General features: G+C 41.7%; 1 protein-coding gene across 1 annotated transcript; it reads left to right on the forward strand.

Annotated features, from left to right (window-relative positions):
* The first annotated feature begins 13,158 nt into the window (after positions 1-13,158).
* Positions 13,159-60,122, forward strand: LOC148114843 (leukocyte elastase inhibitor-like). The gene is made up of 8 exons (XM_087890739.1): positions 13,159-13,304; positions 25,689-25,866; positions 27,594-27,731; positions 28,234-28,351; positions 28,940-29,082; positions 58,223-58,390; positions 59,544-59,635; positions 59,927-60,122. The coding sequence occupies exons 1-8, from the start codon at positions 13,198-13,200 to the stop codon at positions 60,120-60,122; spliced, it is 1,140 nt and encodes a 379-aa protein (XP_087746865.1). The 5' UTR covers positions 13,159-13,197.
* Positions 60,123-65,867: the final 5,745 nt, after the last annotated feature.

The following is a 65,867-nucleotide window of genomic DNA, read 5'->3' on the forward strand; positions in this document are numbered from 1 at the left end:
TTCAGCGAGAAGGAGGCGGACCGCTTGCCCCCGCACCGACCCTACGACTGTGCGGTGGACCTAATGCCCAACGCGCCCCTGCCCTCGGGACGCCTGTACTCCATGTCGGAGCCCGAGCTGGCCGCCTTAAGAGACTTTCTGGAAAAGAACCTGGCCCATGGGTTCATCCGGCCTTCGACCTCCCCGCTCTCGGCCCCGGTCCTCTTCGTTAAAAAGAAGACGGGGGACTTGCGCCTGTGTTGCGACTACCGGCGCTTGAATGCCATCACAGTGCGAAATCGCTACCCCCTGCCGCTGATCCCGGAGCTGATGGAGAGGTTGCAGGAGGCCTCGATCTTCACTAAGCTCGATCTCCGAGGGGCCTACAACCTGGTGCGCGTGAGAGAGGGGGACAAGTGGAAGAAAGCGTTCGGCACTTGGTACGGACACTTCGAGTATACCGTCATGCCGTTTGGGTTGACCAACGCCCCTGCGGTCTTCCAGCACTTGATGAACGACGTGTTCCGGGACATGCTGGATCGGTTCGTGGTGATTTACTTGGATGACATTTTGATCTATTCCCGGACCCCGGAAAGTCACCTCCAGCATATCCGCCAGGTCCTGCAGTGCCTGCGGGAGCACCAGCTCTATGCGAAGTTGGAGAAATGCTACTTCTTCCAGACTTCCATAGAGTTCCTCGGGCACATCACCACCCCCGAGGGCATCGCGATGGACCCGCGCAAGGTGGAGGCCTTGCGCAGTTGGGAACCCCCGCGTCGGGTGAAGGACGTCCAGCGTCTGTTGGGATTCGCCAACTACTATCGGACCTTCATCCCGGGCTTCGCCACCCTGACCTTGCCGTTGACGCAGCTCCTTCGGAAGAAGGTCCCGTTCCAGTGGGGGCCCCCACAGCAGCAGGCCTTCGAGGTCCTCAAGCAGGCCTTCCTCACGGAGCCAGTCCTGAGGCACCCCAATCCACACCGTCCGTTCGTGGTGGCGACGGACGCGTCCAACGTGGTGATTGGGGCGGTGCTGCTACAGGCTCCGGTGGATGGCGGCACTCTTTTTCCCTGCGCATACTACTCCCGGAAACTCAACCCTTCCAAGCGCAACTACACCATCTGGGAAAAGGAGTTGCTGGCCATCAAGACCGCGTTCGAGGCTTGGCGACATCACCTCGAGGGGGCCCGACACCAGGTGGAGGTGCGGACGGACCATCGGAACCTGGAGCACCTCACCACGGCCAGAAAGTTGAACCAGCGGCAGATCCGGTGGTCGTTGTGTTTCGCCCAGTTCAACTTCCACGTCATATACATTCCGAGCAACCTCAACCAGAGGGCGGACGCGCTATCCCGTAAGCCGGAATACTTGCCCCAAGGACTCCCTTCCCCCCCGGACGGTGCTGCCAGCGGATTCCTTGGCCGCGGTCCAGGAACCGGTGGATCTGCGGGCTCAGGTGCTGGAAGCGCAGCGACGGGACAACTGGTCGCAGCAGCGGAGAGCGGACGTCGGCCCCGCGTCCCCATGGACCGTGGAGGAGGGCTTGCTCAGACACCGGGGTCGGCTGTATGTGCCCACAAGTCCGCTCCGAGCCCTCGTCATGAACCAGTGCCATGACAACCCCGCGGCGGGGCACTTCGGCTTCTTTAAGATTTTGAACTTGGTGACGTGGACTTTTTGGTGGCCTCGGGTACGGCATGACGTGCACGCCTACGTGACGTCCTGTGTGACGTGCCGACAGGCCAAAGCCGCGTCCGGCCCCCCTCCTGGACTCCTCCAGCCGCTGCCGACACCGGAGAGACCGTGGGGAGCCATCTCCATGGACTTCCTGACAGACCTGCCCCTGTCCGCTACGTACACGACCGTCCTCGTGGTGGTGGATGCGCTCACGAAGATGGCACATTTCATCCCATGCCGCGGCCTGCCCTCGGCCCGCACCACGGCTCGCCTGTTCCTGCACCATATCTTCCGCCTCCACGGCCTGCCGGACCGGGTGGTTTCGGACCGCGGGGCCCAGTTCACGGCCCACTTCTGGAAAAGCCTGATGGCCGCACTGGAGGTGCAGGTGTGCCTGTCGTCGTCGCACCATCCGGAGACTGACGGGGGCACGGAGAAGGTCATCGGCATACTGTAGCAGTACCTCCGCTGTTTTGTCAACCAGCAGCAGGACAACTGGGCCGAGTACCTTCCCCTGGCGGAGTTCGCTTTTAATAACTCCCAACACACCTCCACCCAGATGACCCCGTTCCATGCCAACGTCGGATACCATCCACGGCTTTTCCCATTGACCATCATGGACTCCCCTGTTCCCGAGACCCGGGACTTCCTCTCGGAGCTGCAGGCGGTGCAGTAACTGGTGCGGCGGCAGCTGATCTGGGCGAAAGAGGATTATAAACAGTTCGCCAATCGCGCCTGCCGGGCGACGCCACCGCTGGAAGTAGGAGATCGGGTGTGGTTGTCCACGAAACACCTCCCCACGGACCGGCCGGTGAGGAAACTGGCCCACCGCTTTATCGGTCCCTTCCCTATCGAGGCGGTCATCAATCCGGTGGCCTACCGATTGACTCTACCCCGCTCCATGCGGCTCCACCCTGTTTTTCATCGGTCCCTCCTGGTCCCTGAGGCCCCCGCGAGCCATCTCCGCCGCCCGCCGAAGCCTGCCCCCCCAGCCGCAGCCGACGAGGACGACGCCTCGACGTACGAGGTGGACAGTATCCGGGACTCCCGTTGGCTGAAGGGGCGCTTCCAATACCTCATCGCCTGGAAGGGGTACGGGCCCGAGGATTTCACCTGGGTGGACGCGTCTGCCGTTCAGGCCCCTGACCTGGTGCGGGCTTTCCAAAAACAGTTCCCGTCCCGACCCCATCCCGACCGTCAGACCCGGGGGAAGGGCCGTGCGGTGGGGGATAGTGTTGTGCCCCGCCCTCTGAGCCTGTCCCATCGGAGGAAGAAAGCTCCGAGCATGAGGAAGAGGAGTCAGCCAGGCCTCCCTCTCCAGGCCCCTCCCCTCTGGCATTGTCTCAGGTGCCAGCCGAGGGAGAGGAGATCAGTAGGGAGACAGCTGGCTCGGATCAGAGTGACGAAGAAACATCATTCCTGGACGCACGCCTCTGAAGGCGTGATAAACGTTTGCAGCAGCTTAGGAGGCGTGCTAGGGATTAGAACTGAGTCACTGGACCACACCCCAGAGACTATATAATAGAGGGTAGTGGTCAGTGATCCTTTTGACGAACAAAAGTAAACCTTGGATAGTCACTAAAGCCTCGTCCGGAACTGTGGAGAGAAATATTATTTCTGCTTGGACTTTTTGCACGTTAAGTACCTTATCTTTCTGTTTGTGAAAATAAAGGCATTTGGCAGACGGTGTGTCTATCGCTGCCAAGTGGGAGATAAGACCTGGGTGCGTTCCAAAGTGTTTCCTTAACCCTCGGCTGGCTGTGTTTGTGTGTGTGTGGGTACGGGGACAGATCAGCCACTGAAGATAGGTAGTCTTGGCACAGCCAGGATACCTAGAAGTTATTGGCAGAATATGTTTTTTCCCAATCTCTGTGTAAAAGGAACATCTAAGGATCATATGACCCACAATCTCCACCTCTCCTGAGCCACAGGAACAGAGTCTTTCTGTCAATGGTATCCTTTTATTCTTGCCATACAGGACAGCCAATGGAAGTGCAGGGTGAGCAACTGTGTGAGCAAAAATGCTTTCCAGTGGTTTGCTGACTCCAATTGACTAAGATAGCTGGCAGGAGCAGCAACACATCTAATGACATCTGGGGCCAGAAACAGCAGAGCTTTCCCTAAATCCGGCTGCCTCTCAATGTCCTCCACCCTTTGTCAGAAGGTTTGTCTTGCTAAGTTGTAGTCTATCTTGAGTATTGAAGCTGGGCAGAAGCCTGATTTGGCAAGGTTTGACTCGACAGCCTTGAGCCATGATGAGGAGAATTTGTTGACTTTGTAAACTGCTTGGAGAGTGTATGAAGCGGTATATTCTGTAAGTTTATGTGCTATTTCTATTAACAATCACATAATTCACTTAACTGCAGCAATTCGCTTAACAACCTGGGAAAAGAGGACATAAAATGCAACTCACTTAACTGCCTTCCTTAACGACTGAAATTCTGAACCCAATTGAGGTTGTAATTCGAGGACTACCTCAATATATGCTAGCTTCTTCTATTGTGGACTCTCCTAGTTTTTATACTGTATAAAACTCAAAGCAGCAAATATTCCTAATATTTCCCCTCCCATTTTTAGTAATTTGATATGATTGACAGACATTTTACCCTCACACATAGGTTATACATATTTTTAAAAAATGTTTATTATTCTTAATATGCAAACTATGATACATTTTTAAAAGATGAAATGTAAATAAGTGTTCTGTCCCCGTCTCACACACGCACACAAACAGTCAGCCAGGGGTTAAATAAAACTTGCAGACAATAAATTCCTTCGATAACAGGATTGGCAGCAACCCAGTAGCTGCTTGCCAAGAACTTTACTCACAGAGGGAGGTGTTCCTCCTCTTTCAGATAAACCAAAACAAATACCCAAAGCCACAGAATTGTCAAGTCCAGTCTGTATTAAATCCAAGGCAGGCAGATAACGTAGTTTCAGAGATACAATGTGACTCGCTAGTTGTTTAGTTTTGTCCGTCACAGAGTCTGGATGACCACCACACCCCCTTTTATCCCCTGTGGGGTGTGGTCCAGTGACTCAGCTTAATCTCTGGCACGCCTCTTTTTCTGCTGCGTGCGCTTGTCCCTCTGACGCTGGCGTGGATCCAGCCAAGACTTATCTCCGTCACTGTCCGACTGCAACTGCTCGGCAATACCTGGCTCCTGGCCAATCTCTTCTCCTTCAGGAGACACCTGAGGCATTGCCAGAGAGGAGGATCCTGGAGAGGGAGGCCTGGCCAACTCCTCTTCTTCACTTTTGGAGCCTTCTCCCTCCCATAAGACGGGCTTGGGGGTCGGAGTCACAACACTAAGATCCAAACCCAGAGAAGCATAGCTAGGAAATTCAAAGGGTTTTCAAGTTTCAAGATTGATATTAAATGTGTTTAGACAGTAAGTGAGCAAACATTTTAAGCCAGATGTTCTTTAAATTTGGATATTTACTTGGATATTGGATATTTGTTATTTACTGCCATTAAGAAGAAAAGCCATTGCATTTATCTTTCCAGGAATTATTCTTACAACTCTCTTATCAGGTGCTTCATTTCAACCCAACAAAAGGAACTAAAAAATTTTCATAGGATGTAGACAACCTGAAAAAATAAAATAAAGGAAGAGAGCAATTCTGCCATAAATACTGTATATAAATAAAATGTGCATGTACACAGCGCATGACTATCTATTTCCTGTTTTGTTCTATTTTTCACAGTACTCTTCCTTATTTTTGACAAGGTATCAGCAATTTTTTCACCATAGGAAGAACCAAGCTAGCCCCATTAAGTGCTTCTTTAAAGTTATCATTTTTTATCAGTTGTGATGAATGATTTTATTCTGGAATTATTTTATGCTGTACTGAACCTGAAAAGTTTATGTGTGATGGGAACAGCGGGGGTGGTGGGGGTATATTTTGATTCATGTTTTCAGTCATTAGGAGTTTCTTTGATAAATGTTTCTAATTCTTGAAGGAACATAGAAAGCTAGGTACAGCCTGATAAGAGAACTGGTTCAAATCATTGAGGATATTGACGTTCATTACTTGCAAACTCATTATGATATAAAGACATCTCCTGAATATAAAGATGAGCTTTAACGAGATTGATGTTAGGCACAAATAATCAGGAACAGCAGTTGAATTCAAAGCACTAAGAGGTTATTCTTGTCATCTATACGCAAGAATGTAAAGCTAAATTGGCGCTAGACAAAGGTCAATGGAATTCAAGAGGGGCTGGACTTGGGTCCCTCATGGCTGTGCAATGACCTAGCTAAACTGGCGCTATAATAAGGGTCAGTGAAATTCATGGGGAACTAGACTTGGGTCCCTTGAGACTGTTCAATGACTCTAAACTGATTGTGTGCTTAACTGCATCCTCCAGCTCAGCCTGTTCACCTCCTACATCTTCTTCAGTTCAGTTACAGAACTGAAAAAGTTTATTGGATGACAAGCGAAAAATCTTCAAGGAAAAACAAAGCCCAGGTGCCTTTTGAAAAAGCACCTTTGGGGCATACTAAGAATATTATGGGATGCTGTGGTATGTTATATGCCACATATTAGAGTTATGGAGCAAAAGGAGTTAGACAGGGTTGTCCTATATCACCTCTGCTTTTTATCCTGACCCTTGAGATATTATTACAGAGATTTAGACAAAAAACGGAAATAAAAGGAACCAAAATTAAACAGGAAGAATTTAAATTGCAGGCATTTGCAGATGATATGGTATTTGGTTTTTGTTTGTTTGTTTGTTTGTTTTAATTTGATTTATATGCCGCCCTTCTCCGGAGACTCAGGGCGGCTTACAATGCGTTAAGCAATAGCCTTCATTCTTTTGTATGTTTTATACAAAGTCAGCTTATTGCCCCCACAAACTGGGTCCTCATTTCACCTACCTTAGAAAGGATGGAAGGCTGAGTCAACCTTGAGCCTTGGAGAGATTCGAACCAGCAGAAATTGCAGGCAGCTGTGTTAATTACAGAAGATACAGAATTGTTATAGAAGACCCATTGGAATCTGGACCAATTCTACTGCAAGAGATAGAGAAATATGGGAAGGTCGCAGGCCTTAAAATTAATAAAGGAAAAACTAAAATGCTAATTAAGAATTTAATGGAAAAACGAAAAGGAGAACTCGAGGAATGAATGGGACTTCAACTCGTAAAAAAGTGAAATATTTACGTATTTGGTTAAGAGCAAGATGTTCAGCATTAAAAAAAGATAATTATACAAAATTAATACAACAAATAGGGAAAGACTTAGAAAGATGGGGGAAATTACAGTTGTCACTATTAAGGAAAATCACAACAATTAAAATGAATATCTTACCAAAACTACTCTATTTATTCCAAACAATTCCTATAAAATTAGATAAAAAGTTTTTTAAAGAGTTAAACAAAATGATTATGAAGTTTTTACGGGCAGGAAAAAAGGCGAGGATAAAAATAATCTCACTTCAGAATAGAAGAAGCAGAAGTGGCTTTGGACTCCCTGCGTGGGAAACTTATTACAAAGCAGCAAGTTTGGTCTGGGTTAGGGAATGGATTAATTTAAAGAATAGGAGAATTTTAAAATTGGAAGGACATGATCTTCAGATGGGGTGGCATGCCTTCGTATGGAACACCGGAAATAAGAAACATTCACTATCATATTTTTATAGACGTACAATTCGAGATTCACTGATACAGACTTGGGAGGGAATTAGGAAGAAACATTATCTCAAAATACCAGGTTGGTTATCCACTATGGAGGCATTGATCTACCCCAACACATTAGATATTGGTAAAATGGTAAAATACAATGAAATTTTGGACAATGGAGGAAGATTAAAAACTAACCAAGAATTAAAGGAACAGGGAATAACCATAGATTGTTGGCCGTATCTTCAATTGCAATCTAGATACAGAAAAGATTTAGAGGAATTTGGATTTGAACCGAAATTTACACAATTAGATAAATTATTGACAGGCCGGAAGAGAAATTATTATCTAAAATATATAATTATTTATTAAATTTTGACTTAGAAGAAGAAATTGTAAAGGGACCAATGATAACATGGGCAAAAAATATTGGGCACAACATTGAGTTAGAAGAATGGGAAAAAATATGGGAGAAAAACTATACATTAACAAAATCCATTGCATATAAAGAGAACCAGTATAAAATGTTCTATCAGTGGCACTTAGCTCCAACAAGACTCGCAAAAATGTACCTCAACTTAAAACCTAATTGCTGGAAATGCAATCAAGCACAAGGCACCTACTTCCATGTATGGTGGCTTTGCCCAGAAATTAAAAAATTCTGGATTAAAATACAAAAATGGCTAAAAGAAATTACACACTATAAAATAGAATTTAAACCTGAACTGTTTCTTCTGGGGATTATTAAAGAAAATTATCCTAAAAGGATAAAATATTTAATTATTCATATAACTACAGCAGCTAGAATCGTACTTGCGCAAGCTTGGAAAATGTCCACAATTCCAACAGACTGTGCAATAATCCGGAAAATTTTTGAATGTGCATAAATGGACAAACTTACTTTAGAATTAAACAATAAGGAAGACTCGGAATATTACTTAACTTGGGATAATTGGAATCAATAGATAGAAATGAAAAATAAGGAATGTATAGAACAAAATAAGATATAAAATGTGATTAAATATGTCAATTAAGTAGGAACATGTGGGAATAGATGAAGAAAGTTAAGAATTAAGTACTGTCAGAAAGACGTTGAATTGTATAATTATTATGGATGTATTTTTGTTATAAAGGTATTTTAACTTGTATTTTTGGATTTTAAATGTTAATAAAGGTTTTTTAAAAAAAAAAGAGTTATGGAGCATGTGTGCTCCATCAGAGATATGTCAAATGAAACCAACGAACCAATGAAAGAACTCACTCCAACTCAATACATTTGAATTGTATATCAAGTGATTCTCTATCTTTCTAAGCTGCTCCTCTCTTGGATGAGGTGCCCTTTTTGTTTGTGTATATTAATAAAGAGTAGAGTCTACCTTACTGGCTTAGGTTTTATTTATTTATTTATTTATTTATTTATTTACTTATTTATTTACTTACTTATTTTCAATTTATATACCGCCCTTCTCCCTGAGGACTCAGGGCGGTGCACAGCCAGAATTAAAAACATGAAATACAAATATTAAAAACAATTAAAATCTATATAAATTTGGCCCAAAATTTAAAAAACCACAAACCAATTAAACATTTAAAAATTTTAAAAAATTTCTTCCTAAGCCAGCCTGGCTTGCTGGAAAAAGTGGGTTTTAAGGGCACGGCGGAAGGCATCGAGGTCTTGGATTCTCCTTATCTCTGGGGGCAGCTGATTCCAGAGGGTAGGTGCCCCCACAGAGAAGGCTCTCCCCCTGGGGGTCACCAGCCTACATTGTTTGGCTGATGGCACCCTGAGGAGGCCCTCTCTGTGGGAGCGCACGGGTCGCTTGGAGGTCGTCGGTAGCAGCAGGCGGTCTCGAAGATAGCTAGGCCCTATGCCATGGAGCACTTTAAAGGTGATAACCAACACCTTGAAGCGCACCCGGAAGACCACCGGGAGCCAGTGCAGCTCGGGCAGGAGCGGTGTTACATGGGAGTGCCATGCTGCTCCCATCACTACCCGCGCTACTGCGTTCCAGACCAGCTGGAGCCTCCGGGTGCCCCTCAAGGGGAGCCCCATGTAGAGAGCATTGCAGTAGTCAAGGCGAGAGGTGACGAGGGCGTGAGTGACTGTGCACAGGGAATCCCGATCAAGAAAGGGCTGCAACTGGCGAATCAGGCGAACCTGATAAAAGGTCCCCCTGGTTACAGCCGTCAGATGTTCCTCCAAGGACAGCTGCGTATCCAGGAGGACTCCCAGATTGCGAGCCCTTTCTGTGGGGGCCAAGGACTCGCCCCCAATAGTCAGTGATGGAGTCAACTGACTATATCGGGATGCCGGGAGCCACAGCCACTCAGTCTTGGAAGGGTTGAGCTTGAGCCTGTTCCTCCCCATCCAGATCCGCACAGCCTCCAGGCACTGAGACATCACTTCAAGGGCATCGTTGGGGTGGCCTGGGGTGGAGATGTCTAACAGGACCAGAACAGAGGAGCAACCCCTGTCCCGAGCCCTCCAGAGATCATCAACCAACGCGACCAATGCCGTTTCCGTGCTGTGCCCAGACCTGAAACCCGACTGGAACGGATCTAGATAAGATGCTTCCTCCAGGAATTGTGGAAACTGTCGCGCGACCACACTCTCAACAACCTTCGCCATAAAGCGAAGGTTGGAGACAGGACGATAGTTGGCCAATATTGCCGGATCCAGGGACAGCTTCTTGAGGAGAGGCCTCACCACCGCCTCTTTCAAGGCAGCGGGGAAGTAACCCTCACTCAACGAAGCATTGATAACACCCTGGAGCCAGCCTCGTGTAACCTCCCGGGAAGCCAGTACCAACCAGGAGGGACACGGGTCCAGTAAACATGTGGCCGTACTAAGTCTCCCCAAAATCCTGTCCACATCATCGGGAGTCACAGCATCAAACTCCTCCCAGATAACATTCTCAAGACTATTCCTCGTCACCCTGCCCTCATCTACCCAGGTTTTGTTTGTGCCAGGCACACCATGCTAATTGATCGACTGACATTTACGCCTAACATGTGTGCATGTGCTGTCACTTGTGTACGTGCACCTGAGCAAAAATAAAATAGTCATTCAAATTCAACGGAGAGTGTGAAGACTAACACTGTCTCTGTACAAAGGAGTCAAACGTTAGCCAAGATGAAATCTTCTGCATTCCAGGAACAGATCTCTGAAATCAACCAATCCTGTAGCACTTACTTGCTTCAAACTGCTAGTAGCATCTATGGAAAAAAAGCATTTTCATTTATTAATGTGAGTAGCATATTTTTCTGTAAGATGTATTCAGTGGTGGGATTCAAATAATTTAACAACCGGTTCTCTGCCCTAATGACCAACTGGGTGGGCGTGGCTGGGCAGGTGTGGCCAAGGGCCATGACACTCAGCCTCCTCCTCCTTCTGGCAGTCAAAACAGGGCGCGGGGATTAATTATAAAATATAGGCTTTGCTTTGTGACATTCAGATCCAGCGAGCAAGGAGTGTGAACTGCACACAAAATACACTTTTGTTTGGTTATGAAGAAATATCTCCAAAGTTGGACGTACACTAAATGTAGACTTTAGGTACACATCTTCCCAGCAAACAGCAAATTTAGAAGCTTCTGGTAAAGAGGATTCATTTTAGGATGAGTAAAACACAGTTTGCATGTTGGAGGTTCCTAAAGGAATGCTGGGAAACTCTATATTTTAAAGAACATTTGGATGAGGGGTGCAGAATAGCCCTTCTCTGCTTCACTGTTTGTGAAGCAACTGATCAACACTGACTGGGTAAGCCACTGGTGTATGAAAATAAGAGCAAACTCCACTCCTGTCTAGTACTGATAATATTACCTAGTTTGGTAATGAAACATCTGCAAGAAAAGCTCAGAGAGCACCAAGGACCCCATAGTTCAACCCTAAACTATAAATATTCTCTTCTATTGATAAACACTTTTTGGTTAGAGGGACTCAGAGCCTGCCTAATATGAGATGGCTCCCAGTGGATTTCATTCTAAATTTTGATATGATTTCTGTAAATAAGGATTTATAGAATTATAATGGTTGAGCCTTTGATCCTTCATACATCAAAAAAATACAAAGCTAAGGTATAAACAACTTAAAAACAGAATTGGAAAAAGAAAAGGCTCAGGAAAGAAAAAGAGTGGAAATGTAAGAAAGAGGAAAAGAAGGAAAACCAAAAAAGAATGACTTCCAACTTTCATACAGAAATGAGTAAAACATATATCAAATATATTATATCTAAGATTAACATTTGTCTATATTATTTCCATAATCCCATATCTAATCATCAAAACCCAGATCAACTTTTAATTTCAGTTTCTCACAAAAAGTCCAGTAATGGTTCATATCTTATTGGGTATTTTTAACATTGATTTTGCTTGTTTTTATTGTTGTGAGCCGCCCTGAGTCCTTTCGGAGATAGGGCGGCAAAAAGTTCAAATAATAAATAAGTAAAATAAGTATCACTTTAATTACTATTTGTTAACAAAACCACAACTTATTTTTTTAATTGCACTAAACTCTAAATAAAACAGGAATGGAAAATCCTAAACTCTATGTAGACCCATGCTTCTCAACTTTGGCAACTTTAAGGTGCATTGACTTCAATTCCCAGAATTCCCAAGGCAGCATGAAGTCCGTCCATCTTAAACTTGCCAAGACTGAAAAACACTGATATACAGATAGGGATTTTTCCATTCCTCTTTTACTGATTCTTACTTATTTATGAGCAATCATAATGCAAAATCCTCACTTCCACCCCATCCCAGAGCAACTACCATTCATTCATTCATTCATTCATTTATCAACAAGGAAACAAGAAACAGTATAGACATAGACATGGACACATGAAAAAAAATTGGCACAAATAAGCAAAACATAGCCATAAACACATAAAATGAGTACATATAAATAGGAACAGTAGGACAGGGATGGTAGGCACGCTGCAGGGCAACAAAAGAAGACCATGTGACTACCAGTTTTAAAAAACTTCATTCAGACCTTCCAACTTCTTGGAGAAAAAAGATCTCATGAAGTTGGAAGGTCTGACTGAACTAATTGATCAGCCTCCCAGCTGATTGAGGCTGCCTGTCCATTGCCATCTCCCAGTTGATCAGTGTAGCTCCCAGTTATGCCCCTGCACCCTCCCGATCCGGAGTGACAACCCCGGTGGGAGGGGCGGAGTGGGGTGAGGCCAGTCAGAGGAACAAGTAGTTCACCGAATTACGCAAAAAATTAACAACAGGTTTGGCTGAACCCATGCAAACCAGCATATAAGTATTATATTTTTAGATTCGACTACTACATCACTCAAGCTGTCTCTTACATTAGTTGCCTCCAAAATAGAGTCTAACTTATGGAAGGGAAGATCCATTTAGCTTCCTTGGCATAATGTACAAATGCTTCAATCCCGCCTTCTCCCAGGATGTTTTTCTCTTATCTCAGTCTATCCCTGCAGTAGTCTCCATCCAGGATTCATTTTGCTTAAATTTTCAAGATTAGTCAAAATTTGCTAGGATACCTTTACTATTAGTCTTTGGATAGTGTGGCACCAGTCAGCTCTATCACCAGAGTTAATAATTAACCAAATTAATAATTTAATTTGATATTTTTTAAGTTTAACCACTTATATATAAAATTATGATTAGTAGCTGTTGGCCTTCCCGCAAACTAAAGAGTAGGTTTATTAAGATAGCTAGAAATTATGTTGCAATGGTGGAGCCCCAAGTGAGACTGTGACTGTTCAAAAGGCCACTCCCAGGAAGTTTAAAGAGATAGTCATGAACATCCACCTCTCCAGATCCAGATTCCTCTCCTGCCCTTCTAGCCTCTTCCTTCTTCTCTAATCAGTGATTTCCATTGTTCATGGAGAGCCCTTGTGCCTGGAGGCTCTTGAGTCAAACCAGGGAGGACATTATCCCAAAATGTTCATTTTACTTCTTCCAGGATTTATTGCAGCTTTGTCAGTGTTCCTCTCCAGCCAGATGTCTCTAGTAACTGCCCTACCAGTTCAGAACACTACCTCTTCAAGGTAAAACCATTGTATGTTTTTCTCTGTCTTGTTCTAATCCCTAAAGGTGCCACAGGTGAGATTGACATAGCCCCACTTTAGGGCTGCTTGACACTTTGTGGTGGCTCCCTTGGTTGGGAAGTTGTTGTGTAAATACTTAGATGTTTTGGTGATAGAGCTGATTGGTGTCTTTGGCATCATGAAAACATCTAACTATAAGGTGACAACGTGCTGCCTAGTTGGGATTGTCCATCCCAGTGTCCTGACAGGACTGCTGTATCATTGCGTTGAATGGGGGGAGCGTTCCCCCCACCCAAAAAATCTTGCAGGATGAAAAACTTAATAAAGTTACTACTTTCCTACTCTGACTGATACAAGCTGGCAAGACATTTGCTTCCTATTGCTTAGGATTACTGGATACCTGTGTGCTGAATACTTGAGTCAGCCTATTTGTAGTAGAGTTGCTATGAAACAGGGATTCACCTGAGTTCACAGGTAGGAGTTGCATCGTCTGACTAGAAAGATGCCTACTTCTCTCTTCTCTTCTAATTAATGTATATGTGTGTATATATAGCTCTTTGTGTATATATGTGTATATATGTAGGTCTTTGGTTATTCAGGTCTTCTCCCACGTAAAATTGGAAGTGTCTTGGCAATGTTTCGACGAAGTCTCATTTGTCATCTTCAGGCTGGTGTTCTCAGCTTCGTGCTTCCAGGAGCAAATGACACTTTCAAGTGTCACTCGCCAAGACACTTCCAATTTTACGTGGGAGAAGACCCGAATAACCAAAGACCTACATACAAACACCCGCGAAAACCTGAGAAAACATATATATATATATATAAAGCTTGTCTATGTGAAAGAAGGGGAAAGTTCTTAAATAATGTTTGATATTATTCATTATTATTCACTTCAAGGTGTTGGTTATCACCTTCAAAGCGCTCCATGGCATAGGACCTAATTATCTTCGAGACTGCCTGCTGCTACCAATGGCCTCCCATCGACCTGTGCGCTCCCACAGAGAGAGCCTCCTCGGGGTGCCATCAGCCAAACAATGTAGGCTGGTGACCCCCAGGGGGAGGGCCTTCTCTGTGGGGGCACCTACCCTCTGGAATCAGCTGCCCCCAGAGATAAGGAGAATCCAAGACCTCGATGCCTTCCACCGTGCCCTTAAAACCTTCTTTTTCCAGCAAGCCGGGCTGGCCTAACACTTTTTAAAATGTTTTTAATTGTTTGTTATTGTTTCTAATCATGGGGCCAAATTTATATATATCGTTTAATTGTATTTTAATGTTTGTAGTTTATGCTTTTACTTGGCTGTTCACCGCCCTGAGTCCTCAGGGAGAAGGGTGGTATACAAATTTTAAAATAAATAAATAAATAAATAAATAAATAAATAAATAATAAATAAATTAGTCCTTATTCATCAATTATTTATTTATTTATTTATTTATTTATTTATTTATTTATTTATTTATTTATTTATTATATTTCTATACCGCCTTTCTCCCGTAGGACTCAAGGCGGTATACAGTCAAGAAAAATATAGACACACAAACATCATAAAATTGCTAATTAAAATTATTACTTAGTTTGGTCAATTAAATAAAACCCAGAATTAGATCACACTTAAAAATCATTCACATGTTCATATGTTTAGCCCCGCCTGTTGGAACATCAGGGTCTTGAGGGCACGGCGGAAAGCATGGAGATCAGGGATATTCCTTATCTCCGGGGGCAGTTCATTCCAAAGGGTTGGAGCCCTCACAGAGAAGTCCCTCCGCCTGGGAGTCGCCAGTCAACATAATTTGACTGACGGTACCCTGAGTAGTCCCTCCCTGTGAGAACGAACTGGTCGGTGGGAGGCTATTGGTGGCAAAAGACGGTCTCGTAGGTACCCAGATCCTAAGCCATGGAGCGCTTTAAAGGTGATAAATAACACCTTGAATCACACCCGGAAGACCACCGGGAGCCCATGCAGCTCGCGTAGGAGAGGTGTTACATGGGCGTAACGAGCTGCGCCCATAATCACCTGCGCGGCTACATTCTGGACCAGTTGGAGCCTCTGGGTGCTTTTCAAGGGGAGCCCCATGTAGAGAGCATTACAGTAGTCCATACGGGAGGTAACTAGGGCATGAGTGACCGTGCGCAAGGCGTCCCGATCCAGAAAGGGACGCAACTGGCGGATCAGGCGAACCTGATAAAAGGCACCCCTGGCCACGGCCGTCAAATGATCTTCTAAAGATAGCCGTGAATCCAGGAGAACACCCAAGTTGCGGACCCTCTCTGTGGGGAGCAAGATCTCATCCCCTATTGTCAGTGATGGTACCAGCTGACTATACCGGGACGCCAGAAGCCACAGCCACTCGGTCTTGGAGGGGTTGAGTCTGAGCTTGTTTCTCCCCATCCAGATCCGCACGGCCTCCAGGCAACGAGACATCACAGCAAGGGCATCATTGGGGTGGTCTGGGGTGGAGATGTATAGCTGTGTGTCATCAGCATACTGATGAACACTCACCCCGAAACCACGGATGATCTCGCCTAGCGGTTTTACATAAATGTTGAACAGAAGGGGTGAGAGGACTGACCCTTGTGGCACTCCACAAATAAGGTGCCTCGAGGTCGACCTCTGCCCCCCTGCCAACACAAACTGCGAACGGTCAGAGAGGAAGGAGGAGAACCACCGAAGCACGGTGCCCCCTATTCCTAACCCCTTCAGCCGTTGCAGTAAGATACCATGGTTGATGGTATCAAAAGCCGCTGAGAGATCTAATAGGACCAGGATAGAGGAGCAACCTCTGTCCCAAGCCCTCCAGAGATCATCCACCAGTGCGACCAATGCCGTTTCCGTGCTGTATCGTGACCTGAAGCCCGACTGGAATGGATCCAGATAGACAACTTCATCCAGGAATCGGGGTAGTTGTCGCGCCACCACACTCTCAACAACCTTCGCAACAAAGCGAAGATTGGAGACTGGACGATAATTTGATAATATAGCCGGGTCCAGGGAAGGCTTCTTGAGGAGGGGCTTCACAACCGCCTCTTTCAAGGCAGCGGGAAAGACACCCTCACTCAGAGAAGCATTTATAATCCCCTGGAGCCAGTCTCGTATAACCTCCCGGGAGGCCAGTACCAACCAGGAGGGACATGGGTCCAATAAACATGTGGCAGCGTTAAGCTTGCCCAGAATCCTGTCCACGTCCTCAGGAGTCACAGACTCAAACTCTTCCCAGATAACGCTCTCAAGACCTGCCCCTGTCTCCTCCACTGGATCTACCCAATCGGAGTCCAGGCCTTCCCGAATCTGAGCGACTTTATCATGCAGGAATTGTACAAAATCCTCAGCTCGACCCTTTAAGGGATCTTCCCGTACCCCCACCTGAAGTAGGGAGTGGGTATCCCTAAACAGCACGGCTGGGCGGTTTTCTGCAGATGCAATAAGAGCGGAGAAGTAGCTAGACTTCGCCGCTCTTATCACCACTAGGTAGGTCTTAATATAAGATCTCACCTGTGTTCGATCAGATTCAGATCGGCTTGTCCTCCAATCGCTCTCCAGGCGTCTTTTCCGACGCTTCATCTCTCTCAGCTCCTCGGAAAACCAAGGAGCTAGATGAGATCGGCATTGGGTCAGAGGCCGCAAAGGCACAACACGATCTAAGGCCACAGTAGCCGCCCTGTCCCAGGCGACCACCAGGTCCTCAGTCGAGTCGTGAGCCAGAGTCTCAGGAAATGGCCCAAGCTCCATCAGGAACCTTTCGGGGTCCATCAGGCGCCTGGGACGGAACCATTTGGTTGGTTCCGTCTCCCTGTGGTGGGTGGAAGTGACTTGAAATGCCATGTGAAGGAGAGAATGATCAGACCGTGACAAGGGCTTGATGTCTAGATCCCCTATTCTTAGATCATTCAGCCACTGATCAGAGACAAAAATCAAGTCCAGAGTGTGATTCCCCAAGTGGGTGGGGCCTTGAACTACCTGGGTCAGGTCCATGGCCATCAACCAGGTCCAAGCCATGAACTCCAGAGCCGTCTCCAACATCTCACCAGCAGATGGCAGGTTAAAATCCCCCATATCAATAAGTCCGGGGGTTTCCACCGCCACCCTGGCTATAATGTCGAGCAGCTCAGGCAGGACCGCTGTTACGTGGCAGGGAGCCAGGTACGCAATCAGTAGGCCCATCTGAATCCCCCGCCCCACTTCACAAGGAGGGACTCACATCCGGCTATCTGAGGAACAGTGGCCTCCCTCGGGCAAAGACTTTCTCTAATGATTGCTGCCACTCCCCCACCCCTTCCCTGAGTCCTTGGCTGATGGAATGCACGGAAACCTGGCGGGCACATTTCCACAAGGGGAACTCCTCCCTCCTGGCCTAACCAGGTCTCCGTAATCCCTGCCAGGTCAGCACCCCCCTCTGAAATAAGATCATGAATGAGGGGGGCTTTATTTACCACTGACCTGGCATTACATAACATCAGCCATAGACTCAGGGTCTGAGACTCTGAACAACCCGGGAAACGAGCAGTGCTTTGGGGGTCGGAGTGGGCAATCGCTCGTAAACAATGAGTGCGGACTCCCGAAACATAATATGGCCCCCTGCAGCCATCATATCTGCCCCTCCCACTTACTATACTAATGCCATTGCTTCATCCCCCTGCATCCTTGTCAGATTTCTGTCCCCATCCTCCCCACCGTGATCATCAGACCCATTACCCCTTTCAGTGGATTTATGGATCCCCCCAGATCCATTCCCACAATCCCTCCCAGAACCCCTTAAAATAGAACTTAAAGATTTATCTAAAACCCCCCAAAGCCGTCGGTTTTTTGCAAACCACCTCTCGGGGTTCCAAAACCCATCCTCAAGGGCGGCCCTTGATAACTGAGAGGGCCAGACATGCGAGAGGGGGGAATCTCACAGTGCAAGGAGCTCCGCAGTTGAATACATCAAAGATAGGAGTGAGTTGAAGGAGATGAAGGATCATTTTCTTCTAAGAGTGTTAGAGATGGTTAAGACAGGTAATTCAAAATAAGGGAGGAAACAGATGTTAAAGGAAGACCAGTATGTTACAAATGTCAATACATCGGAACATCATCGCCCTCTCATGACGATGGGAAGTCTTGTGGTTGTAGTAAGTCCATCCAAAGGAGGTGGGGGTAGAGGTCTCAAAGGGTCGTCCTCTCACAGCAACCAAATCATTTGAAAAAAAATTATTATTAATTTAATATTAGCATTGATAGTTTTTAATTAAATTTAAGTTAATTGCAGTTTCATCTCAATTCAGATCACATTTTTGTTCTGGACCTTCCGTTTTTTGCAGTGGAGGCCTAAAAAAAGACCACTTTCATGGAGGAATAAGCAAGTTGTATTTCTCTGCATACCTTCAACTTTTGTCTTTGGGAATCTGTAATTATCTTTATTGAGTAGCTTTAGTTACTGTATAAGATTTGGCGTCCACCTGTCTGGGGTTGGGACGTTGTTGTGTAAATACTTAGATGTTTTGGTGATAGACCTGATTGGTGCCTTTGGCATCATGAAAACACCTAACTATAAGGTGTTTATAGTTGGGATGTCTAGTTGGGATTCTCCATCCCAGTGTCCTGACAGGACTGCTGTATCATTGCATTGAATGGGGGAGCACCCCCTCCCAAAATCTAGCAGGATGAAAAACTTAATAAAGTTACTATTTTCCTACTCTGACTGATTCAAGCTGGCCGGATGTATACTTTCTATTGCTTAGGATTGCTGTTCTTGTTCTTTTCTATTATGGAAAGTAGCTTCCAGTTTTTCCAAACATTTCCTGACTACACCATTTGCAGAGAAGAGATAGACATTCTCTTGAACAACAGAAAAGTAATACAAATTTAGTGGAAGCCACAGTGGACATATTGGGAGGCAAAACTAAAGTCTTATTGTTGGTAGTATTTGTTAACTAACTCAGAGTCATAAATAGCATCTATGATTTCAGATTCTCCTAAATGGTTCATTAGGCTAGAGTGAGATTATGCACTTTTCTAGAATCTGTTACTTAAAGGACGCCTTTATCTTCTCTGTTATCCGTTTGCTTAATACTTGAGTCAGCCTATTTGTAGCTGAGTTGTTATGAAACAAGGATTCATCTGAGTTTGCAGAAACGAGTTGCATTGTCTGACTAGAAAGATGCCTACTTCTCTCTTCTCTTCTATTTTTTTTTTTTCAAATTAGCATTTACAGCACCTAATATATGTAATCTAATATGTTATGGTGACTTAGGCTATACTGGTGCATTAATGTAATACACACACACACACACACACAAACACACATACACACACACACATTAAGCTTGTCTATGTGAAAGAAGGGGAAAGTTCTTAAATAATGTTTGATATTATTCATTATTATTCACTTCAAGGTGTTGGTTATCACCTTCAAAGCGCTCCATGGCATAGGACCTAGTTATCTTCGAGACTGCCTGCTGCTACCGACGGCCTCCCATCGACCTGTGCGCTCCCACAGAGAGAGCCTCCTCGGGGTGCCATCAGCCAAACAATGTAGGCTGGTGACCCCCAGGGGGAGGGCCTTCTCTGTGGGGGCACCTACCCTCTGGAATCAGCTGCCCCCAGAGATAAGGAGAATCCAAGACCTCGATGCCTTCCACCGTGCCCTTAAAACCTTCTTTTTCCAGCAAGCCGGGCTGGCCCAACACTTTTTAAAATGTTTTTAATTGTTTGTTATTGTTTCTAATCATGGGGCCAAATTTATATATATCGTTTAATTGTATTTTAATGTTTGTAGTTTATGCTTTTACTTGGCTGTTCACCGCCCTGAGTCCTCAGGGAGAAGGGCGGTATACAAATTTTAAGATAAATAAATAAATAAATAAATAAATAAATAAGTCCTTATTCATCAATTATTTAATATTAGCATTGGTAGTTTTTAATTAAATTTAAGTTAATTGCAGTTTCATCTCAATTCAGATCACATTTTTGTTCTGGACCTTCCGTTTTTTGCAGTGGAGGCCTAAAAAAAGACCACTTTCATGGAGGAATAAGCAAGTTGTATTTCTCTGCATACCTTCAACTTTTGTCTTTGGGAATCTGTAATTATCTTTATTGAGTAGCTTTAGTTACTGTATAAGATTTGGCATCCACCTGTCTGGGGTTGGGACGTTGTTGTGTAAATACTTAGATGTTTTGGTGATAGACCTGATTGGTGCCTTTGGCATCATGAAAACACCTAACTATAAGGTGTTTATAGTTGGGATGTCTAGTTGGGATTTTCCATCCCAGTGTCCTGACAGGACTGCTGTATCATTGCATTGAATGGGGGAGCACCCCCTCCCAAAATCTAGCAGGATGAAAAACTTAATAAAGTTACTATTTTCCTACTCTGACTGATACAAGCTGGCCGGATGTATACTTTCTATTGCTTAGGATTGCTGTTCTTGTTCTTTTCTATTATGGAAAGTAGCTTCCAGTTTTTCCAAACATTTCCTGACTACACCATTTGCAGAGAAGAGATAGACATTCTCTTGAACAACAGAAAAGTAATACAAATTTAGTGGAAGCCACAGTGGACATATTGGGAGGCAAAACTAAAGTCTTATTGTTGGTAGTATTTGTTAACTAACTCAGAGTCATAAATAGCATCTATGATTTCAGATTCTCCTAAATGGTTCATTAGGCTAGAGTGAGATTATGCACTTTTCTAGAATCTGTTACTTAAAGGACGCCTTTATCTTCTCTGTTATCCGTTTGCTTAATACTTGAGTCAGCCTATTTGTAGCTGAGTTGTTATGAAACAAGGATTCATCTGAGTTTGCAGAAACGAGTTGCATTGTCCGACTAGAAAGATGCCTACTTCTCTCTTCTCTTCTAATTTTTTTTTTCAAATTAGCATTTACAGCACCTAATATATGTAATCTAGTATGTTATGGTGACTTAGGCTATACTGGTGCATTAATGTAATACACACACACACACACACACACAAACACACACACACACACACACACACACATTAAGCTTGTCTATGTGAAAGAAGGGGAAAGTTCTTAAATAATGTTTGATATTATTCATTATTATTCACTTCAAGGTGTTGGTTATCACCTTCAAAGCGCTCCATGGCATAGGACCTAGTTATCTTCGAGACTGCCTGCTGCTACCGACGGCCTCCCATCGACCTGTGCGCTCCCACAGAGAGAGCCTCCTCGGGGTGCCATCAGCCAAACAATGTAGGCTGGTGACCCCCAGGGGGAGGGCCTTCTCTGTGGGGGCACCTACCCTCTGGAATCAGCTGCCCCCAGAGATAAGGAGAATCCAAGACCTCGATGCCTTCCACCGTGCCCTTAAAACCTTCTTTTTCCAGCAAGCCGGGCTGGCCCAACACTTTTTAAAATGTTTTTAATTGTTTGTTATTGTTTCTAATCATGGGGCCAAATTTATATATATCGTTTAATTGTATTTTAATGTTTGTAGTTTATGCTTTTACTTGGCTGTTCACTGCCCTGAGTCCTCAGGGAGAAGGGCGGTATACAAATTTTAAGATAAATAAATAAATAAATAAATAAATAAATAAATAAATAAGTCCTTATTCTTCAATTATTTAATATTAGCATTGATAGTTTTTAATTAAATTTAAGTTAATTGCAGTTTCATCTCAATTCAGATCACATTTTTGTTCTGGACCTTCCGTTTTTTGCAGTGGAGGCCTAAAAAAAGACCACTTTCATGGAGGAATAAGCAAGTTGTATTTCTCTGCATACCTTCAACTTTTGTCTTTGGGAATCTGTAATTATCTTTATTGAGTAGCTTTAGTTACTGTATAAGATTTGGCGTCCACCTGTCTGGGGTTGGGACGTTGTTGTGTAAATACTTAGATGTTTTGGTGATAGACCTGATTGGTGCCTTTGGCATCATGAAAACACCTAACTATAAGGTGTTTATAGTTGGGATGTCTAGTTGGGATTCTCCATCCCAGTGTCCTGACAGGACTGCTGTATCATTGCATTGAATGGGGGAGCACCCCCTCCCAAAATCTAGCAGGATGAAAAACTTAATAAAGTTACTATTTTCCTACTCTGACTGATACAAGCTGGCCGGATGTATACTTTCTATTGCTTAGGATTGCTGTTCTTGTTCTTTTCTATTATGGAATGTAGCTTCCAGTTTTTCCAAACATTTCCTGACTACACCATTTGCAGAGAAGAGATAGACATTCTCTTGAACAACAGAAAAGTAATACAAATTTAGTGGAAGCCACAGTGGACATATTGGGAGGCAAAACTAAAGTCTTATTGTTGGTAGTATTTGTTAACTAACTCAGAGTCATAAATAGCCTCTATGATTTCAGATTCTCCTAAATGGTTCATTAGGCTAGAGTGAGATTATGCACTTTTCTAGAATCTGTTACTTAAAGGACGCCTTTATCTTCTCTGTTATCCGTTTGCTTAATACTTGAGTCAGCCTATTTGTAGCTGAGTTGTTATGAAACAAGGATTCATCTGCGTTTGCAGAAAGCAGTTGCATTGTCCGACTAGAAAGATGCCTACTTCTCTCTTCTCTTCTAATTTTTTTTTTCAAATTAGCATTTACAGCACCTAATATATGTAATCTAGTATGTTATGGTGACTTAGGCTATACTGGTGCATTAATGTAATACACACACACACACACACACACAAACACACACACACACACACACACACACACACATTAAGCTTGTCTATGTGAAAGAAGGGGAAAGTTCTTAAATAATGTTTGATATTATTCATTATTATTCACTTCAAGGTGTTGGTTATCACCTTCAAAGCGCTCCATGGCATAGGACCTAGTTATCTTCGAGACTGCCTGCTGCTACCGACGGCCTCCCATCGACCTGTGCGCTCCCACAGAGAGAGCCTCCTCGGGGTGCCATCAGCCAAACAATGTAGGCTGGTGACCCCCAGGGGGAGGGCCTTCTCTGTGGGGGCACCTACCCTCTGGAATCAGCTGCCCCCAGAGATAAGGAGAATCCAAGACCTCGATGCCTTCCACCGTGCCCTTAAAACCTTCTTTTTCCAGCAAGCCGGGCTGGCCCAACACTTTTTAAAATGTTTTTAATTGTTTGTTATTGTTTCTAATCATGGGGCCAAATTTATATATATCGTTTAATTGTATTTTAATGTTTGTAGTTTATGCTTTTACTTGGCTGTTCACTGCCCTGAGTCCTCAGGGAGAAGGGCGGTATACAAATTTTAAGATAAATAAATAAATAAATAAATAAATAAATAAATAAATAAATAAATAAGTCCTTATTCATCAATTATTTAATATTAGCATTGATAGTTTTTAATTAAATTTAAGTTAATTGCAGTTTCATCTCAATTCAGATCACATTTTTGTTCTGGACCTTCCGTTTTTTGCAGTGGAGGCCTAAAAAAAGACCACTTTCATGGAGGAATAAGCAAGTTGTATTTCTCTGCATACCTTCAACTTTTGTCTTTGGGAATCTGTAATTATCTTTATTGAGTAGCTTTAGTTACTGTATAAGATTTGGCGTCCACCTGTCTGGGGTTGGGACGTTGTTGTGTAAATACTTAGATGTTTTGGTGATAGACCTGATTGGTGCCTTTGGCATCATGAAAACACCTAACTATAAGGTGTTTATAGTTGGGATGTCTAGTTGGGATTCTCCATCCCAGTGTCCTGACAGGACTGCTGTATCATTGCATTGAATGGGGGAGCACCCCCTCCCAAAATCTAGCAGGATGAAAAACTTAATAAAGTTACTATTTTCCTACTCTGACTGATACAAGCTGGCCGGATGTATACTTTCTATTGCTTAGGATTGCTGTTCTTGTTCTTTTCTATTATGGAAAGTAGCTTCCAGTTTTTCCAAACATTTCCTGACTACACCATTTGCAGAGAAGAGATAGACATTCTCTTGAACAACAGAAAAGTAATACAAATTTAGTGGAAGCCACAGTGGACATATTGGGAGGCAAAACTAAAGTCTTATTGTTGGTAGTATTTGTTAACTAACTCAGAGTCATAAATAGCATCTATGATTTCAGATTCTCCTAAATGGTTCATTAGGCTAGAGTGAGATTATGCACTTTTCTAGAATCTGTTACTTAAAGGACGCCTTTATCTTCTCTGTTATCCGTTTGCTTAATACTTGAGTCAGCCTATTTGTAGCTGAGTTGTTATGAAACAAGGATTCATCTGAGTTTGCAGAAACGAGTTGCATTGTCTGACTAGAAAGATGCCTACTTCTCTCTTCTCTTCTAATTTTTTTTTTAAATTAGCATTTACAGCACCTAATATATGTAATCTAATATGTTATAGTGACTTAGGCTATACTGGTGCATTAATGTAATACACACACACAAACACACACACACACACACACACACACACACACACATTAAGCTTGTCTATGTGAAAGAAGGGGAAAGTTCTTAAATAATGTTTGATATTATTCATTATTATTCACTTCAAGGTGTTGGTTATCACCTTCAAAGCGCTCCATGGCATAGGACCTAGTTATCTTCGAGACTGCCTGCTGCTACCGACGGCCTCCCATCGACCTGTGCGCTCCCACAGAGAGAGCCTCCTCGGGGTGCCATCAGCCAAACAATGTAGGCTGGTGACCCCCAGGGAGAGGGCCTTCTCTGTGGGGGCACCTACCCTCTGGAATCACCATGTTATGGTGACTTAGGCTATACTGGTGCATTAATGTAATACACACACACACACATATTAAGCTTGTCTATGTGAAAGAAGGGGAAGGTTCTTAAATAATGTTTGGTATTATTCCTTATTCCTTATTCATCAATTATTTAATATTAGCATTGATAGCTTTTAATTAAATTTAAGTTAATTGCAGTTTCATCTCAATTCAGATCACATTTTTGTTCTGGACCTACCGTTTTTTTGCAGTGGGGGGCCTAAAAAAAGACCACTTTCATGGAGGAATAAGCAAGTTGTATTTCTCTGCATACCTTCAACTTTTTTCTTTGGGAATCTGTAGTTATCCTTATAGAGTAGCTTTAGTTACTGTATAAGATTTGGCATTCCCTGGCTTCTCCTGCCCCTCCTTCCTCACATAGAAATGAGAGCTGCCTCGATAGAAAATGAGCATGACTGTACAGCAGTGTCCTCCTTTTCACAATCAGCAGGTGTTCTTATTTTTGGAATCAATATTTAATATTAACTGTAATATTAAAATTATTTTGGGGGGAATTTTTTGAATTATATATGAATCTGGAAGTGGGGTTCATAGTTCCCTTATATTTTGTCCACTAGGTTCTGTAAATCACATTCCTTAAAGCAAGTAGAATAATTGTTGTACTTGAAGAACAATCAAGTAGAACATGGGTGGCATATTTTGGTCATCTCATTATCTAGGCGTTAATCTGTGGTTTATCATACTATATTTGTTCTCCAGGCTCAAAAACATGGACAGCCTTTCTGCGGCAAACATCATTTTTGTCCTCAACCTCTTCAAGAAGCTTAGTGCAAATGATTCTTCCCAAAACTTGTTTTTTTCTCCTTTGAGTATATCTTCTGCACTGCTAATGGTCTTGTTGGGTGCCAGAAATAACACAGAAGCTCAGATATTAAAGGTATATTAAGATACATTTTATTGTTGGCTGTGATCTTGTCCTCACCCTTGCTAGCCAATTATGAGAACATCTATTTTATTTATTTATGAAGTTTATACAATGCCCATTTTGCAATCATGCAACTGAGGGTAGGACAAAAAGCAACGGGCAAAAACTAATCAAGGAGAGAAGCAACCTCGAACTAAGGAAAAATTTTCTGACAGAACAATTAATCAGTGGAACAATTTGCCTCCAGAAGTTGTGAATGCTTTAAAACTGGAAGTTTTTAAGATGTTGGATAACCATTTGTCTGAAGTGCTGTAGGGTTTCTTGCCTGAGCAGGGGGTTGGACTAGAAGACCTCCAAGGTCCCTTCCAACTCTGTTATTCTTTCTATTCTATTAACTGTGGGCAGCTAATATATCATCTGGTCTAAAAAGTTCCAAGCACACCTATCACCTCAACCTGGCTGCCCCCCCTAAGATGATGCTGTTCGTGCAGTTGCCAACTGTCTGATTAGCTTTTTAAAAATGCAACAAGTACAAGAGATGCCATTATTATCAAGATTCTTTAACTCTGCTCCCAATTCTCATCCAGATGTGGGATTCTGTTTGCATGAGGGTGGAAGCAGCTCCTATTTGCTTGGAATGTAAACAGCATGTATAGGAAGTCTGATAGGAATTCAGCCCTCTGTGCTTGACTTCTTCAAGGTCATTATGGCAACTGCTGATTATGGAAATATTCATATACTACATAGTGCTTTACAGCCCTCTCTAAACAATTTACAGAGTCAGCATATTTCCCCCAACAAACTGGGCTCTCATTTTACCAAACTCAGAAGGACTGAAGGGCTGAGTCAACACTGAGCCATTCAGAATCAAACTCCTGAAGTGAGCGATGAGTTGGCCTGCAGTACTCCATTCTAACAACTGCGCCACCACGGCTCGTAGAAAATGGTATTATTTCGGGCAAAAGTCCTTAAATTGAAGTCCCAGGATTTGAAAAATCATTTTTGTGGATCCTAGAGATACCTTTCACCACAATTAACCCCAAATCAGCTTGAAGTCAGCTCTTCAAGGCCCATTTGAAGGATGGCATGGTCAGGGGAATCTCTGAGACAAAATGGTTTCAGAGGGCAAATATTGTGACAGAGAAGGCAAAACATGTTTTAAAGATGGCTCCTATAGCAAATACAAGAAGGTTCCTTCTGCTTCTTAAAAAAATATTTTACACATGGCGGGGTTGCTCTTTGTGATTTAGAAATCTATTTTTCCAGGAAAGGAAGATTTCTGAAAATCCCCAATTTCTCTTCCTTGTCAGTCAAATTGATTTTCAAAGGAGATCAATAACTAGGACTTTCAAACATAGAGAAGTCCAAACATGTACAGTAAAGTCAGGTCAAGCTTAAATTTTAGGAACTTTATGGACACCCGTATTATATGAGTTTCCTGGGCAACAGTGAGGAATCAGTTGCCTTTAAGGAAGGTTTTTTTAAAAAATAAAATTCAGCCTCCTTTGTAAGCTTGGAGTTCAAGCACTACCCAAATATTAACTAGGCCCAATACTGTTTGGCTTTCATTAGCCATTAACTTTAAAAGCTATACATCTGCAGGAAATCCTTCAAAAAATTTACATCCAAAATATGTAGAGATCATTTGAAATGTGTATGTTTTCCAAGGTCTGGTGTTGTGGTATTATATTTTGAATAGATGTTAAACTTAATTTGACTAACCAAATATTATCTTATAGGCGCTATCTCTACCCAAAGATGGAGAGGTTCACCAAAGATTTGAGAATCTTATTTCTGATATCAACAAACCAGGTGCCAATTATAGCCTCAGTCTAGTCAACCAGCTCTTTGAAGAAACATCATATGATTTTCTTCCAGTAAGTTACATACATGTTGGAGAACTGGCTGGAAACAACCATAAATGCTCTGTTTGTTCTAATGTTTGCCTATCTCATTGCAATTGCAGTTTGGCTCTAATAAAGTACCAAATATTCCTGTAGCTTTATTTGGTTCATTGAGTTATCTAGAGGGGGAATTTAAAAGTGTAACTGCTTTTCCTGGGAATGTTACAGGAACATCCAGTGGGATGTTTCTAAATACAGAACGTTCAAATAAAAGTCATAAATAGAACCATGTGACCCATAATTGCCAGATATATTTTTGAATAAACTATGTTATCTTAGGATAATTCCAAATAGTTCCTAATATCTGATATACTTTTTCTAGGCTGTATCAACTATCCAATGGCATTGGCTGGCTTTAGGTAGTATTCAGTGTAATAAATAATTTTTCCAGATTGTTAGTTCATAGAAAAATGAGGCAAAATCAATTCATATTTTTATTACTGCTTCTGTTGTTGAGATGTCATTGTTTCTTAAGTCATTTATAGAATCCACTCAGAGATTCTACCATGGAGGTCTGGAGAAACTTAACTTCACACAAACTTCAGAAGATTCAAGAAGACATATAAATGCCTGGGTAGAAGAAAAAACATCAGGTAAAAATGATAATAAGAGTTAATTAGTAGCTGCATTAAGTAAGACATGCAATATTGTGTGTGCCTGTGAGAGAGACAGACAAGGCAGGCAAACCCATCATAGTTAACCATTACTTGCTACATAAAAGCTCATCAAACCTGAGATGAAATTCTAGCCATGAATAGATTATTGGTTTTATTGATGGACACATCTGAGCATATTTCTGTTATTTAACTTGCCTGTTATTTAACTTGTATGTGTGTGGTAACCTTACTAAATAATGATATAAGATGGGCAACTATATAAATGTTAAGGGAGGGAAGATGGGTGGATGGAGGTTGGACTGGCCCTGAGGAAGCAAAAGCTACATTCCATCCTCAGTCAGAGGAGTTCTCTGGGTGATTACTTTGAGCTCCTGAAGAGAGAAATCTAATAATTAAATTAAAATGAAGAGAGAGAGACAGAGAGACAGAGGGACAGACACAAAGACGGAGACGGAGAGAGAGACAGAGAAAGAGAGAGAGAGACAGAAGGTGAGTGAGTGATGTTAAGAAATAATAAACCTAATCTGTCAATTAAAGCAGTTTTTTTAAAAAAAACTTTCAAAGGAAAAATTCAGGATCTGCTTGTCCCTGGAATAATTGATTCGCTTACAAGACTGGTTTTGGTGAATGCGATCTATTTCAAGGGAAACTGGGCAAATAAGTTCAACAAAAATTACACAGAGAAAAAGCCCTTCTGGATTAACAAGGTGAATACTGGATTAACAAGGTTTACTGTATTAACAGAGTAAAAGAGACATTCTGAATATTTTTAATTGTGTTATTTTGAAACATTCCTGTAGCAAAGAAATTGCTTACTCCTTCCATTTTTTTGATCTTCATGGAAATACATGAATCATGAAAGTCAGTCATTTTAAGGCCTTCAGGCTTTGTGTGTAGCAATTCAGACTTTTCTTGTGACTTATTTCTAGGATCTTACCCAATAATTCCAAATACAGGATGCAGTTAACCAATTCTCTTTATTGATCAATGTTTCTATTACAGGTATTTGGTTGGAAGTGACCTCTGGACTCCTGGACCATGTCTTAAGTACCTGGGAGGCGGAGCTGAGGTAAGGAGGGGTCGGGGAGGATCTAGGTGGATGTGGTGTTAACCCTGTCAGGGCATTGATTAATCCCATGTTTGGCTCTGGGAAAAAATCACCCTGATTTAATTAGAGGATGGATCGTGGCCTCTCCAAGTTGCAATATTCTGAAAAGAAACACGAAGAAAAGTTCTCTAATAAAACTCATTTATTTGTTATAAAGGAAATAAAACACCTCACTAACTAAGAAAGATAATTGTTACATTTTGGCAAGCGAGGTCTCCTGCCGGTCCAGCCGGACCTCTCCGGCAGGAGAACAAAGGAAAAAGTGTGTGTGAAGGAATGTGGGTGGATGGACATGCGTAGTAGCTTTTGATAACAATTCTTGGCAAGGTACGGAAAGTCTGATAGTCCAGAAATAATGAGTTCAGCTGGCAGATAAAAAAAACCTGCAGTGACATTCCCCTTCTTTTGCCAGTTGAGCGAATATCAGTACATCATCAAATAAGGCACATCTTCTTTCGCAGATACTCGTGTTGAGCTGCTGGAAGTGGTTTGTTGAGCATATCAGCAATTTGATCATGTGAAGATACATATTGCATTTTAACAAAACCTTTTTTCACTAAATGTTTTATGTTTTGATAACGAATGTCAATGTGTCTGGACCTAGAACCTGTGAAATGTGATTCAGAAATATAAACCACCGATTCATTGTCTTCCATCACGGTGATCGGTCGGATCGGGTGTGTCCAGATATCTGTGACTAAAGCATCAAACCAAGTTAGAGAATTACATGCATCTGAAACACAAGCATATTCAGCTTCAGTAGATGAACAAGAAACAAAATTCTGTTTACGTACTTGCCAATAAACAGGACATCCATTTAAGAACATCATATAACCTGAAGTACTTTTGCGTGATTTCTTATCACTTGCCCAATCAGAATCTGCATAACAACATAATTCTGCATAATCAGTATGTGTTGGTTCTAACAATAACTTCAAATGTTTAGTGTATTTTAGGTATCTCAATAATTTCTTAACACATGTCCAATGAAACTGTTTTGCCTTACCTACGTGTCGAGATAAGAGATTAACACTAAGTGCAATGTTGTGTCTGGTCCAACTACTAATGTATAACAGTGACCCAATGACTGAACGATAAAGTGTTTGATCCTTGAACTCAGGACTTGCTTCTTGTGTCAAGTTGTGAAAATCTGTTTGCATGGGTGTCTTTGTTGTGTTAGCATCCTTCATGTTGCAATGATGCAAAATTTGTTCAATTTTATCTTCTTGTGAAAGACTAAACCCCTTCTGTGTTTTTTCAATCTGAACACCTAAATAAGTGCTAATGTGACCCAATGATTTCAATGTGAAGTATCTCTGCAAAGCTTTGGCAAAAATTTCACTCATTTGCTTATTTGGACCAATATAAACAATATCATCAACATAAACAAGAACTATCTCATATGCATTGTTAGATCTTTTTGTGAACACGCACTCATCAGTTTCGGACTTAATAAAGCCCATTGAATTTAGTTTGTCAGTAAGACATAAGTACCACATTAAACCAGATTGTTTCAGACCATAAAGACTTTTGTTTAGGAACCAGGTATCCCCTTCTTGCTGTTGGAATCCTGGAGGACTTTTCACGTAGATCTCTTCATCTAGGTCTGCATGTAGATAAGCCATGTCAACATCAAACTAGAAAACTTCTAAACCAAGGATAGTTGCAGTTCCTAAAGCAATTTTTACACTCTCAGTTCTGACTGTCGGTGAGTAAGTATTTGTGTAGTCCTCAGGATAACGTTGAGCGAAAACCTGAGCTACAAGTCTGGCCTTGTACAGTGACTCACCATTTGGTTTCTTTTTGATTCTGTAGACCCATCGAGTGCCAATGACCTTTTTGTTTGCTGGAGGTTTTGCAGGTATAAACACTTTAAGTTTCTTTAGACTGTCCATTTCAACCTGCATTGCATCATACCATTTGTCTTGCTCTGAATCAGGGAGCTGCTTGATTTGTGTGAAATTATCAGGTGGAAGTGTAACATTGCAAATCAAAGGCAAGGGTGCTTTTGTTAGTTGCCAAGAATATCGTTGTGGAGGGATTCCTTTTGTGACCCTCTTGGAATGTCTCGGAACAACTGTCCAGTCTTCTTCTGCTTCATCCTCGTCCTCACTTTCGTCACTAGCGTCAGCATCCACGGCTTGCGAAGACGGAACATCGGGTTGAGAAGAACTGGTGGAATCTTGATCATCAATCTGCATGGCATCAGCAGTATCATCTCTGGGAAAATAAACTCCAGGATCATTGGAATGAATCCTGGACCAGTCAATATCTTCTTCAAAATTAGCAGATTGGGAAATCACAATTACATGTTTAGAGTCAATAAATTTGCTCCATTTTGAGTTATCATCAATGCCCATAAATCTCAGTCTTTTTGCTGCTGGACTTCCTTTTCTTCTTTGAGCTAAGTTCTTTGAGCTTTGAGCTATGTTCACCATAGCATATGAACCAAAAATATGGATGTTTTTAAGATCAGGCTTGTAGCCATACAACATGAAGAAAGGAGTCTGATTTATTACACTGCTCCAAGTACGATTGACAATGTAATTTGCATATTTTATAGCTTCACCCCAGTATATCATATCAAGGTTGGCGTCTTCTAGGAGACAACGCATCATGGTTTGCAGTACCTCTCCATTGTGAGCCGGTGTGTCAGGGGCTGAAGTCTGATGAATAATTCCATTCTTACGCATCCAGTCCTGGAAACGCTGAGACATGAATTTGGCACCATGATCACTCTGGATTCTGGCGATGCGAACTTGGTGTTGGGTAGAAACAAGGGCTGCAAAGTCTTTAAAAATCTGAAAGGTCTCTGATTTTTCCTTCATAGGATATACATATCCATATCTAGAGTAATTATCAACAATTGTTAGAAAATATTTTCTACCACCAAATGATGGCGGGAAAGGACCAACTATATCAGTGTGAACCAAATCAAAAATGCGTATTGACAGGCATGTAGTGTGTTTGGGAATGGCTGCTGCTTTGGATTTGGCCTTTTTGCAGACAGCACAATCCAAAAACACCTTACACCCCTTTAGATCCAAACTTTTTGCGAACTCCGGCATCTTCCTAAGAACACAGAAACTGGCATGCCCCAATCTTCTTTTTTTTTTTTTTTTTTTTTATTAATTTTTTTTTTTTTTATACACAAATAAAATATAATAACAATTCTGTTTAACATCGGATTCGCAGTGTTTATACATAAATACATGAATAAGTGTCTGGTGTCAGTTATACTATACATTTCTAATTGATTTCTGCACCTTTTGTTTCTTCCTTAATTCTACCATTTATCCATTCGTACCATCTTCCCCACACAGTATCATAATCAGAATTTTCATCGTCATTTATCTCATGAGTTAATTTACTTATCTCTGCACACTCTAATATTTTATTAATTATAAGGTCATCTGGTGGTAGGTCTTTCTTTTTCCAGTATTGAGCATATGCTAGTCTGGCAGCTGTAGTTATGTGTATTAGGAGGTGGACCTTTTCCTTTACGTATCCTTTCTTTACCATTCCCAGGAGAAATATTTCTGGGTTCAGATCAATGTCTTCTTTAAGTATGTCTTTCAACCATCTCCAAATTTTGCTCCAAAACCTTTTTGCTTCGGGGCATGTCCACCACGTATGAAAGAAGGTGCCATGACCATGGCCACATTTCCAACAGTTTGGCTGCGCATTGGGGAACATCTTTGCTAATCTTGCAGGTGCCAAATGCCACCTATGAAGCATTTTGTAGTGATTTTCCTTATATGTGGCTGCTCTAGTTAATTTATAATTTTTATTCCAGGCTTCTTCCCATTCATTAAAATTCAAACTGTGTCCAATATTTCTCTCCCATGCTCTCAATTGATTTCTAATTATATCCTCATCTCTGTCTTCCTCTAACAAATAGTTATACAGCTTGGCCAACGCTTTTTTCCCTGGTCCCATCAAAATTTTGTCTAATCCATTATATCCTAATTCTAGGCCATACTCTTCTTTATCTTTCTGATATCTTGATTTTATTTGCAGATAAGTCCACCAATCTAAAGTTATACCTTGGTCTCTCAGGGCTTCATTAGATTTAATATTTCCCCCTCCATCGACAATGTCTTTGTATCTGCACAATTTCTCCATTCCCCACCTGTTGGGGTAAATCATTGCCTCTGCCGTGGAGAGCCAGTTTGGGACTTTTGAATAGTATCTCTGCCTGATTCCCACCCACGTTTGTATTAGGGAGTCTCTAATTTTATGCCTGTGGAAATAGGTTTTCTTTTTATTGTCTTTGTCCCATAGATAAGCATGCCACCCTTTCTGTAGGTCATGTCCTTCTAGCACTAAGGTTCTCTTATTCTCCAGGGTGATCCAATCCTTTATCCATATCAGCTTTGCTGCTCTATAATACATTTCCCAATTTGGAAGTCCAAATCCTCCCACATTCCTTTTTTCTTGTAAAATTTTAAGTGAGATCCTTGATTTTTTTCCCTCCCAAACAAATTCCCTAACGATCTTATTTAATTCTGAGAAAAAAATTTTCTTTAAAATTACTGGTAAATTTTGATATAAAAATAAGATCTTGGGGAGGATGCTCATCTTAATTGCCGCAATTTTGCCAATAAGTGATAATTTGATCTTTTTCCATCTGTCCAGATCTTGTTTTAATTTATTAATTAATGGAGTATAATTGTCTTCTTTTAGAGATGAGCACCTTTTGGTTAGCCAAATTCCTAAGTATTTTATTTTTGGGACAACTTGTAAGCCCAAGGTTTCTTCTATCTCTTTCTTCTGCATCTCAGTTACATTCTTAGTAAGTATTTTGGTTTTAGATTTGTTCAATTTAAAGCCTGCCACCTCCCCGTATTTGCCCAATTCCTCTAGTACTTTTTGTCCAGATATTAATGGGTCTTCTAATATTAACGCCACGTCATCCGCAAAGGCTTGCGTTTTATAGATCTCTTTTCTAATTTTTAGGCCTTTAATTTCCTCGTTATTTCTAATGTTCCGTAGCAAAACTTCCAGAGCCAAAATGAATAGTAGCGGTGACAAAGGGCAGCCTTGCCTTACACCTTTCTTAATTTGAAAAATTCTTGTCCTGTCACCATTTACTAGAATGCTCGCCCTCTGATTATCATAGATAGTTTTTATCATTTTTTCGAAGTTTTGCCCGAATCCCATTATTTTAATTTGCTTAGTCATAAAATTCCAGTTTAGATTATCGAATGCCTTTTGGGCATCCAAAAAAACTAAGGCCAGCTGCTTTTCTGGATGTTCTTCGTAGTACTCTAGAGTATCTAATACAGTTCTCAAGTTGTCCCTAATTTGTCGTCCCGGGAGAAATCCATTTTGGTCTTTATGAATCCAATTATTTAATATTTTTTTGGTTCTTTCTGCCATTATACACATGAATAGTTTGTAATCAGTGTTTAGAAGTGAGATCGGTCTATAATTTTGAATTTTTTGGGGGTCAGCACCTTCTTTCGGCAGTAGTGTGACATGAGCTTCCCTCCACGAATCAGGAATTTTTGAGCCCGTCAAAACCTCATTAAAAATTTCCATTAATTTGGGTTGTAAGATTTCTTCCAATTTTTTGTATATTTCTCCTGGAAATCCGTCTGGGCCAGGTGATTTGTTATTTTTGAGTTTGGAAAGGGCTTTTTTAAATTCTTCAGTTGTTATCTTAGCGTTTAGCATCTCCTTCTCTTCCTCCGTTATTTGCGGGAGCTCCGCCTTTGCCAAGTATTGGTCTATTTTTTCCTCCGAGGTCTCCTCTTCTTTGTATAAGGATTCATAGTACTCTCTCGCTCTTTCTAGTTTATCTTCTTCTTTATTTAAGAGATTTCCCTCAGCATCTTCTAATATCTGAATTGTCCCTTTTTCATTTTCCTTTTTTAATTTATAGGCCAGCCACCTGCCCGATTTATTTGCATTCTCAAAATAGTGCTGTTTTGTTCTTTTTATTTTTTGGGCTAGCTCTTCTTGATCTAGAATATTTAATTTATGTCTCCATACCATCCAATTTTCTTTTACTACGGTATCTCCAGGCATTTTCTGGAGTTTCTTTTCTGCTTCATCTAGCTGTTTAATGAGATCTTCCCTAGATTTTCTTTTTAGTTTGTTTTTATATGCGGTATAGGATATTATTACCCCCCTCAAGTAGGCCTTCATTGTGTCCCAAACTATTTCACGGGGTGTCCCTTGATTCTCGTTTTCTCCAAAAAAAGTCTTTATTTCTCCTCTCAGTTTTTCTACGCACTCTTTGTCACATAATAGTTTTGTATTGAACCTCCATCTCTGTTGTTTCTTTCTCTTTACATTTCTCCATTTTATTTCCAGGGGATTGTGGTCTGCCCAAATGTTTGGGCTAATTTCTGCCATCTCTATTTCTAACCCCAGCGTCCTGGTAACCCAAGCCATATCTAATCTCGACCATGACTGTTGCGAGTTGGAATAGAATGTAAATTGTCTTTCGCTTGGATGCAAAGTTCGCCATATGTCGATTAAATTCATTTCCTCCACCAGATCGAAAAAGGTTTTTGGTAAAGTCACTCTTTTGTTTTTATTCATTTTATTGCTTTTATGGTCGTTATCTGAGTCTACAATTCCATTGAAATCACCTATCATGCAGATTTCATTATGTTCCATATTCCCTAATTGTTCACGTAACTTTTGAAAAAATTCTCCTTGTTTTTTGTTTGGAGCATAAATGCCCACTAGTAACATTTTAGAGTTTTCTATCGTAACTTCAACCATAAGTATTCTGCCCTTTGTATCATTATATTTCAATTCTGCTTCAATTCCTTTTTTAACATAAATTGCTACCCCTCTCTTTCTTTTTTCTGCTAATGAGGTAAATAGTTTACCATATTTTTTATACTCCAGACATTTGCCCTCATCCTTTTTTATATGGACCTCCTGTAAGCAAATTATGTCCATATTTTGTTTTGCTAGCTTTGTAAGTGTTAATTTCCTTTTTTTACTGTCGTTTAAACCATTGACATTTACTGAAATTAATTTCAAATCCTTCATTCCTGTTTTCCTTGCTCGGCTTTAGTTCTTATTTAGTCTTACGGCTCTTACTGGTCTTATTTTTTTCTCCTTAGCTTCTTCTTCGGTCTTCTTCTCCTCCGCGGTTTCTTCCTCTTCTAGATTTGTCGCCTCTATTTCCTCCTTACTACTTTGTTCTTCTTCTGCGCCTCTTAACTGGTCGAGAAAGTCTTGTGCTGTGCTCAAGCTGTCTATTTTTATTTTTTTCCCCTGCCAGGTGATTAGCATCCCCTCTGGCAGGAGCCATCTGAATAATATATTTCTTTTATTCAATTGCACAGCCAAAAATCTGTATCCTTTTCTCACCTCCCTCACTCTTCTCGGGATCTGTTTTAGTATTATCACTTCTTTTCCTCTGTATGTTATTTGTCCATCCCTCGCCATACTGTATAAAGTATCTTTTACTTTTTTTCTTGCGAATCTAATGTGGACTTCTCTGGGGAGCCTGTTCCTCCTCGCATAATTTGTTTGAACTCCGGCATCTTCCTAAGAACATGGAAACTGGCATGCCCCAATCTTCTATGCCATTTGTGGATACACCTGGAATGCAAAGGTTTACCAGTTAGTGAATTCTCAACATTAACATTTTTATGCGGAACCTCAGGCTTGCTCTGAGCAACCTGTTTACCAATTCTCTTTTTGTTGGCTTTAGGAACCTTAGGGGTAGCAACAGGATCTCTCTCTGGAGCATCTCTCTCTGGGCCTGTGCTTTCCCTTTTTGGAGTTTGTATACTTGCCTGTGTTTGCGTTTTAGGCTTTGTCTTTAAGTAATAAACACCACCAATTAATATGGTTCCAGCAACAATATCTCCATCTTTAACTATGTAACTTGCATTTTCAAGGTGGTGAACCTGGAATTTTAACATTCTAGACAAGTGACTCTGGCTAAGCAAGTTACTGGTTGCTGTTGGAATGTAATAAACATCAGGAATGAATGCATCAAGCTCTTCAACATAAACAGTTCCTTTTCCTTTGACCTGACAAGGATGATTGGAAAAAGAATAAAGTTCACGTAGTTCTGGTTCAGGCTCATGCATCTCTGTGAAAAGTTCCTTTCTGTAGGTAACATGCAATGCTGCACCACTGTCCAAAGTCCACAGGAGTCGTCTGTCGTACTCTGGTTGAGGTTGTGGATCATTGGTTAAAGCCAATGTGGCGAGTGGAGTTTGTGGATCACGCCGGGGACCACGACGACCTTGTCTTCCGCCTCTGCCTCTGCCTCTGGAATCTGTTCCTCTGGGCTGGTACGTGACGGGAGCTGGAACTCGTTGGGGACAATCCCGGGTGGCATGTCCCACATGATTGCAGGTGTTGCATCTTGGCATCCTTGGAGCGTAGGTCCTTCCTCGGAAGGGGCGCCTAGCTGGAGCTCTTGATGCGGGTGGTCCTCTCAAATGTGGCGTGGTCAACATGAATGCCTCTTCTTCAATTAAAAGTCTACAGACATTGTCCACTGTGCGTTGAGCAATTGGGACTTGGTTAATTTTTGTAACAGCATCTTTCCATTCATAATTCAAAGAGTTAATAATGATGCTGATCATTTGAATGTCTTCAATGTTATGGCCTCTTTCTCTCAATTCTGTTCTCAGTCCTTTCAGTTTGGTCAAATGCCCTCCAATTTGTTCACCGGGTTTCAATCTCAAACCGTGGAGTTCAGACATGAGTATACATGAAGATTCAATTGAGATAGGCCTGTAGCAATTTTCCAATTGAGCCCAAAGTTGTCGGGCTGTTGTGTTTGGTGGAAAAGTGACCTGCAGTTCAGTTTCCATGGACATCAATAATGTTGTGCGAGCCCTTATCTCTAAATCTCTTATTGCATAAGTCCAAGGTTGAGCAGGAGGATTAAAAACCATGCAGTGAGTGCCTTCTCTAAGAAGCAATAGTGTAATCTCACTGACCCAGGCTTTGTAATTGTGTCCTGACATTTTTAGTTTTGACTCACCAGTTAGTGGAGAGACAGAAAATGTCTGGTAAGGAGCCTGCATTTGATATGCTGGCTGTGCTGGCAGAAATGCCTGTGGTATTTGCTGTGCCTGTTGTGGACCTAAAAATGGTCTTGGTTGTGCCATTGGAGGTGGGCCAGAAGCTGGCCCTATTTGCACTTGTGGCTGGGGCACATATGCAGGCATTTGTAGCTGCTGTGGCTGATGCACTGGAATCTGCTGTATTCCAGTTGCCATTTGTGCTTGATCTGCAATATTGGCATGACCTGCTGGAGATGCAGTCATTTGCCTTTGCTGCATAAAGCGTGGCTGTGTTCCATCTAAAAAGACACCATCACCACCAGTGGGTGTTGGAGTTTGGGCCTGTGGAAACACTTGTGGCATTTCGGCTTCCTGTAGTAAATTACTTTCGCCAGCAGATGGTGCTGCACCTTTAGCTTCGGGCAGCCCAGTTACAAGAAATGACTGCGTGGCAGATTTATATGTAACTTGATCAGGGAGACTTTCATGTGACATATGCAGTGCTCTTTGTCTTAATTGGCCTGACACAGAATCCACCAGGGGGAGTGTCTTTGGCTCCGGAGAAGAAGGCAATATGGTGCTTTTTGAAAATCTTAAGTCACGAGATTCTCCCTTATCTTGCTCAAGCATAGATATAGCCATTTTTGCCTGGGATAGCTCCTGTTCATAGAATTTTATACAGTCACGATAGGCTTTCATAGCCAGCTCATCCAGGGTGAGCTTAGAGCTTCGAGGAGAATAATGAATTGTTTCTCTCTCTGCGTGGGAGTAATTTTGCTCGGCAGTTTGCTTTGGCCTTGCACCGAGCGTTACAAATTCAGAAGGTTCTGGGAGGACTTTTTGAGAGCGTGCATATTCAGAAGAAGACGTCACTGACCTCAGTTCCAGTACGTTATCTTCAAAAGCAATTTCTCTGTTATCTCCCTTCGTTCCTTCTCCCACAGCTTCTTCTTGTTCCAGGCGTGTGGCTGGAAATCTGAAAACCTCCTTTCTGCCACCTTCTCAGCAAAATACATTTTGTATTTGTTTTTCTTCTGTTTTGGCATCTTAGCAAAATAATTAGCGTACCTCAGTAGCTAAAAACTAATTGCCTATGCGCTCTTATCAGAAATAGCAAACAAGGAAAAAAAGCCATAAATCAACCTTCCGAGCTACCAGATGTCAGGGCATTGATTAATCCCATGTTTGGCTCTGGGAAAAAATCACCCTGATTTAATTAGAGGATGGATCGTGGCCTCTCCAAGTTGCAATATTCTGAAAAGAAACGCGAAGAAAAGTTCTCTGATAAAACTCATTTATTTGTTATAAAGGAAATAAAACACCTCACTAACTAAGAAAGATAATTGTTACATTTTGGCAAGCGAGGTCTCCTGCTGGTCCAGCCAGACCTCTCTGGCAGGAGAACAAAGGAAAAAGTGTGTGTGAAGGAATGTGGGTGGATGGACATGCGTAGTAGCTTTTGATAACAATTCTTGGCAAGGTACGGAAAGTCTGATAGTCCAGAAATAATGAGTTCAGCTGGCAAATAAAAAAAACGCAGTGACAAACCCTTATCATGCCTGGCATAGACAATGGTGGGCATTTATACATAACAAATCCCCCTCTAAATGCCCAACAGTGGGACCTGCTTGTGTGTTTTGTACCAGTACACCTAATTTAGACGTAAGGTAAGCATATTGTTTGCTGGGTAGAGGTTTAGTCAGGATGTCTGCTGCTTGCTCGGCGGTCTCACAATGTACAGCTATAATAAAACCAATGTTCGTTAATTCTCTGACATGCTTGTGCTTAATGTCTATGTGTCTGGACCTCTGGCCTACTGCTTCTGCCATGGATATGTCTATGGCTGCCTTATTGTCCTAATGTATTAATATTGGGTAGGCCGGTTCGGTCCATATGCTGGTAAGTAGATCGTCAAACCATGTCAGGTTGTTGGCTGCTTTGGAGAGGCAGATGTACTCTGCCTCAGCTGTGGAGGTGGCTACCAGGTTTTGTTTCCCGGTGTACCAGTGTACTGGGCAGCCGTTGATGAGGAACACGTAGCCGGATGTGCTCTTTCTACTTTTAGTGTCGCCTGCCCAGTCAGTGTCGGCATAGGCGGTTAGTATGGGTTCTTTGGACATCTCTGGTTCTAGGTTCAGGCATGCGTCCATGCTGTGTTTTAGATACCGGAGCACACGTTTCACACCCTCCCAGTGATACATCCCCTATATACAGTAGTGACCCAACAACAGACCTATAGAGGGTATTGTTCTTGAAGGTCTCGCTTTCCTCATTCATGTGTTTCAGGAAGTCAATATGTATGGGCGTGTCACATGGCTTGGCTTCCTTCATGTTGCATTTAATTAACAGGTCCAATATTTTCTCCTTTTGGGAGATCCTGAATCCCTTCTGAGTTCTATCAATCTGGACACCCAGGTATTTGTTCACCTTTCCCAGAGTCTTTAGTGCAAAATGTTTCCCCAACTGGTTGGCAAACTTGTCACAATTTTGTTTATGCTGGCCATAGTACAAAATGTCATCCACGTAGATGAGTACGTACTCTATGGATGTGCCCTCTCTCTTGGTGAAAAAGCATAGGTCGGCTAGGCACGTACCAGCTCTTACCGGACTGTTTCAACCCATACAGGCTTTTGTTCAGCAACCACGTGTCCTCCCCTTGTGTGTTTCTCCCTGGGGGTGCCCTGACAAAGATCTCTTTATCTAGCTTCGCGTGGAGGTAGGCTGTCTGCACGTCGAACTGGTAGACCTCTAACCCTAGGATTGTGGCTATTACTAGAGCGCTTTTTACACTCTCTACCCTGACCGTGGTTGAGTACATGTCAGTGTAGTCCTCCGGGTACCTCTGTGCAAACCCTTGTGCTACTAGCCTAGCTTTGTACAGTTTCTTATTATCCTCTAGCTCTTTGATTTTGAAGACCTGTTTAGTCCCAATGGCTACTTTGTTCTCTGGCACTCTGGATGGGGTATACATGTTTAACTTTCTCAGGCTGTACATTTCCTTATCTATGGCCTCCTCCCATCTGTCCCTTTCCTCTCGTGGTAACTTACGGATGTCCTCATAGGAGTTGGGTGTTGTGGTACCTGTGTGTATTGAGAGTATGTAATCGTCGAATCTCTTTCGTAATTTATTTCTGTTGTGTCTTATGGGTCTGCTGGGCATTGTTTCTGAGTCATGCATGTGTTGGTCTTCCCTCTCAGTGAGTACATCCACTTTTACCTTTAAGATGGGATGGTTCTCTTTCCATTCTTTGGTGGTTACCCCTTTGTGTTTGGGTTTTTGTTTCTCATGTGTCTCACTTTTGGTTGTGTCTGATTTGTCACTGGTTCTAACATTGTCATCAATTCCTTGTCCGGGCAGTACCTCATTGAGGTGTCTTCTTGACCAGTTTGTGTTCTCATGGAACACAGCTGATCTGGACACGACAAATCTGTTGTCCTTGTCGATGAACCTGTAACCTTTGGTTCTGGACTCGTACCCCATGAATCTTAGTCTCCTTGACACTTTGTCCCCTTTTCTCCTTAACTGTTTGGGTATGAGTACATCTGCAGTTACCCCAAATATGTGCAGGTGAGCTATCTGGGGCTTCCTATTATACATGACCTCGTAGGGAGTTTTGTTCACTACGCTTGACCATATTCTGTTCAGTGTGTAATTAGAGTATGTGAGTGCCTCTGTCCAGAAATATTGCCCCAGCCCGGCGTCTTCTAAGACGCACCGTACCATTGTTTGTAATACGCCGTTCCTCGTTCTAATACTCCATTCTGGAATGGCGAAAAAGGCGAAGAGGAGAAGTGTAGTATCCCGTGCTTCTTTGTCCAGTTGGAGAAGTCCCTTGATAGGAACTTTGAGCCCCTATCTGTCATGATTTGTTTTATTTTTACTGTCGAGTCCTGCCGGAGCTCGCCATCAATGGGGTGTGTGGGAGACGAAGGAGTGGAGATAAGCAGCTGCAGAGAACACACAAACAGTTCCTGGATAGCAGCATTCAGGGCAATGATTGATGACGTTGCTGGGCCTCTCCGATTCTGCTGTCCTCGCTGCTCGCAGCTGTTACTGTTAAGGGAGTGGGGGGTGCTTGATTGATAATCACCGGATGTATGTTTAAGGGGCTGAGTTTTTGTTAAATAGCGCTGTGGTGTGATTACACCCAGCGCTGACTTTGAACCAAAACACCGACTTGTACTTTACTTTTGACTGCAAGCTTATCATTGCCAAAGTAAACCCTGATTCTCTGTGTGTTACTGGTGATTATTTCCTATCGCAGTTCTGAACGAACGACAAGCCGAGAGAAAGTCAGCGCTTGGTTCCTTTTCGCAAGAGGTGAGGATTCCCTGTGGCTTTGCAGCAAAGGGGGATATGGCAGAAGGGACGGCCTTGGAAGAGCAGGAGTGTGGTGGAGATGTGGAGGGGGAGGAACCACTGATAGAGGAGGTGAAGGAGAGTGTGGAACAGTTGGCAGTGAAACCAAAAGTCAAGCAACCCAAGAGCGCCCCGCCCCGGCCGGAGGAGGAGAGTTTTCCAGGACAACGGGCTCGGACGGGGGATTGGTGGCACAGCTCTGTTCTCCTCGGGCCACGGATGCCAACACCCCCTCGCTTGGGAGCATCTTTCCAGGGCTGGAGGGAAAGACGATGGACTGAGGAGGATGAAGGGGATTGGGGGTATCCTGCTTCATCCGGTCCCAGCACCATGGATACGCTACGTGAGCGTTTTGGGGAATCTGGACTTCGTGACGCCCCATCCTGGCAGCCCTGGGTTGCAGGGCTGGAGCCTCCAGGTTCTTCTTGGCAGGATACAGGGGTGACCGCTTCGGAGACCCAGTTCCGGCTCACAAGTCCTAAATTGAGGATGGAGCGGACCTCTAGACGATCCATGGACCAACCCCCTCCAGAACAAGACCAAGGTGCCTCATCGGGAGACCTTGGAGCCGGTCCTGAGCCCCAACCAACGCAATTGGCAGGGGGCTTACCTGTTGGGGGTCGTGGGGCGGCGAGGGACCAACCTAGGCAGGACAGGAGAGCGACTGGAGCAGCGAGGACCCCAGGCCCCATGCCTTGGCCTCCGGGGGCCCCGCCGGGGCTGTGGGTCCCGCAGGCCGTTTGGGGACCACCTGCCCTGCAGACTTCCTTTGACGGAAACCCTGAACGAGTGGCTATTTTCTTAAGCCAGGTGATAAGCCATATGGACCAATATGGACAGTGGTATCCCTCCCAGTGGGCTATGGTGGTTGCTGTTACAGGGGTCCTGACGGGAGAAGCAGCTGAGTGGGTGGCAGGCCTCCATGCTAAACATGCAAGGGAACTCGTGGACCTGGGACGATTTCTGGAGGCTCTTCGTGCCAGATTTGAAGACGAAACAAGCGCCCAGGTTGCAGAGGGGGATTTGTTTGCGCTTAAGCAACGGGGCGTACCAGCAAAGGAATATGTACAGGAGTTCCGAAAGATTGCGGCTCGGTTGGTGGGGTGGCCAGAACGTCTTCTGGTGCACCAATTCCATAAAGGACTAGACCGTGATTTACGGCAAGCCTGCGTGTACCGGGGCTTGCCCCCCAAGTTGAGTGTGTGGTACAAGGCAGCCATCGAATTGGACGTCGGTCTCCGAGAATTCCGTATACGGGGTGAAGGGGTTGCAAGTCAAGGAAAACGACCAGCAGAACGCACACAAACACCCAAGGAGACTAGACCGAATGCTGGCTCCGGCTTGGGGGAAAGGATCCAGCGGCCTGCGTTTCGTTGCTTCAGATGTAATCGCCTTGGTCATCGAGCAGCCGACTGTCCTCATCCCATGCCCCGTAACTTGGACCAAAACCCCCCTCCTAGAGCTGTGTTGAGAGGCAGAGGCCGACCAACATCCGAACGGTCCCAAATGACTCGAACATCCTGTATGGAGAGGGATCCCCTGGCTACAGATACTAAGAAAGTGGTGGCGGAAAAGTTCCCGATTGCGGCTGGGGATAGTGATGATGACGATGAGGACCCACATGACCCGATGGTGAGCGACCCCATCCGACCTTTTGTGGTACCAGTCGTACTCCGAAACCCACGGGCCACCACTGGACGCCGATATGAGGCATTGATTGATTCAGGGTGTACTCGTTGTTTAATTCGTAGGGCGATAGTTGACGAGCTTGGGCTGCGGGTTGTGCGGTTGAGAACCCCTATTACCTTTGAACAAATGGATGGTTCATTGCTGGGAGGGGCACCAGTGACTCATATAACAGAAAAGGTGCACCTCGATATTGGGGAGCACACCGAAACTATTCGGTTTATTATAGTGGAGAAAATGTTAGAACCAGTGATTTTAGGATTAGCATGGTTGGACAAGTGGGCTCCTACGATATGGTGGGAAGGGGGTTTTCGCAAACTTCGATTACCGTTGGGACCTCCCCCTACCAAGGAGGAAAAGGAGCCAGCAGGGGGAATAGAAGCAGAGAGCCCACCAGTAGACACGACGTATCCTGATGTGTATAGGGATCTCGCCAGAGTCTTTAGTGAGGAGGAATGTGAGACCCTGCCCCTTCACCGGCCTACGGATTGCAGTATTGAGTTAATACCCGGGGCGAAGCTACCCAAGCCCCGGATGTATTCAATGACACAACCCGAACTAAAAGAATTACGGAAATATATAGACAAGAACTTGGCCCGGGGTTTTATCACACCTAGTCGATCAAAGATGGCTGCCCCTGTCCTGTTTCGTGGGAAGAAAGACGGGGGTTTACGCTTATGCGTTGACTTCAGAGGTCTCAATGCAGTGTGTGTGGAGCCCCTCTATCCACTTCCCTTAATGAAGGACCTGTTAGCTGCCCTAGCCACCGGTCGTATCTTTACGAAACTCGACCTACGCGAAGCGTATTATAGGATACGAATCAAACCAGGGGATGAGTGGAAAACAACATTCAATTGTCCCTTGGGAAGCTATCAGTTCCAGGTCATGCCGTTCGGACTACAGGGCGCCCCTGCGGTGTTCATGCAGTTCATCAATGAAGTGCTGCATGAACATCTGTACAGGGGTGTCCTTGTATATTTGGATGACATCTTAATTTACACGCAAACTGAAGAGGAACATATATCTCTGGTCCGACAGGTCTTAGACAAACTATTAGCTGCTAAGCTGTACGTGAAACTATCCAAATGTGAGTTTCACAAAAAGAGGATAGATTATCTAGGCTATCGAATATCAGAGAGCGAGGTAGAGATGGATCCCAGAAAAGTCCAGGCAGTGCTTGAATGGCAGGCCCCTAGAACCAGAAAGCAATTACAGAGCTTTCTAGGCTTTGCAAACTTCTATCGGCAGTTCATTCCCAGATTTGCTGAAATAGCCCTACCACTAACAGATCTGTTACGGACCAAACCGGCCACAGCTAAACCAAAGCCAGGACAAGCGTTGACGTGGTCGTCAGCGTGTCAAATGGCTTTCGAGCAGTTAAAAACACTCTTTGCTCAAGAACCAGTACTCAAGCATCCAGACCCAACGCAGGCATTCGTAGTCCAAGCAGATGCTAGCGACGTGGCTGTAGGAGCAGTACTCCTACAAAGAACACAGCAGGGAGGGTTACAACCTTGTGCCTATACGTCTAAAAAGTTAACCACGACAGAGCGGGCATGGGCGATCTGGGAAAAAGAGGCATTCGCGGTCCGTTGGGCGTTGATGACATGGCGACATCTCTTGGAGGGGGCGTCTCATCCTTTTGAGGTATGGACGGACCATAAAAACTTAGAAGCCTTACAAACGCCCAGGCGACTATCTCCCAAACAGATAAGGTGGGCACAATATTTTCAGCGTTTCTCTTTCCGGTTGCGGTATGTTCCTGCTGGGAAAAACTTCCTGGCTGATGCACTGTCCCGGATGCCACAGTATAATAGCAAGCGAGAGGAAGTGATAGAACCTCTAATTGCACCTTCCCAAACCCTATTAAGACTTACAGAAGTAGATGGTCACTTACGTACCGAGTTTAAAACAGCTTTACAACAGGATCGATGGGTAATCCAAAACCCCTCTATGGTTAGCTATAATGATGGAATAGCGTGGAGGGAGAATAGAATATATGTTCCAGAACGTTTACGGAACGTAGTGTTATGCAGGTGCCATGATGCCAAATCAGCAGGCCATTTTGGGTATTTAAAAACTCTACACCTTGTGAGGAGGCAATTCTGGTGGCCACGAATGCGTAAGGACATAGAAACATACGTAAAAGGTTGTACAACCTGTGCAACCGCCAAACCCTGGTCTGGACGACCGTTAGGACTATTACAGACAGTCGCGAATCCTAGCAGGCCTTGGGAAGAGATAGCTATGGATTTCATAGTAGATCTCCCCCCTAGCCATGGCCACACTGTAATTTGGACGGTGGTAGATCTGTTTTCGAAACAGGCCCACTTTGTGCCATGTAAAAGCATACCATCCGCGCGACAATTAACCGAACTCTTTTTGCAACATATCTATCGTCTCCATGGAGCACCTAAGAGGATTATATCCGACCGCGGTGTTCAATTCACCTCTAAGTTTTGGAGACGATTTGTCCGTTTAATTGGGTCCTCTCAAGGGTTAAGTTCAGCATTCCACCCGAGCACTAACGGGGCGGCTGAACGGGCCAATGCCATGGTCGAAAGATATATCAGATGCTACGTTTCATACCAGCAGACGAATTGGTCAGGACTCCTGCCTTTCGCCGAAGTGGCATATAACAACATACCCCACCGCAGTACTGGGTTCTCCCCTTTCCAAGTAATATATGGCCGAGAGTTTTCAGCCATTCCAGAGTTAGATCCCCCTATGACAGACGGTGACACGCCACGCAGTTGGGCCGATAAAATTAGTAATGTATGGCCAAGTGTAAAAACAGCATTACAAAAGGCAGCAGACGAGTACAAAAAATATGCAGACAAGAAAAGAGCTGATCCAAAACCATTCCGGATAGGAGACAAAGTATACTTATCTACGAAATACCTTAAACTCCGACTGCCCAGTAAAAAATTAGGACCTAAATATATAGGACCATTTCCCATAACACAAGTCATCAATCCGGTAACCGTAGCTCTTAAACTTCCCCCTCTGTTCAGTAGGATACATCCCGTATTCCATAGCAGTTTGGTGAAACCGGTGACGATAGAAAGGCCAGGTACCTCAACTACTCCACCGGGTCCCGTGCATACCAACCAATATGAGATAGACCGAATATTGGACTCCAGGGTTCGTAGGGGGATGTTACAATATCTTGTGCGGTGGAAAGGATACCCTGTAACACAGGCCTCGTGGGTGGCAGCACCCGATGTTCACGCTGCCCGATTGATACAACGGTTCCATCGGAAATACCCAGCCAAACCTAATGCAGGATCGTAACAGTGACTAACATCTGTATGCTTTCCATTTATAGGTGAGCTCCTGGTAGGGGGGGCCGCCTGTCGAGTCCTGCCGGAGCTCGCCATCAATGGGGTGTGTGGGAGACGAAGGAGTGGAGATAAGCAGCCGCAGAGAACACACAAACAGTTCCTGGATAGCAGCATTCAGGGCAATGATTGATGACGTTGCTGGGCCTCTCCGATTCTGCTGTCCTCGCTGCTCGCAGCTGTTACTGTTAAGGGAGTGGGGGGTGCTTGATTGATAATCACCGGATGTATGTTTAAGGGGCTGAGTTTTTGTTAAATAGCGCTGTGGTGTGATTACACCCAGCGCTGACTTTGAACCAAAACACCGACTTGTACTTTACTTTTGACTGCAAGCTTATCATTGCCAAAGTAAACCCTGATTCTCTGTGTGTTACTGGTGATTATTTCCTATCGCAGTTCTGAACGAACGACAAGCCGAGATTTACGTTATGTTGAGTTTCTACCCTCTTGTAGAACTCTTTAAACTTTTGGAACACCTCACTTTTGTGATTGAGGGTGTATACAAATCCGTAACGGCTGTAGTCATCGACTATGGTTAGGAAGAACCTCTTCTTGTATTTAATAGAGGGTCTCATGGGTCCTACCACGTCCATGTGAACTAACTGGAATATTGAGTTGGTGGTGCGGGAGGCCTTCTTGGGCCTCGGTTTGCTTCTGATTTTTTAACATTTACACGCAGAACACTCCAAATAATTTTTACAGTTCTTTAATGGTAAGCCATTTGAACATTCATTCATCTTTTGTACCATTGGAAAACTAGTGTGGCCTAATTTTCTATGCAGTAAGTGGGCGCACCCATCATGAATGGGTTTGCCAATGTGTGGTTTCTCTTTGTGTGTTGTGTCTGTGGTGGTTTTGCCTCCTGCAGTGTGTTCTCCTTCACCCCCTCTAGTTTCTGTGGGCATACTTGTCTCTTTCTCGTTACTTTCTGAGTTAGTGTTTGTGTGTTCTTGGGGTACTAAGTATGTGAGTCCCCCTTCTATGATGATCTTTCCTATGCTTCTCTTTCCTTTGGTCATGTATGCTTTCCCTTCCCTGAAGGTTGTATCAATGCCCAAGTCTTTACTCAGTTTGAGTGTTGCTAATATATTGTGGGGTATTTCTGGGATGACTAGCACCCCCTCTATCTTCCCTATCCCATCTATGTGTGCGCTCCCTTCTCCCTTCACCAATACCTTGTTCTGATTGGCTACATTGATGTGGTATTCCTTAGACGTGAATGTCTTCAGTATGTTCCTGTTGTTGGTGGTGTGGTTGGTGGCTCCTGAGTCTATGAGCCATGTGTCTTTTCCTTTTGTCTGGGTGTGTGAGTGTTGGTGGTCTCTAAGTTCATATAGTGACCCAGTCTGACTATCCCTGGAGCTATTCCTATATCCTCTCCTGTCCCTGGGGTTGGGTGAGTCCCTGCGCCTGAACCTGCTTTCTGGGGAGAGCCTGTCTGAGTGTCCTGATTTGCGGCCCTGTCTTTCCCTACGGTAGCTGTGGTCTCTGTCCCTCTGGTTACTGGGGCAATCTCTCCTATAGTGATTCCTAGACCCACAGTTAAAGCATTCTGGTCTGTCTTGGTCCATGGTCTGGAAGTCTACCCTTTTTATTGGCCTGCTCTCCCTGCGGCTTGATGAGCGGTCCCTTCTCAGGCTGTCCTCCGCTATCAGCCTGTTGGATAATATCTCTAAAGAGAGGTGCTCTATGTTGAGACTGTCCAGTTTTCCCAACTGGGGTCTAGAGAGTTTATGATGATGCTTTTCATGCTATCATCAGAAATGGTTTCCCCCCTTTGTATGAGTTCTGCTCTTGTGGCGTTTAGTTTGAGTATATGCTCCCCCATGGGTGTCCCTGCCTTATGCCTGGCTGAGTAAAATTCCCTGGATATTTTGGTTGTAGTGGCTGCACCCTTACTGTAAAACAAATTAAATATTTTTTGTAATATCTCTGCCACGGTTAAGTGGCGGCCAAGACTGGGGTAAATGCTGGGTGACAAGCTAGACATTAATAGATAGTAAGCCCTGTGGTGTAAACAGTCAATCTCAAAAGTCCATGGTTTCTTTGGTGGGTCATCAAATAAGTACAACATATTTTCCTTTAGAAAAACAATTTGTAGTTGATGGTTCCACTCCAAAAAGTTAGACCCATCTAATTTCAACTTGTGATTGTCAGCAGTAAAAGTTATTGTCAGATGTAAATGCCTTATTCTATAATGTGTAAATAGTATATGAATGGGATATCAGGGGTTAACTTATCCTTCTATTCTTAATGTATTCATATTTCACCACTCCCTCAATAGCTCCACCCACTGTATATATAAGGAGCCACCTTCACCCTTTTCCTTGCTTCTATCTGTGAATATTCAGTGAATATAGAATGCTTATTGTAAATAAAAGGAAGTATATTTAAACCTTTAACTCTTACTATTATTATTGAGTCTGATCCTAAAAATATTGCAACAAGCTGGTAGCAGAGTATGGTTAATTGACTCAATAAAAACTTAAAAAATGTCTAAGAAAGATAGGCCCAACACCAGGGCCTACAGCAAAGAAATAGAAACAGAACAAGAAATAATCAACGAATCCACAAACGCAATTTCGAGAGAATCCGAAGAATACATCACTGAAGACGAAGAAATAAGAGATGAAAATGATGACCAGGAAGAAATCGAAATAGAGAATAACGAACTCAGGTCAGAGATATTAAAACTATTAAAAAGCCAGAAGAATGATGAAAGCCTCATCGCGAACCTCCAAGAAATGCTAAAGAACAGCGGAGCAGCGAGAGAGAAAAACATCACTAATGAGAAATCTAAAGACACAAAAATAGTGAGTAATACGACTGCAGAGAAAGTCATTACGAAGAAGAAAAAATGTGCTCCGGCGCGAAATTTTGAATGGCAGCCATCTTGGTTTCAACAGACCTCCGAGATGAGCGAAGCAGAGCCAATCAAAATGCTCAGTTCAAAATTTCTGGCGCGAAAAACGTTATCAGACAACGAAAATGAAAAAGAGGATTCAAACTCATCGGAAGAGTCAGAAACAGAAAGTGAAGATGACCCAACAAGATCCCAAGTAAAGTCAGCAATGAAAACGCTTTTTGCTGCATTTGGGCCAAAACTAAAAATTACCAAAGAGCCACCGAAGAAGCGAGCGAGCAAGCCGACACCTCAAGACCTGCCCGCTCCCATCCTGACTTCGAGAGCGACGACGCCCGAACCCAGAGAGCCTTGTCGATTCCGTCCTACACCACAGACCGAAGCAAATGCCAACGCCCCCACAAGAAAAAGAAGAGCAGCCGCCGTCGTCAGAACTCCCAAGGCCGAACCAGAGACCGACTCGTCTGAAGAGGAGCGGAGCGAACGAGCCGCAATGGAGAGAACCTTCCACGACGACGCCGAAGAAGAAATGAACAACGCGCATGCGCGAAACTATGCAGACGGTCCGGGAAGACATGAACTGGCGAGAGAACCGCGCAGACTCGTTGCGAGCATCCCCATGCCATTTTGCAATTTTCTACACTTGCGAGACCACGGACTACCTCAGGTTGTAAGTAATGGACAAAATAATGTGGGAAACTTACCCAGCGACTTCCCAAAACTAAGGGTTGATGGCATTAATTTGCAAGAATGGTATCAACAGCTCCAGGTTATATTTATGAAAGAAAATTTACTATTTTTTATCACTAGTCCCCCAAAAAGACCTTGGACTTTAAAAATAGATTGTTTACACCATAGGGCATTTTTCTTAATAATATCTAGTGTGTCTCCTGCAATGTATCATAGCATCAAACCAAACCTAACTGTTTCAGAAATTATTCAATGCATGTTTAATTTGTTTCACAGTGACAGTGTAGCCACCACCACAAGAATGTCTAAGGATTTCTTTTCATCTAGGGTGAAACCAGGGGTTTCTATAAGTGAGCATTTGATATCTTTAAACAAAATAAGAGCTGAACTGCATTTGAGGGGGGAGGTGATTTCAGACCAAACAATGAAAAGTGTTATTATCAATTCACTTGATTCATCATGGGATAGTTTTATGTCACATTTAGACACTATCAATCTAGGATATTTATCCATAGAAAGTCTATCCAACAAATTGATAGCAGAAGACAATTCAAGAAAAAATCGTACTAGCAATCACACAGAGCACAAACCTTTTAGGAAAGTAGCTTTCCAAGACAAATATAATGAAACACTTAAATGTCACAATTGTAGATCCAGGGAACACAATAGAAGAGATTGTCCCAAAATTTCAAAGGAAAGACATAGGTCAGAATATAGGAACAAATACAATTATAGACAGTCTTCCATAGATAAACATAGATATAGAAGCCCACCAAATTACAGAGAAAATAGAGGGGGCAGAGAAAATTCAAAGGATAGAAAATCTGGTTCACTGAATGGACTAAATAAGCAAGACAACGCTAAAATACAACAAAATGAGAACAACAATTGGCTTATTGATTCTGGAGCAACTAATCACACCACTAATAACAAAAATATATTATCTTCATTTACAGAAGATAAATTTGTAATAAAGGTAGCTAACCAAGAAAAGGTTCAAGTATTAGGCAGAGGGAATGTAACCTTGCCTGGTCTAGGAAAAATAGAGGGGGTATTATTAATACCTGAAATACCTCATAACATACTAAGTGCCATAAAACTAAGTAGAGACTCTGACATTAATATAATTTTCTCAAAGGGAAAAGCGACTTTAGAGAAGAATAAAATAAATGTAGGCACTGTGATGATTAAAGGAGGCCTACCTTATCTGATAACAAAGGAAGAATGGTTGCATAACATTGATTCAAATATAGAAGATTGTATTGAAGCAGATGATGAAAATATTAGCAACAGTGACAATGATGAATGTAAAATATCTCATGATCATGCAGATGCACACAAAGAAAAAAAAACCAAAAATAGGTAAGCCAATTCATGATGAGTGTGCTCACATCTTACATAGGAAGTTAGGACATGCCAGTTTTCCTGTAGTGCAAAAAATGATTGAACACGCAGAAGGTGTCAAAATAAAAAATTGTGAAAACTATTTGGAATGCTCAGTATGTAAATCTACAAAACTAAAAACTAGACCCAGGCCAAGAAAATCTACTAGAACAACTAACAAATTTTTTGACTTAGTACACATGGACCTAGTTGGCCCATTAACTCCATCAATCACTTATAGAAAACGTTACTTCCTGACAATAGTAGACGATTATAGCCGCTATGGGTTTGTTTACACATTAAAACACAAAGATGAAACCTTTCAAAAATTTAAGGAATTTTACAAACGCATAGAAACACAACACAATATCAGAATAAAACAAATTATGACAGGGGATGTGAATTCATGTCCAAAGAATTCTCCCAATGGTTAAAGGATAGAGGAATGCTACATTACACGTCCAGTCCATTTTCTGCGTTCCAGAACGGGATTGCAGAGAGGAAAAATTCCACTTTACAAACCATGATTAGGTGCACATTGGAGGATGCTGGCTTAAGCAAACAATTTTGGTCAGAAGCCTTACATTATTCAAATTACACACAAAATAGAACCTGGTCCAGTATTGTAAATAAGACACCATATGAAGTAATGTATAATAGGAAACCAAAATTAGCACACATGCACATATTTGGAGTCACTGCAGACGTACACATACCTAAACAGTTGAGAAGGAAGGGAGAAAATGTATCCAGAAGACTCAGATTTATGGGATATGAAACTGGCACCAAAGGGTACAGATTCATTGATAATAATAACAAATTTATAGTTTCCAGAACAGCTGTGTTCCATGAACAGGCCAACTGGTCTAAATTACATCTTAATGAAATATTTCCAAATAAATGCAAAGATACAAAATCTCATGAGGAAGGGACCATAGAAAAACAAAATATCAACAAATATAAAAGCAAAACCAAAACTTGGACAAATAGCCAACACAAAATAAAGACAGACACACTAACAAAAAAGGAAGCAAGATATTTGCATGATAACAATAGCAAACCTGAAAGAGCCATTAGGAACAACAGAAATCAAACACCAAATAAATACAGAGATTACATAATGCATATGGATGGTGAACCGATAACACCTAATACATATGAGGAAGTGTTAAAACTTCCTCATGAAGAAAAAGAAAAATGGGAACTTGCTATGAAGAAAGAGATGGAAAGTTTACAAGGATTAAATGTATTTACACCTGCAATTGCACCTAAAGATAAAACAATTATTGGTACCAGGTGGATATATAAAATTAAGAACTTAGAAGGAGGCAATACTCTATACAAAGCTAGATTAGTTGCACAAGGTTATGCACAGAAATATCCGGAGGACTATACTGAAACGTATTCCCCCACAGTAAGAACTGAGAGTGTCAAAACAGCTCTAGTGGTAGCATCAGCACTCAACCTTGATGTATTTCAATATGACATACAGACTGCGTATCTACACGCGAAACTAGATAAGGAAATATATGTAAGAGCACCTCACAGTCAGTACACCAACAAAAATGAAATTTGGCTGTTAAACAAAAGTTTATACGGATTAAAACAATCAGGTAAAAGATGGTATGATTGTTTAGTAAAAGTACTTAAGACCATGGATTTCAATGCTACCACTGCTGATAACTGTTTCTTTGTCAAAAAGGGTGATGATTACACTGAATTTGTGTTGATTTATGTAGATGACATTTTGTATATAGGAAAACACAAAGAGAGAAGAGAAACTTTTGTAAATAAGTTAAATGAACATTTCTCGTTGAAATCTCTAGGTAAAGTGAACAAATATCTTGGTGTCCAAATTAATAAGACTAGAAAGGGATTCAAACTTACCCAGAGAGATAAGATTATAGAACTTTTAAATAAGTGCAATTTAAACAATGCCAAACCTTGTGATACTCCTGTGCAAACTGATTTTCTTAGAAATACTGATGAATCTTCTCCTGAATTCAAAGATAACACATTTTATAGATCAATCATAGGTTCACTTCTTTACATATCTAATTGGACTAGACCAGATATCGCCTTACCACTCAATTTATTATCCAGACACGTCAGCAAACCAACAATGTATCACTGGGAAGCTGTTAAAAGGATTTTAAGATATCTGAAATGTACACTAGATTTTTGCTTAGTATTAGAACCTAGTGATAATAAAGAACCAAAGCTTGCATGTTACGCAGATGCGGACTGGGCTGGCGACACATCATGCAGAAAAAGTACATCTGGTTATATTTTTTTCTTGAATGACTGTCCAGTTTACTGGTACACTGGTAAACAAGAACTAGTAGCCACTTCAACGACAGAAGCGGAATATGTTTGTTTATCCAAAGCTGCAAATAACCTTGTATGGTTTAATGATTTAATTTCAGATGTTTGGAAAAAACCTGCTTTGCCTTTTGTTATGCATGAAGACAATAAAGCAGCCATTGAAATATCTAGATCCGACGCCATTGGACAAAGGTCCAGGCATATAGATATAAAATTTAAACATGTGAGACAATTATCTCAGGATGGATTTATTAAAGCAGTGCACTGTGATACTTCAGAACAATTAGCTGACATATTGACAAAGCCTTTACCTTCTAAACAGCACAAATATTTAACTTCTAAATTGTATGTCTTGTATTGTCCTGAATCTGAATGTAATTGGTGTTGCATAACGAATCGGCATTTAGAGGGGGATTTGTCAGATGTAAATGCCTTATTCTATAATGTGTAAATAGTATATGAATGGGATATCAGGGGTTAACTTATCCTTCTATTCTTAATGTATTCATATTTCACCACTCCCTCATATAGCTCCACCCACTGTATATATAAGGAGCCACCTTCACCCTTTTCCTTGCTTCTATCTGTGAATATTCAGTGAATATAGAATGCCTATTGTAAATAAAAGGAAGTATATTTAAACCTTTAACTCTTACTATTATTATTGAGTCTGATCCTAAAAATATTGCAACAGTTATGTTACTTACAGTCTGGTGCTGTCCATGGTTCTTTATGTGAGTGAACTCACAATATGCTGGGGGAATGCTTGTTGCCAGTCTGAATGGATTTATCTCTATGTTCCTTGTACTTATCTCTATGTTTCTTTCTCTTCCTGTAGGTGGCGACTGGACATGCGCGAGGCTCATTTCGTGCCGGAGATCGTCTGGTGAGGAACTCCCTGTTGCTGCTCTCAGGCCTAGGCCTAGGCCTGCCGGTGGGGGGCTGGGCTTGCTCCTGGTGGGCCCATAGCCCTCCCTGGACATCGGATGCCATGGCTGGGCCCCTGCATCTTGGGCGAAGACTGGAAGAAGGTGAGGAGGGGAGGCGGTCGCAGGTCGAGGATCCCTGGAGCTCGGCAGCGCAGCGGCGGTTGTAAATCGAGGATCTCCCAGGTTCGGCGGTGCGGCAGCGGCTGCGGCAGCGGCGGTGGATCCTGGGCGGTGCTGGGGAAGCTCCGGATGGGTCAGGAAGCCTGGTGGAGGCCGTGTGGTTGGTGAGTCATTGTTTCTTCTCCTCATTCCGTGGCCTAGGGAAGTTGGTGCGGCAGGTGCCGAGTACGAATCCTGCAGGTATTCAGTCCTGCAGGCAGCCGGGTCTTGGGTTTAGTTTTTGGGGTGCGTTGTCTTGCGTGGTGTCTGCAGGTGTGTTGCAAGGGTTCCGGTGGCTACCCTGCTGCTCTTTTAGGGGTGTTGAGCGTCGGTTTGTTTCTTTCTGGCTGCTGGGGGCTTGAGTGCTGAGCCGAGTGCTGCAGCCAGGTTTTCGATCATTTCGTCTGCTTCGGGCTTGATGGGCAAGCCCCCGCAGGCTTGTGATCTTGCTTGGGTGCTGTTTTGGGGGTCTTCTCCAGCGAAGTTGGGGTTCTCGTTGTTTCACGCCATCCAATTTGAATCTCGGCTTCCCATTGGCTGTTGGCCATTCCAAGATGGCCACCGAGAGCATGGCGCGGAAATGAAATCCTCCACGTCCGGAGCTTCGGCTTGAGGGTACCTTCCTCTTGCCAGGCTGAGGATTTCTTTTCTTTGTTGCTGGATGCTCATCGCTGCTCGATTGCTTTCGAGTAGGCTATGGAGTTTCGCGATGAGCTCCTCTTTGCTGGCGGTCGCTTCCATCATCTCCAGGATAGTGGATCGGAATTCTTCATTGCTTGGTGGCTCTGCCCTTTCGCAGTAGTAGGTTTCTTCTCTTGGCCCTTCGTCCCTGGGTTGTGGACTCGGATTGTAGTCTCCATCATCTTCAGTTGTGGTAGTCCTTGCTGTGGCACCTTCGAGAGCCCGCAGTTCTTTCATCTGCTTGATGTAGGCTCTGGTGGCCATTCTTTTCTCTGTCTCTGTCTGGGTTCCTGATTCTGCCATCTCTGTGAGTTGTGGGTTAATCATCCTCTGCTACCAACCTGTGACTTATTTCTAGGATCTTACCCAATAACTCCAAACACAGGATGCAGTGAACCAATTCTCTTTATTGATCAATGTTTCTATTACAGGTATTTGGTTGGAAGTGACCTCTGGACTCCTGGACCATGTCTTAAGTACCTGTGAGGCGGAGCTGAGGTATGGAGGGGTCGGGGAGGATCTAGGTGGATGTGGTGTTAACCCTTATCATGCCTGGCATGGACAATGGTGGGCATTTATACATAATTTCTGTCATTGAAACTTTGCGCAGGGATTTTTAGTGCAGCACCACTCCCACTAATTCTATGCGATTAGCCGCAAAAACTACGGCGTGATTAGTGAATATATTTATCACCTGGACGTGATAATTTGATTATTTGTATTATCACCTGGACGTATTGAATGGAGGAGGAACAGGCAAAATATGTTTCTATGTTGCTCTCCACAAAGAAGGCTAGTTTTGATATTATGGACATCTGTTTATTTGAGAAAACTGCTGATTAAAACCACAGACCTGTGTTTCATTGCATTCTTTTGCTCACAGAATTGACAATTTGATTTTCTAAAGGTCATAATCTTTGTCTGTTTTTTAAATCTAATCCTTAATATTCTAAAATTATTCAAATTTTGTGAAAAGTAAATTATCACTATGTATAAAGAGTGGAAAATCTGGTGGATGGCTGAGACATGAAAATGCTCATATAAATCCTCAGTTTGTCTTAAAAATTCAACACAAAAAATGAACATACAGTATTTCTTCTGACATTATTGAGATGCAAGGGATTCAATTTTTGATTCTTCAGTTTATACTGTTTCATGTTAAAATAGCTATCAAGATTCATAGCTTGAAGGAAAAATTCAACACAAAAAATGAAAGATTTAAGCAGAGGGGAAAAACCCCTAAGGATAAATCCATGATAGAATTATTTGCATTTCCTATTTATTTGAAAGATTTCTTCTAACATACATTTTCCCCACTTGTAGAAAGAAAGTAAAACAGTGCAGATGATGTTCAGGAAAGGAGAATATAACATGGCTCACATATCAGCCGATCGGATTTCTATTCTTGAGATTCCATATGTTGATAATGACTTGAGCATGATCATTCTGCTCCCTGATGAGATTGAAGATAACTCTACTGGATTGGAAAAGGTGAGATTTTCTTTCATGAAACAGAATTTAAACCCTTGTCTGTTTCTGGTACTAGCTGTATGCTGTTCTTTTTAATATTGAAGCTTGGCTTTCTGCAATTATAGTCAGTACTATTGGGTTGACTTATATTTTCCCTTATTTTGAAAAGATGCAAAAAAAAAAAGTCTAAAGAACACCAGTGAATGTATTTATATTTCAAAGTATTGTATACAAAGGGGGATTCCATCTCTAGCTGTTGTGGACAAGGCAATTGATAAGGTTGTCAATAATGTACAGTATTTCTTCTGACATTATTGAGATACAAGGGATTCAATTTTTGATTCTTCAGTTTATACTGTTTCATATTAAAATAGCTATCAAGATTCATAGCTTGAAGGAAAGAACAAACAAGTTTATATAGCTGAGGTATTTTTTTGCATGGATATTTGTCTTCAAGTAAGGTTTAGCTTCTGGCAACTGTGGAGAAATGCAAGTAGTTTATTTGGCAACATTTTCAGAAGTTGTTTTCCCTTGCCTGCTTCCTAGAGCTAAAAGAATATAACTGGCCCCAAATCACCCAATCTGATAATTCAGATCAGAGTGGTGATTTATAATCCAGTGCTTTTAACAACTATACCAAACTAGGCCTCATTGTTTACTTTTCTTTTAGCATTCCTTTTAGTTTTAGGCATAATTGTAATTTTTTGGGTTTTCTGGAATGGAAATTGGTATAAAATTTAATTCTAACATGAATAAATTATAAAAATATTTCTTATCAGCACGTGAATTTTTTCTGATGTTATATATACATTTGTCTGGGCTGTTCGGTAAACAATTCTAGACCTAGTGATTCTGCCAGGTGGATCTGGTTTATATTCCACATGTTATTTAAAGAATGTAATTGAGTTAGAAATGGATGTACTTTGAATATACTGTAAAGTTACATTTATATTCCTACTTTTTCTCCTGGGTACGAAGATCTAAACTATTTTTGTGACTTAATTATCTTTCCTAATGTTCTAGGAAATAAAAGAAATTGCAACTGTTTGTAAGATTTCAGGATTTTCCTGTCATTGTGATGACCTACATCATACTTGTGTTACTATCAGAATAAATCATAGTGTTATATAACCAGAAATTTCTTTCTCCTTTAATGCTTTTCATCTTATTTTAGCTGGAGAGAGAAATTACATATGAGAAACTCATGGACTGGATCAATCCAGAGAGGATGGACCTAACAGAAATTGAACTCTCTCTTCCCAAATTTAACAATAATAATAATAATAATAATAATAATAATAATAATAATAATAATAATAATAATTTTATTTAATAATAATAATAATTTTATTTCTATACCGCCCTTCTCCCGAAGGACTCAGGGCGGTGTACAGCCAATTTAAAAACACAAGACAAAACAATGATTAAAAATTAAAATAATTAAATAGATTTGGCCGGTTTAAAACCCCAAAAATTTAAAATACCCCAATTTAAAATTATTATGTTGATAGCCCGGCCTGGCGGAACAACAGGGTCTTCAGTGCACAGCGAAACACCCAAATTGGAAGAAAAATATGATCTGAAGCCGGTTCTGAGAAGCATGGGAATGACGGATGCATTTGATGAGGGCAAGGCAGACTCCTCTGGAATGTCAACTAACAATGATTTAGTCATATCTGAAGTTGTTCACAAATCATTCATAGAAGTCAATGAAGAAGGCACTGTGGCAGCTGCTGCTTGTCAATCGATCTAGAAAGAACATCCTGTTTGTTGGTAGGTATAGTTCTCCATAATGGATGCATATGTTGGTACAATGGTTCTGACCCTTAATTCCTCATCAGATTTGTTTAAACATTGTGGTATTCAACTTTCACCACCACACTTATGATCTTCTGTGTAATTGGGTAGAGATAGTTCCTTCGTAATACTCCATAATACTGGATTTTAATTCTTTCTTTCCAGAATTATTTTTAATCAATTCAAGATAATAAGTTTTTAGTACAAGTCTTCTGATTGGTAGATAAATCCTGCAAAATTGCTTTGTTTATATAGGAATGTAGGCTGTGAGGGAATAGTTGCTAAGCCTGAATCAAGGTATTACAACACAGATGTAATTATGTATTTGCCCCTGTGTAAATTTCCATATGATGATACAAGTATAGTCAGCTCAGCTTCCATTGTGACATCATGTTTTTTCATTTGAGTGACATCATGGCTAGCTGTACTTGCCTCTGCTTGGCTTATAATAGCAAGTGTACAACAGTGCTAGAATGTGCAACATATTTATTTTTGTGATCATCATTTAATCAAGAAATTTGATTCTATGCTACTCAAATATTTACAAATTATATTTACCTTATATAATTCTTATTTTGCTGCAGTTTTTCATGTAATCAAAATTGAAATAAAAGAGCATTTGATTATGTTGCTTTCAAATTTATTTAACAGTTGGTATGGTGATAAGACTCTTTACATCACAGGTCCCCAACCCCTGGTCTGTGGCACTGTACCAGTCCATGGTCTGTTGGGAACTAGACCAAGCAAGCATCAGATGAGGATGCAAAGCTTCATTTGCATATGCACGAGATTAGATTGAGTGCACAAACCCTTCCACTCCCCCACTGCCGCCGATCCATGTAGTCAAAAAGTGGGGACCACTGGTTTATATTATTCAGTTGCATATCACTGACATTCATAGTTATGCCCAAATTGTATTTCAGGTAGCCCTTGACTGTAATCGAGCCGAGAATTACAGTCTTTTTGCGATCATGAGTCACAATATCATTTGACCAGATTCAGTGATATGATAGTTATAATGATGGTCATTAAGTGAGCATGCGGTTGTTAAGGAAATTCCCAATGGGCATTTTTTTCAGGAAACTTGAAGTGAAAGCTGGAATCTGGCAAAAAATTGTGGTCATGGGACCACCAGGCACTTGCCATAAAGGTGAGTCAGTTGCCAAATGCCCAAAATACAATCACATAACCAGAAGATGTGTGCCTGGGTAGCTTAACAACATCATAAGTAGCTCTGGGGAGGACTGTTGTAACAGGATGGAATGGATAACCATTTGAGCCAAATGTCCATTAAATTAAATTCATTATTTTGATATTGAATATGGCAAGGTAAATAAAAAGGCTGGTGCGTATTGCCTCCCCTCTCTCTCCATCACAGCATGGCAATTTTGTAATACAGCCAAAGGGCAACAAATAAGCACTATGCATCCAGTTAACAGAATAAAATGTAGTAGAAGAACCAGTAATGTAAAAGTAATGAGACATAGTACAGTATTAGCACTGTGAGAAATGGATTATCACTTTTGCTGGTTACATTTTCAATCAATTTATTACAGTCTTAGACCAGAGAGCAGAAGAAATAAAAATGCTCAGTAAATATACAATTAAAAATTCTAGTATAAAATAATAAATAACAACTAAAAACTGTAATAAAACGCAGTCTGTCAATTATACAGGGTCTAACTATACTACAATTACAATCACAGTTCATAAACTGTGTGGCCCGTTGTAGGTTCAATGCTAAAAGGAAAAAGACTAAGCAGTACAAAGGATTTGCCACATTTGTTATATAACATAACTATGGTGGAGAAGACACGTGTTTGCAAAGAATCCCTACTGCTGCGCAGAATCTGGCCACCCGCACTGTAATGATGGACTGTTCATCCTTAAGCAGCCACTGAAGATAGGTAGTCTTGGCACAGCCAGGATACCTAGAAGTTATTGGCAGAATATGTTTTTTCCTAATCTTTGTGTAAAAGGAACATCTAAGGATCATGTGACCCACAATCTCCATCTATCCTGAGCCACAGGAACAGAGTCTTTCTGTCAATGGTATCCTCTTATACTTGCCGTACAGGACGGCCAATGGAAGTGCAGGGCACTGTGTGAGCAAAAATGCTTTCCAGTGGTTTGCTGACTCCAAATGACTAAGATAGCTGGCAGGAGCAGCAACACATCTAATGGCATCTGGGGCCAGAAACAGCAGAGCTTTCCCTAAATCCGGCTGCCTCTCGATGTCCTCCACCATTTGTCAGAAGGTTTGTCTTACTAGGTCATAGTCCACCTTGAGTATTGAAGCTGGGCAGAAGCCTGATTTGGCAAGGTTGGACTTGACAGCCTTGAGCCATGATGAGGAGAATTTGTTGACTTTGTAAACTGCTTGGAGAGTGTATGAAGCGCTATATTCTGTAAGTCTATGTGCTATTGCTATTAACAATCACATAATTCACTTAACTGCAGCAATTCGCTTAACAACCTGGGAAAAGAGGACATAAAATGCAACTCACTTAATTGCCTTCCTTAACGACTAAAATTCTGAACCTAATTGAGGTGGTAAATCGAGGATTACCTCCAATATATGCTAGCTTCCTCTATTGTAGACTCTCCCTAGTTTTTATACTGTGTATAATATTTCCCCTCCCACTTTTAGTAATTTGATATGATTGACAGACATTTTACCCTCAAACAAAGGTTATACATATTTTTAAAAAATGTTTATTATTCTTAACATGCAAACTATGATACATTTTCAAAAGATGAAATGTCAATAAGATCCAAACCCAGAGAAGCATAGCTAGGAAATTCAAAGGGTTTTCAAGTTTCAGGATTGAAATTAAATGTGTTTAGACAGTAAGTGAGCAAACATTTTAAGTCAGATGTTCTTTAAATTTGGATATTTACTTGGATATTGGATATTTGTTATTTACTGCCATTAAGAAGAAAAGACATTGCATTTATCTTTCCAGGAATTATTCTTACAACTCTCTTATCAGGTGCTTCATTACAACCCTACAAAAGGAACTAAAAAATTTTCATAGGTTGTGTAACCAACCCAAAAAATAAAATAAAGGAAGAGAGTAATTCTGCCATAAATACTGTATATAAATAAAATGTGCATGTACACAGCGCATGACTATCTATTTCCTGTTTTGTTCTATTTTTCACAGAACTCTTCCTTATTTTTGATAATGTATCAGCAATTTTTTCACCATAGGAAGAACCAAGCTAGCCCCGTTAATTGCTTCTTTAAAGTTATCATTTTCAATCAGTTGTGATGAATGATTTTATTCTAGAATGATTTTATGCTGTACTGAACCTGAAAACTTTGTGCGTGATGGCAACAGCGGGAGTGATGAGGATGGATTCTGATTCATGTTTTCAGTCATTAGGAGTTTCTTTGATAAATGTTTCTAATTCTTGAAGGAACATAGGAAGTTAGGTACAGCCTGATAAGAGAACTAGTTCAAACTATCCAGGATATTGAAGTTCATTTCTTGCAAACTCATTATTTATTTGTTTGTTTGTTTGTTTTAATTTGTATACCAACAAATTAAATTTGTATACTTCTCCAACAGGACTCAGGGCGGTGAACAGCCAGAATAAAAGAGAACATACAAAATTTAAAAAAACAATTTAAAAATAATTAAATAATTATGATATAAAGATATCTCCTGAATATGAAGATGAGCTTTAACGAGACTGATGATAGGCACAAATAATCAGGAACAGTGGTTGAATTCAAAGCACTAAGAGGTTATTCTTTTTTTTTTTGAAACATTTTTTATTTTATTTATTTTTAACATAAAACATAAAACAACATCTTTTTAGAGCAAAGGTTTGGATCCGGTATAAAATAAGTATAAATTCCAAATTTCATCAATTAACATCTTAACAAAAAAGGAAAAAGAAAAAAAAGAAAGAAAGAAAAGAACCAAAAAGACACAAGAAAAAACAGAACAAGTATATACCCAATTTTTGTCGTTCAATTTAACATCTTATTCTAACATTTAACATTTTATTATTAATCACTCTGAATCTTAAACTTCAAATCTAAAGAGCTCTTTATCATTTTAACAATCAGTATTTCATATAGTTTCCTAACTTCAAAGACCAATTCAAGTCAATGTTTCTTTTAAATTACATCTCATAATCAATATATAATATTTTATTCCTCTCTTAAAAATTTCAAAATCAGTAGCTATTCTTCAAAGATATCTCCTTCACTCCTCCTATTTTTATTTTTGGTTGAATTGCAGCTTAATTGGCTGTTTTGCATGTATATTCCTCCACTCCTAACCTTATTTGTTGGCTGGATCACAGTTAATTTTAACTGCTTTCCAACACTTTCTCCTTCACTCCTCCTAGGTTTATTTTTAGCTGGATAACGGCTTTTCAGCTGTTTTCCAGTAGTGCTTACCTCACTCCTAACCTTTTATTTAACTGGTTCACAGTTGATTTTCACTGGTCCCCAGTATTATCTCCTCCACTCCTCCTAGCTTTATTTTTGGCTGTTCACAGCTTAATTAGCTGTTTTCCAGTGGTGCTTACCTCACTCCTAACCTTTTATTTAACTGGTTCACAGTTGATTTTCACTGGTCCCCAGTATTATCTTCTCCACTCCTCCTAGGTTTATTTTTGGCTGTTCACAGCTTAATTAGCTGTTTTCCAGTGTTGCTTTCCTCCACTCCTTACCTCATATTTAACTGTTCACAGTTTGGCTCTAACTGCTCTCCAGCATTTATCTCCTCCACTCCTCCTAAGTTTATTTTGACTGGTTCACAGCCTAATCATCTATTCTCCAAGAATGCTTCCCTCCACTCCTAACCTTATATGTAGACTAATTCACAATTTAGTTTTTATCATCTGATCCCCAAAATCACACTTCCTTGTTGAAATAAAATAATAATGCATTTTAATATATATCTTCTCTCCTACTCTCTCCTATACTATTAATTTTATTTAAATTTCTCCCATTTCATATTTGTTCCTTGTTTTTATGTAAAGCAACATATAAAATCTATAAACAATTCTTATTGGTAAAGGCTTCATTCACATTGTCTTTTTTTTTCTATAAAAAACAATATTTTAAACCCTTTTAAAGAAGCCAGTTTCTATAATCATTAAATCTATCAGCAATTCTTAGTAATAATCAAAAATTCATTCATACTCTTCATGTTTCTTATAATTTTTCTAGAATCACATTTTCCCATCTTAAAAATCACTTCTCTTAATAACAATAAGAAAAGGTAAAAAAGGAAAGAGAAAGGAAGAAGAAAAAAATAAAAAGGAGGGAAAAAAAAAGAAAAAAAAAGAAAAAAAAAGATAAGGGTATGGCAAAAAGGATAAAAAAAGAATTTCACAAAAAAAAATAGAGAAGAGAGGAATAAAATAAAAGAGTAATAAAGTAAAAAAAAGAAAAAAAGAAGAAGTAACAAAGAGAGTAAAAGAAGAAAGAGGAAATCTCCTCCTTACATTATTTAGACCTCAATTATATAAAAAACATTTACATCCCCTTTAATTAGACTATAGTATTTTTCATCTTACTATATTTTTTTTTCCTTTTCAATTCCAATGTCAGTAAAATTATAAAGACTAAGAAGTTTAGTTCTTTTTTATTCCCAATATGGTATGGTCATATCCTCTTCCATTTCTACGCCCTTTCCTTTTGCTGCCACGCCTTTAATCAGTTTTAATTCTCCAA

This window comes from Pantherophis guttatus, chromosome 3, assembly GCF_059756535.1.
Source record: "Pantherophis guttatus breed Tessera chromosome 3, ASM5975653v1, whole genome shotgun sequence".
Classification (NCBI taxonomy): domain Eukaryota; kingdom Metazoa; phylum Chordata; class Lepidosauria; order Squamata; family Colubridae; genus Pantherophis; species Pantherophis guttatus.

Coding starts and splice junctions, on each gene's coding strand:
- LOC148114843 (XM_087890739.1), top strand. CDS start 13,198: ATGTTCATTTTACTTCTTCCAGGATTTATTGCAGCTTTGTCAGTGTTC. Junction 13,305..25,688: donor CAGAACACTACCTCTTCAAG/GTAAAACCATTG, acceptor TTTGTTCTCCAG/GCTCAAAAACATGGACAGCC. Junction 59,636..59,926: donor GAACTCTCTCTTCCCAAATT/TAACAATAATAA, acceptor CAGCGAAACACC/CAAATTGGAAGAAAAATATG.